This window comes from Pan troglodytes, chromosome 22, assembly GCF_028858775.2.
Source record: "Pan troglodytes isolate AG18354 chromosome 22, NHGRI_mPanTro3-v2.0_pri, whole genome shotgun sequence".
Lineage (NCBI taxonomy): Eukaryota > Metazoa > Chordata > Mammalia > Primates > Hominidae > Pan > Pan troglodytes.
Genome location: NC_072420.2, coordinates 31,713,189 through 31,785,277, shown reverse-complemented (window position 1 = coordinate 31,785,277; position 72,089 = coordinate 31,713,189). Strand labels below are relative to the sequence as shown.

The 72,089-nt window shown below is 40.6% G+C and overlaps 1 protein-coding gene and 1 long non-coding RNA gene across 4 annotated transcripts; one reads left to right on the top strand and one right to left on the bottom strand.

Annotated features, from left to right (window-relative positions):
• Positions 1-30,434: 30,434 nt before the first annotated feature.
• LOC134809260 (uncharacterized) lies at positions 30,435-48,495 on the bottom strand. Of its 3 annotated transcripts, XR_010154565.1 has the most exons (8): positions 48,300-48,495; positions 44,016-44,110; positions 42,296-42,370; positions 38,834-38,873; positions 36,120-37,601; positions 35,522-35,622; positions 35,259-35,411; positions 30,435-30,660 (listed from the first exon to the last, which is right to left on the bottom strand). It is a non-coding gene; the product is annotated as an uncharacterized LOC134809260 (long non-coding RNA). The 3 variants fall into 3 exon arrangements; XR_010154566.1 differs by lacking the exons at positions 30,435-30,660; positions 35,259-35,411; positions 35,522-35,622 and adding an exon at positions 41,710-41,782 and having other exon boundaries at positions 37,316-37,601; XR_010154567.1 differs by lacking the exons at positions 30,435-30,660; positions 35,259-35,411; positions 35,522-35,622 and having other exon boundaries at positions 37,316-37,601; positions 38,677-38,873.
• Positions 40,003-40,395, top strand: LOC112206638 (keratin-associated protein 19-8). The gene has a single exon (XM_024352355.3). It carries the CDS (start codon positions 40,111-40,113, stop codon positions 40,300-40,302), a length of 192 nt encoding a protein of 63 aa, XP_024208123.1. The 5' UTR covers positions 40,003-40,110; the 3' UTR covers positions 40,303-40,395.
• Positions 48,496-72,089: the final 23,594 nt, after the last annotated feature.

Sequence of the window (72,089 nt, the reverse complement as noted above, 5' to 3'; positions counted from 1 at the left end):
TGTCGTTGTCCCCTCAGCTTTGAGAGATTTTTTTCCCACCGAAATTCAAAGCACTTCATCGCCATGGCATAATTTGGTGTTATGTACAAGTTACTATGTGCTTGGGTTTGGTATCGGGTCCAATTTTATGTGCCTCTCTGTGCCCCATGTTACGTCTTTTCTTTCCCATAAGTCTTGAACCATAACTTCCTCTGTGGCAAGGGCTCTCTGGGCAGCTGTGCCCCTGGCTCACTTCCTACACATCACAGAGCTCACTGTGACTATGCAATGTGGCTGTTGTGACCTCCACTGTGCTCATGGATGTAGAACCACAGCATATCCAGCACTCAAGTGATAGAGTCTTGGTCCTGTGGCCAAGAAGAAGCAAGATGGAAGCCCAGCTAGTTTCCCTGGGGATGAATTGTCTTAACTAAGTTCCTGGGGCCTTGAATGTAGTAGCTAAAGACAGACCAGGGGGGTTTGAGGTCCCATGCTTCCATCAAGATCTGTCCTGCAAAGGCATCCTTAGAGACGGTGGATCAGTTGAGTTTGAACTTGGAGTTAGCTAAGACCAGGCTCACAGGGCTCTGGCCTTCCTACTCCTTTAGAACTGAGATAAAGACTGTGTTCAGGGAGTGATGTCTGGTTTCCCAATGGCTTCCCAGGGCGACCAGGTAACACAACTTATATGAACTTGGACTGATGAGAAGGGGAGACAAGAACAAGCCTACAGATCAACTGCTCTCCTTCCCTCCCCATGTGGTTCTAGTTTCCGTGTAGCATCTGGAGGCTGTCCATGTGATAGGCACGATATACTTGATTTTGAAGATGTGCCCAGCTGGGAGAGGATACCCTTCTGTTTGCCATGTTTTGCCACTCTACTGTCCTTTCCTCTACTCCAGATTCCAGTGTGTTGCACTCCTCAGGAAAACCGGATGCAAGCGTTGCCTGAGTTTTTGCTTCCTAAGGAAGCATGCCCTGAAAATTTTTATCTACCATTTCTCTTTTTCCTCCTCTCCTCCCTTTCCTTTCCCTCTCATTTCCTCTTCTCCTCTGGTCTTCTCTGTTTTTCTTTCTTCTCCTCTGCTACTTATTTTGTTCAAAAACCAAATCATAGAAATTTGATTTTTCTAGGGAAGGCTCCCACATTGCTTCACTTATGAGGCTAAAGCCCTAAGGAATCATGGGGGCAGTAGCCTTCTGAGTGGGATTCAGGATGCTGAGCTTGATAAAATATTCTTTTTCTTTTTTAGAGACAGAGTGTCACTCTGTGGCCCAGGCTGGAGTGCAGTGGCATGATCATAGCTCACTGCAGCCTCAAACTCCTGGGCTCAAGCAATCCTCCTGCCTCAGCCTCCCAAATATCTGGGATTACAGATGCTGGAGCTTGACAAAATAAACGTGGGTACACCCCAATTTTAAGTGATCCTCTGGTTTTAACTTCGTTTTCTTTATAAAAGAGGTTCCCATAACCACCTATCACATATAAAAATTATTTGATTAATACATTTCAGTTGGCGATGAACTTTGTAGTTGCAGCTGCAGTGTAAGAAGTCAAGGGAGAGGCTGGCCACAGAGGAGAAGACATGTACCCGCTCTCCCCTGGAAGGTGGGGGTAGTGGCATCTTTCCTTTGCTCTGTTTTTTTCTCTCTGATGGGAGCAATGTGAAAAATTCTAAAAATCCTCTATCAGCACTGGGGAGCTTCACAAATGTCTGACATTGCCACATAGTCATTTGTGTGTGTGTGTGTGTGTGTGTGTGTGTGTTTGTGGTGGGGGAGTGGTGGTAGGTAGAACAATGGCCCCCAAATGTCCACATCCTAATTCCTGAAATCTGCAAATATGTTACCTAACATGGCAAAAGGGAGTTTGCAGATGAGATTAAGTTAAGGGTCTTGAGATGGGAAGCTTTATTGGATTACTGTGGTTGCCTGTAATCACAATTGTCCTTATTAAGAGGGAGGCAAAAGTGTCTGAGTCACAGAGAGAGAGATTTGAAGATGCTACCCTGCTGGCTTTGAAGATGGAGGGAGGGGCTATGAGCCAACGAATACAGGCCACCTTTAGGAGTTGAGAAAGGCCAGGAACCAGATTCTCCCCTCCAGCCTTCAGAATGAACTTAGCCCTACACCTAGACACCTAGCCCTCCTGACACCTAGATTTTAGTCCAGTTAGACTTTAGACTTACAGAACTATAGGACAATAATTCTGTGTCATTTTAAGCCACTAAGTTTGTGGTAATTTGTTGCAGTAGCAATAGAAAACTAATATGGGGGGTGTTGAAATACAACTTTTGAGTTACTTGTAGTTAATTAGTTAAGTATAGTTATTTGTTGATCTCCTCTGTGGCGGGCACAAAGGTGAATCTTTCCCCTTGGAGCCTGCAGTCTGGGGAAGCAATTATTCTAGCGAGTTCTACTGTGCATAGCTGTATTAAATTGCCTGTTTTACTTGTTGGGTAGGATATTTTGGTTAGGATATTTCTTTTTCTCCATGTGATTTTTTTTTTCACTAAGAAGTCATTTCTAATTTAAACCATTGAGCACTTTACATTTATTATGTGGAAGGCATGATAAATGGTTGCTAGGGAGATAATTCTCTTCAAGGGGTTTCCAATCTATTAGTAAAACTAGAAAGAGTTTAAAATAGACAACTAACTCTACAAGGTGGTGTATGATTTTTAATAGGATGGGATTTGGCCAGAAGCAGAACCCAGGACTCCCTGAATCTCCCTTCAGCTTCCAGCCTCTATCCTAGATAGATGCCATGTACAGAACCCTGCAGGTGTAAGGAATTCTTTATTACCTATGGACCTAGTTTCTCTGGAGACTCCAACCCTGCTGCTAGTCTGAATCATGCCCAGCTTCAAGGGCTCTCTGTATCCCTGTAAATTTAGACTTAGACTAGAGGTAGATCAAGGTTAAACCAAATGCTGATCTTGACCTGATAAATTTTACTTATAGCCTACGCCACACACAAGAGAAGAAAATCCTTTTAAATCTTTTTAACATAGACTATTCACCTCATTTTTATTCCTCCAGCTAAACATCTTCTTCCTGTGCCCTGTCAGCAATGTGCCCTAATTGTACCTCTGTTCTTCAAAATATCCCCGGACCATCTGGCAGGGTCCAAGGATATTTTTTATAGATTGTCTAAACAGGAGGAGAGAAGCCTTGGGATTTCCCTCGAGGTCAGAGTGTGTGACCAGCTATGCTAAGTGCCTCAAGAGACTCTTGCAATTTCAGGGGATTCATGGGTCCCAGGAGAGGGATGTACCATGAGGTGAGTGGGTCACAGAACCTTTCATGGAGGGAATGACATGTGCCTCAAAGGACATGGACGATTTAATTGAACAGAGGGAAGGGAGCGTTTTCCAGGTAGGGGCCTGGGATAAAGGGAAAGTAGGAATCTGTAGTGTTTAGGGTCCAGAACCTATTTAGAACTGACTTCATGCTTGCAATTCTAGTTATCTGATTTGAGTCTTTCTCAAAATATGACTGGCATTTATTTATAGGATAGTGCTGTAGCCAGCGTTCTTGGAGTAAAAGTGATTGTATTGAGAAATCTGGGAAACTCAGGCAGGGATATATTCTTAATCTTTTTTAATTAGAAGCCTCTGAGGAAACACAGCTGTCTGAGCCCTCTATTCACCTGCAGATTAAATGAGACAGGTATTAATTGACAATTTCTCTTGTCCTTGGTTAAGAAGCCTATTTCATAGAAGAACATAATGAAACATCTGCAACATGGTATGGATTGCAGTAGTTTACTCTGATTACGCTGTGAGTGTGCACAGAGAAAAAGAAGCAGCACAAGGTAATGCAGACGGGCCTCAATCCCAGGAATTTATTATTTGAGCAATCTGCAGTAAAACTTGCTCCTAATAGTGAGAGAGTAGATGGTACCTTTTTAAAAACAATTTGCAAATTTTTCTTTTTGCACATTTTGAATTAAACCCCAATAAATTTGTCTGCACTGGGTATGGAAGATCATGGAATGGCTGAGCATAAGTTGTCATGGTCTTAGGTACAATGTTCAGTAACTGGTTAATTAAAAATTGACACAGAGTCCTTGAGTGGGAAATTCCATGAATTGTGGAGAGTCTTGGAAGACACTGTTTACACAGGATGACTTATTGTACATCTTTTCTTAGCATATGTGGAATTCCACGATTAGTGTCTCACTCTTCTGTGTCTGCCACATTTTCTACTTTTTTGTTTGTTTGTTTTTGTTTAAGACAGGGTTTCACTCTGTAATCTAGGCTGGAGTGCAGTGGGGGGATCTTGGCTCACTGCAACCTGCGCCTTCCGGGTTCAAGCGATTCTGGTGCCTCAGCTTCCCGAGTAGCTTGGACTACAGGTGTGTGCCACCACATCCGGCTAATTTTTGTATTTTTTTTCGGTAGAGACAGGGTTTTACCATGTTGCCTAGGCTGGTCTCAAACTTCTGATCTCAAGTGATCCACCCACGTTGGCCTCCCAAAGTTCTGAAATTACAGGCATGAGCCACTGCACCCGGCCACATTTTCTAGTTTCCTTGTGCTTCCTACTGAAATAAAATCTCCTTTAGTGGATGATGCAGCTTTAGCTATTATCATTCATTATCATCTCAGAAGGGATTAGCTGACTATGGCAAATTGATAATAAAAGTGCACATCCTGTAAACACAGGTGGAAGGAGACACAAGCATCCAGGAAAGAGAGACCCAGGGAGCCCAGTGTCACAATTTGTCCCAGGGCAGTGACTTGTAAATGTCTAACTGGGGCTCTACGTATCCTATCAATGGTTGGATGGTCAGCTCAGGCACTTTGGTTGCTGGCAACAGAAGCTACCTCTAGCTAATAACAGGGAGAGAAAAATAAAGGAATGTAATGGGAGGATATGGGATAGCACACAGAACTGAAGAAAAAAAAATAAGCAATAAGTGAGACAAGCATGTGGGCAGAGTGAGGAGAATAATGGACAGTGTCTGTGAGCATCACTTTTGGGATAAATCTGCTCCAAATGTTTTCTGTCTTTGAAGTTTGCTGCACAATATTTGAATCCTTGTTGGGGACAGGGAGAATCCGACCTAGTTTATTGCCTCTGAATCAGGAAAGGGGAGGCATCCTAAGTGACAACTCCATCAACACCACCAGCGAGGAGGAGGGTGATTTTCAACAGGAGGGCAAGATGTTGCCCCCAAATCAAGTGAGATGGGCTTTGGGCTCCTCATAACAATAGATGTCATCTCCAGGTAGCTAGAAGTTTTCTAATGCTTTCTAAGTGGGAGAAACAAATTTTTTTTCTATGCACTTTCAATATAAACATCAAAGCTTCCAAACAATTTTTGTCAAGACTTAAACACAGGGGCACTTGTAAACAGGGTAATAAAAACTAAAGAAGAGGGGACAATTGGTAGAGGCTGCAGATGAGTCTGAAGTCCCGTTTGGAGATTCATGACTCTATTTTCATTCTGAAATATTAAAGGTAAGTGATATACAACGATCTCAGAATTTCTAAGAGGAATTTATGTAAGATTGTACATAAAGTCAATAGAATATGGTACAGAAAATCTGGACTTTTGGAGGGGTTTATAAACTCAGATTTATTTTTTATTTTTTGCAATTCTTTCCTTCATAATATGGAAATAACCAAATCTCTTAGGGTTGTTTAAGGTACCTGAAGCTCTTGGTATATATTAAGACTTAATAAATGCTAGCTTGCTTCTCTCCCACTGTGTGTTTATGTATATGTTCCTCTTTATATATGAATCATATATACTAACGTAGTTTTCTTTTCCCTGTAATGAGCTGAAAACAAATGATCTTCTCCTCAATTCTATTTTTCTTCTTTGTAGCTGATGTTGGTAACAGGAGTATATAGCCAACAAGCTCGTCCCTATCCTGAGGTTCATATTACAAGATACAATCATTTTTCCCTTGGCGGTAGATGAGGCAATTTATATCTCTGGTTGTCTTAAGCATCTCCTACAGCAAGTCAGCTATAGTTTAAAGTCAAAATGAAATCCTCCGTGGATTTGAATCATAGCTAGAAGCAAGACCATCAAGTTAGGAGTGCTTGATTGAGCAAAGTGGAAAAAACAAAAAAAGCTTACAACACCTAAATTACAACGAATGGTAGTAATATGTCATCCATGGCAACTTCAGTATTCTCAAATTTTTTTTATTTGCTCAACCAATTCCACATATTGAAATGGCTTGATGGGGTGAGTCTTCCTAATTTTTATTTTAAATGGGGCTGAAAGTAGAAACTGTTATAGAAATAAACAAGAAGCTGTTTAAGGAGACAACCAGAGGGAGAAGGCAGCAAATAATCTTGGAACATATAGGAGAAAGAGCAAGTCATCTTGCAAAATATGGTAAGAAAAATCTACCATCCCCGCCCCAGCCCAAGGGAGAGAGTAATCCAGGGTACCCAGAACATGGAAAAGGAGATTCAAAGTCAACCAGAACAAAATTGAAATTCCAGCCTTGCCACTTTCTAGTTGCTGATCAACTTTAGAAACATGTCTTAGCCTCTTTGATTTTCATTGTTCTTATCTGTAGGATAAGGCTAAAAAATATCTCCATTTGCAGGACTCCTGTGAGGATGAATTGAGAATGTAAAGCACTTTGGAGTGGTTGGAACATACAAAACATTTGACAAATGATGTAGTGTTATTGTCTTAATATATTTAATACAATATATATTCTAAGATATATTGAAATATGCATGCATTAAGATTTGACCTGAAAAATGAGGAATTATGCTTTATTATGTGAAAGTTAATAATCTTACAATAATTATGAATAGTAATCATATTCTTTTTTTTTTTTTTGAGACAGAGTTTCACTCTTGTTGCCCAGGGTGGAGTGCAATGGCGCGATCTCGGCTCACCGCAACCTCCGCCTCCCGAGTAGCTGGGATTACAGGGATGCGCCACCATGCTTGGCTAATTTTGTATTTTTAGTAGAGATGGGGTTTCTCCGTGTTGGTCAGGCTGGTCTTGAACTCCTGACCTCAGGTGATCCACCTGACTGGGACTTCCAAAGTGCTGGGATTACAGGCATGAGCCACTGTGCCCGACCCATACTAATTCTTACATAAAAATGCTGAAATTTGAGGGTGATACAGCATAAGAAAAAACATAGGTTTGGGGTCAGAAAGTTTTCAGTTTCTTCTGATTGGTGGCTGAGATGTTTGAATAAGTCACTATAACTTGCTGAATTTCAGTGTCTTTATCCATAAAGAAGGGATAATAACACTTACTTTTTAGAGTTTTGGGAGGATTATAAAACAACTAATGAATATTGCCTGGCATATGGTAAACAAAAGACACCTGTTCTCTTCCCTTTTTGGTATTATTCTGAGACTACTATATAATCCTACTATATCTCATAGTCACCTTAGAATACAGACAGAATATAGAGTCTCAAAATCTCACAGATAGCATATAATATATTGGAATCATCAAATATAAATATAAAATTGAACCTGGTGAATATTCAACTCTGCTAACTGATGCATCAGGGCTTCTGATGTGTCAGAAGTAAGTAAGTAAGTTGCTAGGTAATTTCTGTAGTACTAGGCCCTTACTACCTTAGAACAGAGAGGCCATTCCTTTGAGGCAGTTTTAATTGTCAGAAAGTTCTTAATATTGAACTGAAATCTCCTCCTGGCAATTTCCCTTCAGTGGTTATAGTTCTAGATGCTGATCATATTCACATCACAGCCCTTTGTGTATTTTAAGTCTGCTGTCTTAGAACAGCACCTGGCCGATGGTAGGTATTCGGCAAATGTTTCCTCAGTGAATGAATGAGTGGACGAATGGGACAAGAAATGAGAACCATTTTACAGTGTGAGTGCTTTACTGCCTATGCTGAGAATGTTAGCACAATTTCTTTTGCACAAAATGGTAATACATTGTATCAGTCATGGTACAATAAAGACAGCAGAACCATTACGAGTTTTATAGAATAAGGGATTTATCATAGGAATAAAGCCTTATACCATTATGGAAGGGGCTGGAGAAGTATAGTTTACGAGGAGGGGTTGGAGGATCAGAGAAATGTCTATAACCGTGCCTTCTGAAATGCTAGTGCAAGTGGACAAGGGCAGAGTTCACAAAGGACTGTGGGAAGGCAGGGGAAGCAGCTGAGCAATGAAACTGGGAAGGAGCCTGGGAACTCTGTTGTTGCCTTTGCATCTGGTTATGGGCCTGGAAAGATTGTTGGCCCGTGTGTTCAGGCTCTCCAGAGAAAAAGAACCAGTAGGATCTATCTGCCTGCCTGCCTATCTATCTACCCATCTATCCGTATATCATCTATTTGTATATCATCTATCTATCTATCTATCTCCATCTGTCTATCATCTGTTTATCATCTATCTATCCATCCATCCACCCATCTTTCTATCTATGGAATTGCCTCACGTGATTACGACGGCTGGGAAGTCTAAAATCTGCAGGGGGACTGGCAAGTCTGAGATCCTGGAGAGCTGATGGTGCAGATAAAGGCTGAAGGCAGTCTGTTGGAGAAGTTCCTCTTGCTCAGGGAGGCTGATCTTTTTGTTCAGTTCAGGCCTTTAACGTATTGGATGAGGCCCACCCACATTGTGGAAGGCAATCTACTTTACCTAATAGTTCACTGATTTAAATGTTAATTTCATCTCAAAATGCCCTCTGAGTTTGACACATAAAATTACCTATCACAGTCAGCAAAGCTTGCAGTCAGGAAGAAGAGCTAGATACAGAGGAGGGAAAACATGAATGAGGGCTGGAATCTGCCAGCACTTCTGCTTCTATCCCTTGTTGCACTAACAATGATGGTCTTTTTTTTTTCTTTTATTATTATACTTTAAGTTTTAGGGTACATGTGCACAACATGCAGGTTAGTTACATATGTATACATGTGCCACGCTGGTGCGCTGCACCCACTAACTCGTCATCTAGCATTAGGTATATCTCCCAATGCTATCCCTCCTCCCTCCCCCCACCCCACAACAGTCCCCAGAATGTGATGTTCCCCTTCCTGTGTCCATGTGATCTCATCGTTCAATTCCCACCTATGAGTGAGAATATGCGGTGTTTGGTTTTTTGTTCTTGCGATAGTTTACTGAGAATGATGATTTCCGATTTCATCCATGTCCCTACAAAGGACATGAACTCATCATTTTTTATGGCTGCATAGTATTCCATGGTGTATATGTGCCACATTTTCTTAATCCAGTCTATGATTGTTGGACATTTGGGTTGGTTCCAAGTCTTTGCTATTGTGAATAATGCCGCAATAAACATACGTGTGCACGTGTCTTTATAGCAGCATGATTTATAGTCCTTTGGGTATATACCCAGTAATGGGATGGCTGGGTCAAATGGTATTTCTAGTTCTAGATCCCTGAGGAATCGCCACACTGACTTCCACAATGGTTGAACTAATTTACAGTCCTACCAACAGTGTAAAAGTGTTCCTATTTCTCCACATCCTCTCCAGCACCTGTTGTTTCCTGACTTTTTAATGATTGCCATTCTAACTGGTGTGAGATGGTATCTCATTGTGGTTTGAGGGAATCCTCCCTAACTCATTTTATGAGGCCAGCATCATTCTGATACCAAAGCCTGGCAGAGACACAACCAAAAAAGAGAATTTTAGACCAATATCCTTGATGAACATTGATGCAAAAATCCTCAATAAAATACTGGCAAAACGAATCCAGCAGCACATCAAAAAGCTTATCCACCGTGATCAAGTGGGCTTCATCCCTGGGATGCAAGGCTGGTTCAATATACGCAAATCAATAAATATAATCCAGCATATAAACAGAGCCAAAGACAAAAACCACATGATTATCTCAATAGATGCAGAAAAGGCCTTTGACAAAATTCAACAACCCTTCATGCTAAAAACTCTCAATAAATTAGGTATTGATGGGACGTATTTCAAAATAATAAGAGCTATCTATGACAAAGCCGCAGCCAATATCATACTGAATGGGCAAAAACTGGAAGCATTCCCTTTGAAAACTGGCACAAGACAGGGATGCCCTCTCTCACCACTCCTATTCAACATAGTGTTGGAAGTTCTGGCCAGGGCAATCAGGCAGGAGAAGGAAATAAAGGGTATTCAATTAGGAAAAGAGGAAGTCAAATTGTCCCTGTTTGCAGACGACATGATTGTATATCTAGAAAACCCCATTGTCTCAGCCCAAAATCTCCTTAAGCTGATAAGCAACTTCAGCAAAGTCTCAGGATACAAAATCAATGTACAAAAATCACAAGCATTCTTATACACCAACAACAGACAAACAGAGAGCCAAATCATGAGTGAACTCCCATTCACAATTGCTTCAAAGAGAATAAAATACCTAGGAATCCAACTTACAAGGGATGTGAAGGACCTCTTCAAGGAGAACTACAAACCACTGCTCAAGGAAATAAAAGAGGATAAAAACAAATGGAAGAACATTCCATGCTCATGGGTAGGAAGAATCAATATCATGAAAATGGCCATACTGCCCAAGGTAATTTACAGATTCAATGCCATCCCGATCAAGCTACCAATGCGTTTCTTCACAGAACTGGAAAAAACTACTTTAAAGTTCATATGGAACCAAAAAAGAGCCCGCATCGCCAAGTCAATCCTAAGCCAAAAGAACAAAGCTGGAGGCATCACACTACCTGACTTCAAACTATACTACAAGGCTACAGTAACCAAAACAGCATGGTACTGGTACCTAAAACAGAGATATAGATCAATGGAACAGAACAGAGCCCTCAGAAATAACGCCGCATATCTACAATTATCTGATCTTTGACAAACTTGAGAAAAACAAGCAATGGGGAAAGGATTCCCTGTTTAATAAATGGTGCTGGGAAAACTGGCTAGCCATATGTAGAAAGCTGAAACTGGATCCCTTCCTTACACCTTATACAAAAATCAATTCAAAATGGATTAAAGACTTAAACGTTAGACCTAAAACCATAAAAACCCTAGAAGAAAACCTAGGCAATACCATTCAGGACATAGGCATGGGCAAGGACTTCATGTCTAAAACACCAAAAGCAATGGCAACAAAAGACAAAATTGACAAATGGGATCTAATTAAACTAAAGAGCTTCTGTAGAGCAAAAGAAACTACCATCAGAGTGAACAGGAAACCTACAAAATGGGAGAAAATTTTTGCAACCTACTCATCTGACAAAGGGCTAATATCCAGAATCTACAAAGAACTCAAACAAATTTACAAGAAAAAAACAACCCCATCAAAAAGTGGGCGAAGGACATGAACAGACACTTCTCAAAAGAAGACATTTATGCAGCCAAAAAACACATGAAAAAATGCTCATCATCACTGGCCATCAGAGAAATGCAAATCAAAACCACAATGATGGTCTTTGAAGAGTCAATGGCTGCCATTCACTTCTGCCTTCCAAATCTTGCTCAGGTTTCCCAGAAGATAATTCTGGGAATCATAGTGCTAGTAGACCAGTTGGCATGCATAAAACTACGTAGTCAACCCATTGTTAACGTGGCACCATATATACCTTTTTAACATATATTTAACTTTCTAACTTGATGCAACCACCCCCCAAACAACCTAACATCTGCTAACCTTGCCCCAAAAGGATACAAAGTCTCATGTGTCATCTAATCCATCTCTGGGTGATGTTATTACCCTTTTTTTTAAATTATTATACTTTAAGTTCTAGGGTACATGTGCACAACATGCAGGTTTGTTACATATGTATACACGTGCCACGCTGGTGTGCTGCACCCATTAACTCATCATTTACATTAGGTATATCTCCTAATGCTATCCCTCCCCACTTCCCCCACCCCATGACAGGCCCCGGTGTGTGATGTTCCCTTTCCTGTATCCAAGTGTTCTCATTGTTCAATTCCCACCTCTGAGTGAGAACATGTGGTGTTTGGTTTTTTGTCCTTGCGATAGTTTGCTGAGAATGATGGTTTCCAGCTTCATCCATGTCCCTACAAAGGACATGAACACATCCTTTTTATGGCTGCATAGTATTCCATGGTGTATATGTGCCACATTTTCTTAATCCAGTCTATCATTGATGGACGTTTGGGTTGGTTCCAAGTCTTTGCTATTGTGAATAGTGCCACAATGAACATATGTGTGCGTGTGTCTTTATAGCAGCATGATTTATAATCCTTTGGGTATATACCCAGTAATGGAATTGCTGGGTCAAATGGTATTTCTAGTTTTAGATCCTTGAGGAATTGCCACAGTCTTCCACAATGGTTGAACTAATTTACAGTCCCACCAACAGTGTAAAAGTGTTCCTATTTCTCCACATCCTCTCCCAGCACTGTTATTACCCTTTAAGCTGCATCACACTTTTCCTTTGATATCTTGTAACCTGAATACTGAGATAAAAGACTAACCAACTATTAACACATCTGATGATCAATACTAGCTTAATGAGAGAAGGGGAAGAAAGGAACATAATTGGTTAATATATACACAGATATTTATATGAAAGTAAGAAAAACAATAGCCAGAATTACTAGTCTTTGTTTTTATAACTGGACAGACAGGCTTAACTGGTGTTATAATTTCCTTCTTCCTCTGCCCATTCCTGCTGGTCATCGTTCTTTCCTAGCGGAATAACTAAAAGTTTAATTCCTTATTATGTAATATGATATAACTAGCTATAATTTCCCTGCCAAGTGTTGTCCCTAAGCTGGTGTCATAACTAAGTTTCCCAAAGGTTATTCAGTTGTTCTTTCAGACTGGTGGCTGATTGGCAGCATGGTAAGACTAGTCAATACTATACATGTGAGCTTATTGTCATATTTTATTTGATGGAATATGATCTCCTGGTTTGGAAACAAGGCTGTGTGTGACACTTTGATAATTAGTGAGGCCGTCTCTGAGTCTACAAGCACTGATTTTGGCAGAAGCATTGTAGGCAGGGAAGGCACATTTACATGCAGAGTAAGTGTCTTTTCCAGTGGGAACAAACCACTGCCCCTTCCATGATGCCTCCAGGTGACTAGAGGATTCTCTCAGGTAGTGAGGCTACATCAGAGATTCAGGGCTGGCCTCTGCTGCTGGCAGATTGAGCACTCAGCAGTGGCTGGATTGGATCCATCTTACTGAGCCCATGTATACCCTTCAACCCTGCCACTGTGACCAATTGATTAATGAGGTTGTTGGGCAAGAAGTGGGATGATGTGGAAAAGAGCCAAATGGATATCCACATGCTAGGTCATCTTGTCCATGTTATTAATAAGATCCTCCTCTGCTGAGATAGCTCTTCAGTGAACAGTCACATGGAATCTGAACATTTTTACATGGTGGGCATTCAGAGAACTCCATTTATATTCCCCTTCTCAATAACTATTTTGTCATTTTTTCTAATCATGTTTCTCCCCCCAACCCCCGCCCCGGCAGACTCTGCCCAATCAGTCAAATATTAAGCTACTTCTCATAAATCAGTGTAGATCTCTACCTGCAGGGAGAATTTCACTTCCTATTGTCCCTCACAGCCATACCTGGGTGGGGCTGTGGTGCTATAGTTGTCTGTTTTTGAGTGATGCTTGCATATCATACAGAAGCACCTGTAAATCAGGCCTAACATTTTCTTTTTCAGTCAACTGATTATGAGGTACTCCCCACAAGACTACTTCTATTGTTACATGAAAAATCACCCTCTATGTTTAGTAGCTTAAAAGAATAACAGTTTTATTTGTTTGCTATTCTGTGGGTCAGGAATTCACAAGGTGCATAGTGGGAACAGCTTGCCTCTGCTCCATGTGATATATGCTGGACTGGACCACATCAGATGACTGACTTGGGATCATTACGTCTGGGGCCTCAGTTCTCACTGTCACTTGCACTCCGATTCTCCTTCACATCCTCTCCTTCTCTTTGTGTCATCCTCACATCATCCTTCTGGAAGAATATCTGTACTTCAATGGCTGTGCAGAGCTCCTAGTGGCAACAAAGCAGGGATGCCAGCCCTTCTAAAGGCTCAGTTCCAGAGTTGCAAAGCATCACCTCCACTGAATTCTAGTATTTATTAAGTAACCTGCTTTATTCAGCTTCAATTGAAGGGGCAAGAGCTACACCAGGTCATGAATTTTGGGAGTCATAATTCCTTGAGAACTGCAACTGACTAGTATATGTACTTTTGGAATTTTTTTAAAAGAAATTTTTGTTGCCTATATAAAAATCATAGCCTGGGCTGGGCGCTGTGGCTCATGTCTGTAATCCCAGCACTTCAGGAGGCTGAGGCGGGCGGATCACAAGGTCAGGAGTTCCGGATCAGCCTGGCCAACATGGTGAAACCCCATCTCTACTAAAAATACAAAATTAGCTGAGTGTGGTGGTGGATGCCTGAAATCCCAGCTACTTGGGAGGCTGAGGCAGGAGAATCGCTTGAAATCAGAAGGTGGAGGTTGCAGTGAGCCTAGATCGTGCCACTGCATTCCAGCCTGGGCAACAAGAGCGAAACTCCATCTCAAAAAAAAAAAAAAAAATCATAGCCCAATAGCTCTAATTTGTATACAGAGGGATAATGTTTATAGCAATATTCAGGATTTCTCCTAACATCATAGAAATACATTGATAGTGATAGCTCTTGACTGAAAGACAAATTCATTCTCTTGTTTCTCTGTTGGAAATACCACAGAAATAGTAAATGAAATGTCCCCAGCCGTGGTCAACGTATTTTTCCTGCACCGTTCATTGGCTGTTATCAAACCTTTAGAATAAACTTGTTCGGCAAGTTTATTGGGCATTGCTTGGTGTCCCAAATTGCTAGCTGATTATTTTAAAATCTGATCTCGTGTTTTTCTTTCTCTTCACCACTTGTGACCCTGTAGCTCTTTGGTCATTTAAACTAAGCCACAAATCTTAGACTGTCAGTGAAGGGGAGACCAGAAAGAACACAGTGTGAACAAAGAGTCAAATCCTTGGCTTTTTGTTCTAAAATAAGCTTTTATAATTCTTAGTAGAGCGATAGCATTTTGTATTTGTAAAATCTGAACTTTTTAGGGAAGAAAATATGTGGGGCTTTAAGGCAGCTATTGCTTGGAGGAAAAAGAATGTAAAACTTACCTTTTAAACAATAGAATAGAAGATGATGTGTACTAAGAGCAGTTACCCTCCAAAAAGACTTAAGTACAATCACTTTGGAAAACTGGCAGTTTCTAATAAAGCGAAACATTCATCTACCCTTTGACCCAGCACGTTTACACTTTATCTAGGGACACATAGTGCTAGTAGATCAATTTACCCAAGATAAATAAAAATATATGTCCAAAAATATTTGTATGTAAACATTCATAGCAATTTTATTCATAGTAGTAAAAAATTGGGAATAATCTAAATGTCTATTAGATGACTAGATAAACTGTAAAATTTTCATATAGATTTTAAAGGTGTGACTTACTTAACAGAAGAGAAGGTATATGAAATTACTGAATTATGTAGAGAAAGAGAGGATTATTCCCCCTTAACTGTGTTATTGGAAGAGTTTTTTCTAGTGCTGAGGCATTGGTAGAGAGCTTCCGGAAAGCTAAACAACACACCAAGGAAGAACTGAAGTCTCTTCAAGCAAAGGATGAAGAGAAGAATGAAAATGAAAAGGGAAAAGCTGCATGTTCTGCTGCTGCTATGGAAGAAGACTCAGAAGCATCTTCCTCAAGCACAGGTGATAGCTCACAGGGAGAAAACAATTTGCAAAAATTAGGCCCTGATGATGTGTCTGTGGATACTGATGCCATTAGAAGGGTCTACACCAGATTGCTCTCTAATAAAAAAATTGAAATTGCCTCTCTCAATGCACTTGTATATTTGTCACCTAACGTGGAATGTGACTTGATGTATCACAAGGTATACTCTCAAGATCCTAATTATCTGAATTTGTTCATTATAGTAATGGAGAACAGAAATCTCCACAGTCCTGAATATCTGGAAATGGCTTTGCCATTATTTTGCAAAGCAGTGAGCAAGCTACCCCTTGCAGCCCAAGGAAAACTGATCAGACTGTGGTCTAAATACAGTGCAGACCAGATTCAGAGAATGATGGAGACATTTCAGCAACTTACTACTTACAAAGTCATAAGCAATGAATTTAATAGTCAAAATCTAGTGAATGATGATGATGCCATTGTTGCTGCTTCGAAGTGCTTGAAAGTGATTTACTATGCAAATGGTAGTGGGAGGGGAAGTGGACACAAATCACAATGAGGAAGATGATGAAGAGCCCATCCCTGAGTCCAGTGAGCTGACACTTCAGGAGCTTTTGGAAGAAGAGAGAAGAAACAAGAAAGGTCCTTGAGTGGACCCCCTGGAAAATGAACTTGGTGTTAAAACCCTGGATTGTCAAAAATCCCTTATCCCTTTTGAAGAGTTTATTAATGAACCACTGAAAGAGGTTCTAGAAATGCATAAAAATTATACTGTTTTCAAAGTAGAAACAGAACAAATTCTCTTTTATGACATACCCCTTTTTAGTGTATGCTGTCACAAAGAATTTGGGATAATATTATGACAATAGGATTCCCATGTACAGTGAACGAAGAATCACTGTTCTCTACAGCTTAGTTCAAGGACAGCAGTTGAATCCATATATGAGACTCATTGTTAGATGTGACCATATCATAGATGATGCACTTGTCCGGCTAGAGATGATCACTAAGGAAAATCCTGCAGACTTGAAGCAGTTCTATGTGGAATTTGAAGGAGAACAAGGTGAGGGAGGTGTTTCCAAATAATTTTTTCAGCTGGTTGTGGAGGAAATCTTCAATCCAGATATTGGTATGTTCACGTACGATGAACTTACAAATTTGTTTTGATTTGATCCATCTTCTCTTCTTTTCTTTCTTTTTCTTTCTTTCTTTTTTTTTTTTTTTTTGAGATGGAGTCTCACTCTGTCGCCCAGACTGGAGTGCAGTGGCATAGTCTCTGCTCACTGCAAGCTCCACCTGCTGGGTTCATGCCATTCTCCTGCCTCAGCCTCCTGAGTAGCTGGGACTACAGGTGTGCGCCACCACACCTGGCTAATTTTTGTATTTTTAGTAGAGACAGGGTTTCACTATGTTAACCAGGATGGTCTCGATCTCCTGACCTCATGATCTGTCTGCATCAGCCTCCCAAAGTGCCGGGATACAGGTGTGAGCCACCACACCCGGCTAATCCATCTTTTCAAACTGAGGGTTGGTTTACTCTGATTGGCATAGTACTGGGTCTGGCTATTTACAATAACTGTATACTGGGTGTAAATTTTCCCATGGTTGTTTACAGGAAGGTAATGGGGAAAAAAGGAACTTTTTATCACTTGGGAGACTGTCACCCAGTTTTATATCAGAGTTTAAAAGATTTATTGGAGTATGAAGGGAATGTGGAAGATGACATGATGATCACTTTCCAGGTATCACAGATAGATCTTTTTGGTAACCCAATGATGTATGATCTAAAGGAAAATGGTGATAAAATTCCAATTACAAATGAAAACAGGAAGAAATTTGTCAATCTTTATTCTGACTACATTCTCAATCAGTAGAAAAACAGTTCAAGGCTTTTCGGAGAGGTTTTCATATGGTGTCCAGTGAATCTCCCTTATTTACTCAGACCAGAAGAAATTGAATTGCTTATATGTGGAAGCCAGAATCTAGATTTCCAAGCACTAGAAGAAACTACGGAATATGACGGTGGCCATACCAGGGACTCCGTTCTGATGAGGGAGTTCTGGGAAATCATTCATTTATGGATGAACAGAAAAGACTCTTCTTGCAGTTTGCACTGGGCACAGACAGAGCACCTGTGGGAGGACTAGGAAAATTAGTGATGATTCTAGCCAAAAATGGCCCAGACACAGAAAGGTTACCTACATCTCCTACTTGCTTTAATGTGCTTTTACTTCCAGAATATTCAAGCAAAGAAAAACTTAAAAGAGAGGTTGTTGAAGGCCATCACATATGTGAAAGGATTTGGCATGCTGTAAAACAAAACAAAACACAAAATAGGAAGAAAAAAATTTTTTTTTTAATTTAAAAATATAACGAGAGGGATAAATTTGTGGTGGTGGTAGTGTCCCAGTATAAAAAGGCTGTAAGAAAACCACAGTAGTCACCTATTGTCTGTGACTCCCTTCTTTACTGGGGACATGTGGGCCGGAACAGCAGATTTCAGCTACATATATGAACAAATCCTTTATTATTATAATTTTTTGAGTGAAAGTGTTACATATTCTTTCACTTCTATGTACAGAGAGGTTTTTCTGGTATTTATTTTAAGGGTTAAATCACTTTTGCTTGTGTTTATTACTGCTTGAGGTTGAGCCTTTTGAGTATTTAAAAAATACATACCAACAGAACTACTCTCCCAAGGAAAATATTGCCACCATTTGTAGACCATGTAACCTTCAAGTATGTGCTACTTTTTTGTCCCTGTATCTAATTCAAATCAGGAGCTGTATTTTTTTTTTAATGATTTGTTTTTGAAACTTGAAGTCTTGGAAACAGTGTGATGCAATTACTGCTCTTCTAGCCCCCAAAGAGTTTTCTGTGCAAAATCTTGAGAATCAATAAAGATGGAAGGGAGAAATTGGAAAAAAATTTCATACAATGCAATATATTGGAGTAAATTACTAATAGTGCCACATGCATGCATCTCAAAAACATGATGCTGAGTGGATGAAGCCAGACCCCAAATAGCACACCCTGCATGATTTCGTTTATATGAAATTCTGGCACACACAAAATTAATCTGTGATGATAGAAATCAGAAAAGTGTTTGCCTAGGAGTGGTAATTGATGGGGGGTTGGGAAGCATAAGAAAAATTTCTGGTGTGATAGAATATTCTATATCTTGATAAGACTATAGGTTACAAAAGTGTATACATTTGTTAAAACTAATCGAATTGTTCATACACTATATGTAAATTATACCTTAGTGAAAGAAAGGAGATAAAAGTCTATCCAGCGGGAGTGAGGAGGAGATTTGGAGAGAAAGTAGACATGGTTTGGATGCTAGTGTGTACTGAAGATTCCTCTTTCTCCAGCCTTGTTGACCACACTTTGTTCCTCTTGACCCAAAAATGTCCAACATGGCATCGGAGACTGTATAGCTAAGGTGTCCAGGTAATGAGCTGAGAGAGTCTAACAGAATCTAGATGATATGTTTGGCTGTGTTCCCACCCAAATCTCATCTTGAGCTGTAGCCCCCATAGTCCTCATGGGTTGTGGGAGGGACCTGGTGGGAGGTAATTGAATCATGGGGGCTGTTTTTTTCCCATGATGTTCTCGTGATAGTGAATAAGTCTCATGAGATCTGATGGTTTTATAAAGGACAGTTCTTTTGCACACACTCTCTTGCCTGTTGCCATGTAAGATGTCCCTTTGCTCCTCCTTCGTCTTCAGCCATGATTGTGAGGCCTCCCCAGCCATGTGGAACTGTGAGTCCATTAAACCTCTTTTTCTTTATAAATTACCCAGTCTCTGGTATTTATTCATGGCAGTATGAAAATGGACTAATACACTAGATCTCACTGTATATGAGGTAGAGCAGAGAAAAGCCACTTAGATTTTCCCAATCCCTTCATTCTATGTCCTCTTTTCCTACTGGAGGTGAGTTGCAGCATTCTGGGACAGAGCTAGTGAACCTAAGGCAAACTTGATTGGGTTTGGAGGACGTCAGTTGTGGATGCCAACTCCAGTTGCCTCTTACGCCTGATGCCAGGACAGTGCTGCAAACCCACCCGCCAGTAAAAACCATTCCCAGGGAGAAAGGAGCTGAGGAACAGAGGCTTGAATCGACTGAGTTTAATACTGAGTCGCTGCATTTTAAAATGGTAGCAATTGAGTTTAACTTGAATGACAAGGTTAGGTGTTTCAATCGTCAAAGAGAAATGTGTTCTCAAGAGCCAAGTTGATTTTAGTTAAAGTCTTCTCATCCTCAGTAGATGCTCAGAGCCGTTTATAAGAATCCTCCTCTCTCTTTCCCTGTCTCAAACATTAATAACTTAAGGCTATAATTGTGAGAGGAAATCCTACAGCACCTACCAGTGGGCATGTGAGCTCAGCTGAGGTGGCAGGGAAGAACTCCAGACATGAAATTGATAGAATTACAAAAATTAAAGTGAAGTGACATTTAGAAATATGAAACTACCCATGAAAAATAATTTTTGCAATTATAGACCAAAATATGATTTTTTTCAGGGATGAATGGTATCTGGAAAAAAGCACTGACAGTTTAAAAATGAAAACTAAAAATTACTTTGTTAGCAACATTTTATAGATTTTTTTAAAAAAAGTGAACTTAAACATTTTTATTTGATACTCTGACAATTTCAATTATTTGCTTCAGTGGGCAATTTGTCTGGTAACTTTGAATGAATTTTTAATTTGAAGCCTGCACTTATGGAAAAACAACCTTTCATGTAGGGCTTTGTAAAGCTTCAGTTACTGATCTATATGAACAATTAAAATTATTCAGAGCATGTTAGCTAATGACATGGAAACAGAGAAATCTTAGCTGCTGAGCTAGAGGAGGGTCTCTTACTGTGACTGTTTTCTCAGTCCAATTCATGCATTCCTTTGAGTTTCTATAACTGAATCCATGTATTATTTTTCCAAATTGAACTAGTTTTTTTCTGATAATGTCTTATGAGTGTTTCAATCACCTTTCAGGCAAAATGCAGTGAATCATAGTGTTTTAAGCACCCCAAGAACATGAATTTTCCAGAAGTGGAGAAGCTGTATTGTTCAGGGATGATATGGTTTGGCTGTGTCCCCACCCAAATCTCATCTTGATTTGTAGCTCCCATAATTCTCATGTGTTGTGGGAGGGACCCGGTGGGAGGTGATTGAATCATAGGGGCAGGTCTTTACAATGCTGTTCTCATGATAGTGAATAAGTGTCATGAGATCTGATGGCTTTATGAAGGGGAGTTTCCCTACACAATCCCTCTTTGCCTCCCACCATCCATGTAAGATGTGCTTTTGCTGCTCCTTGCCTTCCACCATGATTGTGAGGCCTCCCAAGCCATGTGGAACTGTGAGTCCATTAAACCTGTTTTTCTTTATAAATTACCCAGTCTCAGGTATGTCTTTATTAGCAGCGAGAGAATGAACTAATACAAGGGACATTTAGGCACTGACAACCCTCACCCCCTGGAGGAGGATGAGGCCTTGCTAGTGCTAATTTGGGTTCAAGAAGTAGGAGAGCTTGATATTTGTAAAAATTTTGTTAAAGGGTAGCACACAGATTTTAATGCATCTCATTTATTTTAATATAAGTGCTTCTGAAATGATGATATATATAAGCCATGTGTATTAAAAGGGCAGTGGCTTGGCAGTTTTCCACCAAGATCTTACCTTGAGCCAAAAAAGTCAATGGTGACTACATGCCCTCCATGAAACATTTTGAGGGTGAAGTATATATTACATCTGTTTCTGCCCTGCATGGCCACTATGCTTTCAGTAGGGTTTGTAACCTTGCTGAAGTAGAGTGGGAATATAATCTAATCTCACAGTGGGGTGTGAATTTGTGGTTACTCCCCATCAATATATATAGCCCAGCAGAAAAATCTGTAAAATTTTTGGAAAAATTTTATTTTTCCTTTGCAGAAAGAAGCATTATTAAGAATAGGTAGGTTCTATGCTAAATGTTCAACATAATCCAAGGATATTGGGTATCTCTGGAAGTAACTTGTCATTGTTTCATGGTTGGCTCAACTCCAGTAGTGCAAAGAGACTTTCAATTTAGTGGGAGAAATCCTTTTGAGGTCGAGAAGGAAGAACTGGTTTAAATATGACGATGAACTGAACTGTGTCCCTCCAAAATTTGTATGTTGAAGCCTTAACTTCCATTGTGATTGTATTTGAAGATTGGGTTTTTAGGTGGCAAGGTTAGGTGAGGTCATAAGGGTGGGGCCTAAGCTGATAGAATTAGTGTCCTTATAAGAAGAGAGAGAGACCAGCTGGGCATGGTGGCTTATGCCTGTAATCCTAGCACTATGGGAGGCTGAGGCAGGCAGATTGCCTGAGCTCAGGAGTTAAAGACCAACCTGGGCAACATGGTGAAACCGTATCTCTACTAAAATACAAAAAATTAGATGGGTATGGTGGTACACGCCTGTAATCCCACATACTCTGGAGTCTGAGGCAAGAGAATCGTTTGAATCCGGAGGCAGAGGTTGCAGTGAGCCGAGATTGTGCCACTGCACTCCAGCCTGGGCGACAGGCCGAGACTCTGTCTCAAGAAAAAAAAAAAAAGAGACAGAGCAAAGCAAAGCTCTCTCTTTCTCTGTCATATAAGAATATAGGGAGAAGGTGGCTGTGTACAAGCCAAGAGAAGAGGCCTCAGAATGAAACGTATCTTGCTGGCACCTTAATCTTGGACTTCTCAGCCTCTAGAATGGTGATAAATAAATTTCTGTTGTCTAAGCCACCCAGTCTGTGGCATTTTGTAATGGCAACCTAAGCAAACTAATACAATTATTGAGCACCAACTTAAGTATTTCTTGAGTCTCACAAGCTATATGTGCTTGCTGGGTTGTTAAACTTATTCAATCAGTTGTTTTACACACACACACACACACACACACACACACACACACACACACACACGATACCAGTGTTCACCTTTAGAAATGAGCATGGTGGTTAAACCATATCACAGGTGAAGCCAGTTCTGGGGTTCTATCAGAGTGGTTCTGCAGTCACCGGCCAGGTTACCTGATTTCATCCTCTAGTGACATCCCACAGTAAAGCCACATGGGCCTATACATTATTCAAATCCCTGACAGAGTAATCTGTTCCTCTGTAGTGATGGATTTCTTAACCTTGGGTTTACAGGTAGACTTCATGGTTTTATAAATTTCATGAAATTTTATGCCAAATATATCTATGTGCATTTTCAGAGGAGAGGATTTATAGTTTTAAACAGATTCTCTAGTAATTCCAGACTCTAAGGTTAAGACCCATGGCTTCAGACCAACGTGTGGTGGAGATCTTATCAATAGTGAAGAGTCCAGCTCCAGGTTGAAGTCCTGGGTATGATCTCTCAGGTCTGACCAAAGGCAATTGCAAGGCTTTTCCTGGCAGGTCTCATGGGAGAAAGTTGTCCTCCCCACATCGTAGTGTCTGGAGGAGGGAGGTGCAGTCAAGGATTCAAGTCCCTCCACACTTACTGCTCATACTTACAGATATTTGCATTCATAGCCAAGACATCTCTATTTGGTGTCCTCCTTATCTATAGCCCTGCTAGAGGGGGGGGCACTTTTCAGGTACATCCACCAAGATGTTCCTTATAGGGGGACCTTGACTAAGACTCTTCTCTCCATTGAGTACTCTGACCCAGTACTTTTTAACCCTAGTTCTTCCCCCTCCTTCCTTTTTCTGTTTGTCTCTTGCCTTCACTCTCGTGGTAAATGAATAAAGGCCTGGTTGTTTCTTTCAGTTTGGCTTGTTGTCCTGTTTGATCACCTCGGGATCTGGCAGCTCAACAGGAACCAAGGGATTTTAAGAGGTCTCTTCTCCTTGGAAAGGTAACACTAAAATAGTTATTTAAGGGAGATCTTTACAGAAGAATGTGAATTCTCAGAGACATGGTTAATTCCAAGGAGCCTCAAAATGACTCATGTTCTTAATAATTCAGCTGGATTCTTCTTTACTTGGCCGGTAATACGATTTTAGTTCTATTTGGCATTTGGAAACTGGTGAAGTACTCCATCAAATTCTGGCTTTTTCTTCCAAATGTTCCACCAGGGTCACCTGTGGCCTCTGGTGTTAGTCAGACTATCCAACTACAATTATAGCACAAAACCACTCATTAGAATGGATCCCAGGCTTACACAATAGGCTCAGAGAACAGCCACACCTGCCTCATGTTAGGAACCTCATCCATGCATTTGTGCACACACTCAGGCTTATATGCATTTATTTCACTCAATAATTTTTACTAATCTATCTGGCATTTTCCAATTCTCTTAGAACCAGGGCCTTACTACTCCTATGTAACCGAGTTGGACAGAAAGATGAGGGCAGGGCATTGGCATGTGTTGAGCAGTGACCTTTAAGAACTATGAAAAATGCTTTTATAAACCTTATCTCCTGTGATCCTTCCATGAGTGTCATTTCATAGAAGAGGATATGGATTCACAGGTTAAGTAACATGCCCAAGGGAGCAAGTGGTGGCTTTGGGATATCATTGCAAAATCTGTGTCCTTTACCCCCACCCACAGCATTTCCCTGGACGGAGGTCTGCTCTGTCCAACTTACCATTGTCTATTGAAGTTATCCATGATGTAATAAGACTATTAATGTTTGTATTAGTCTGTTCAGGCTGCGATAAAAAAATACTACAGACTGGGTGGCTTGAACAACAGAAATTTATTTTCTCACAGTTCAGGAGGCTGCAACTCCAAAATCAAGGCCAGTGGGATTGTTTTTTTCTAAGGCCTCTCTCCTTGCCTTGTAGCTGGGCCACCTCCTTGCTGTGAACTCGTGTGGTCTTCTCTCCATGTGTGCACATTCCTAGTGTTTCTCTGTGTGCCCAAATATCCTTTTTTTTTTTTTTTTTTAAAAGATGGAGTCTTGCTCTGTCGACCAGGCTGGAGTGCACTGGCATGATCTCGGCTCACTGCAACCTCTGCCTCCCGGGTTCAAATGATTCTCCTGCCTCAGCGTCCCGAGTAGCTGGGACTACAGGCACACGCCACCATGCTGGGCTAATTTTTTTTTTTTTTTTTTTTGTATTTTTTAGTAGAGACAGGGTTTCACTGTATTAGCCAGGATGGTCTCAATCTCCTGACCTCGTGATCTGCCCTCCTCGGCCTCCCAAAGTGCTGGGATTACAGGCATGAGCCACCGCGCCCGACCACCAAATATCCTTTTCTTATACAAACTCCACTTAGATTTTGTTAGGTCCCACCCTACCAACTTCTTTCACCTAATAATCTCTTTCCAGGCCATATCTCCAGATGCAATCACATTCTTGGGTTCTGGAGGTTAGGGCTTCAACATGTGAATTTGGGAAGGTCATAGTTCAGCCTATAACAATGTTCCTATGGCCAGAGTTGGGCTCTGGGCTGTGTATGACCCAGGATCATCCCGAGGGCACAGTGGGACTCAATGAAAATCAGAAATTCCCTATTGTCTCCTCCCCTACAAGTCTTCCACACAGGGAAATTTTATTAGAATTGACAAACAGGCTGGGTGTGGTGGCTCAACCTGTAATCCCAGCACTTTGGGAGACTGAGGTGGCCAGATCGCTTGAGCCTAGGAGTTCGAGACCAGCCTGGGCAGCAAGTCAAGACCCCGTCTCTACAAAAAATACAAAAATTAGTCAGACATGGAGGTGCGTGCCTGTTGTCCCAGCTATTTGAGGGCCTGATGCAGAATTGCTTGAGCCTGGGAGGTTGAGCCTGTAGTGAGCCGAGATTGCGCCACTGCACTCTAGCCTGGGTGACAGAGCAAGACCTTGTCTCAAAGAAACAAAACAAAAATTGACAAGAGAAGGTATACTGTGAGAAAAAGAGTAAGTGGCAGCTGATGGAACCACTTCCTCTTGCCCCCCCATCCTTCCACTGCCTCTCTCAGATGCTTACTCATGGATCACTCCGGCACTCATTTAGTCCATTATGATTTATCAGGTCCCCTACTGTGGTGAGGCTGTGTGAGGGGCTGAGCACATACCAGCAGTCCCTGCTTTAAGGAGCCCCCGCTTCTGGTGGGAGAGCTGGAGGGTAAGAAATACACAAAGAACCCTCTGGGATAAGCACTGTGGGTAGTGGGCTCAGGACCTGTTTGAGGTCAGGTGGTTGGGTAAGCCTTCTTGAGGTGGTGACCTTCAGGCAGAGACTTGAACAGTGAGAAGCAGCAGACTCTTGAAAAGTCGATGGAAGAGTTTCCAGACAGAAAGAATCGCATGTGCAAAGTCTTTTGGGAAGAAAGGAATATTGGAGAAACAGAGAAGAGACCAGGGTGGCTAGAGATGAGTGAGGGAGAGAGATGAGAAAGGGAGAGCAGCCTAGGGTGAGGGTGGAGGATAAAGCAGGGGAGGATGCCTGGACACTGTAGGCTGTGGCAAGAGGAACTCAAATTGAGAGCTACAACCTTTTTACAAAACCCATTCAAGAGCTGAGCCTCAGGCAGCACTGAGGCTTTCTAAGGCAGATTAGACCTTGCTTGTGTAATAGGATTTGAGGGAAGTACTGAAGGACATCCTTATCCGGAAACTCGAGTTCTCACAAGTACAACCCTTAGTGTCTGTTGGTAGTGTGTGTCATTCTATCACTAAAGAATCCTCTTTCAAGTACCTTTGCTTTGTCTGGGAAGAGGCTCCTGCTGAAGTAGATAACCCTGGCAGCATATCCCATGACACTTATAGCATCAATTAGTTTATCAGATCATTCTACCTTGATAACTAGAGAGGAGCAGCTTATTAGAGAATGAGGTAGGCTTTGGACTCTGCCTGTACTATTTCCAACTCTGAAATTTGCCCCCTGTTAACAACATCGCCCATCCTTTTCCTAGAGTATTGCTTGTATTATCTTTTCCCTGTCTCCCCACCCTCATCCAGCCGCACTTCCTTAGACTGCAGATCCTTCCACAATGTCCCAGTCTGTCTCCACTGCCTCCTGGTGTTATTCACCTCTGCACACAGCCAGGACTCCTCCATGCCCTCATTTTTTGCCCCAAATTTCTCACCTTGGGAATTTCACTGCACCTATCACGCAGACTCTAGATCGTTGTCAATCAGATCATCTGCTTTTTCTGTTGTGACTCTGTGGTTTCTGAGACTCACGGAAGAAAGAGATCTCATAACCTTAATGATTGGTCCTGAGATTCCTCTCACTGTTGCGCCGTTCCAGCTGCACCACTGTCCTTATAAATTCCAGCTCATTGTTTAACACGTGTCTCATCTCTAGGCTTCTTGGCCATACGCAGAGAAGTAGTTGAGCTTTGGTGTCATAACCCTGGGTTCAAAACCTACTCTACTTCTTAGTCACAGCTGTGTGGTCTTGGTCAAGTTATTTAGCTTATCAGAACTTTAGCTTCCTCATCTAAACAGATTTACTAAAACATGTTTAATAAAACTTTTCATGGGCTGGGCGCAGTGGCTCACTCCTGTAATCCCAGCACTGTGGTAGGCTGAAGCGGGTGGATTGCTTGAGGTCCGAAGTTTGAAACCAGCCTAGGCAACATGGTGAAACTCTGTCTCTACTAAAAATACAAAAATTATCCAGTGTGTTGGTGGGCACCCGTAATCTCAGCTACTCAGGAGGCTGAGGCAGGAGAATCGCTTGAACCTGGGAGGCAGAGGTTGCAGTGAGCCAAGGTCTCACACTGCACTCGAGCCTGGGTAACAGAGCGAGACCCTGTCTTAAAAAAAATAAATAAAACTTGTTCACCTGTATAAGTTTGAATTAGGTTGGTTGTACAATGCTTAGTATTGAGATGAGTCTGATAATAAAGGATCAAGAAATGTAGATTAATTCCCTCTTTTCTCTCCAGTGCTCAAAGAGCAGATGCTACATTCATATAAAATCCAGATCCCAGGACACATTATCACAGTCTCTGCAGAAGAAGCCAGGCCAAGCCCTGGCTGTGAATCCGTTGGGATCACCAGTGCCAGAGGAGAAGGTCACGTGAGCTTCTTCCCTAATATGGTAACCGTGCTCTCTGAAATCACAGTAACTCATTTTGCAGCCTCATAAATTCAAGGAACACTGCTAGATTTGCCTCTTCCTTTGTCCAAAGCCAAAGTTCATGTTGTATTTAATCAGGACTAAAGTGGTATCAGGAATAAGCAACCTGCAAGATATATGTGTAACGACTAATAGATATATTTCAGTATAATTCTACTGTCTGGAGAGGAAAATAGCAACAGGACCATGATAGTCACCACAAAAGGAAAAGTAATTAATGGCATTGACTAGCAAATGATTCCAACGTAATCATTGTTCATGATGCACAGGGCAGAAACATTAACTTAAAGGATATTTCTCTATTTCTTCTGGGTAGATGTCAGACATAAAATACAATTAAAACAACGTAAGCATGATAGCCACATGGTTAGCTCTAAATTACTTTTGAATGCATGGAGAGACAAGATTGAAGAGAAAGCTTGAAAATAGTTTGCATTAAGCAAGTAATTATTTAGTACCTACTATATACCTTGAGTAAGTTCTGGGTTAGAGAATATAAAGATGCTGATGGAAAAACCCTACTGAAGTTGCCAGTGGGTGGCCTTGAGCTTGGTTGCTGCTGCCGTCAGAAGATGTTTGGGAAACAGGAAAGACCCATGGACACCTGGGAGACAGTGGTGAAAATTCTTTTTTTTTTTTTTTTTTTTTTGAGATGGAGTCTTGTTCTGTTGCCCAGGCTGGAGTGCAGTGGCGGGATCTCCACTCACTGCAACCTCTGCCACCCGGGTTCAAGCGATTCTCCTGCCTCAGCCTCCCGAGTAGCTGGGATTACAGGTGCATGCCACCATGCTGGCTAATTTTTGTATTTTTAGCAGAGACGGGGTTTCACCATGTTGGTTAGGCTGGTCTCGAATTCCTGACCTCAAGTGATCTGCCTGCCTCAGCCTCCCAAAGTGCTGGGATTACAGGTGTGAGCCACCATGCCCAGCCTGGTGAAAGGTTTTGAATTGGGTTTCAGACTAGAGGGTGATCTTTGTTTCTTAAAGGAACTAAGAAGGAAGCTCAAATACCCCTTATACCTGTGGCACAGTTTTAACAAACACAGTTTTATTTTTATTTATTATTTTTTTGAGACGGAGTCTCATTCCGTCACCCATGCTGGACAATCTTGGCTCACTGCAACCTCTGCCTCCTGGGTTCAAGCGATCCTTCTGCCTCAGCCTCCCAAGTAGCTGGGACTACAGGCATATGCCACCATGCCCCGCTAATTAAAAAAATATATTTTTAGTAGAGATGGGGTTTCACCATATTGATCAGGCTGCTCTTGAACTCCTGACATCATGATCTGCCTGCTTCGGCATCCCAAAGTGCTGGGATTACAGGCGTGAGCTACCGTGCCTGGCCGACAAACACACTTTTAAGTAGCTTTGAATTTAAAGGGCGTATACAGAGTGATGCCTTTAGCATTTTAGCCTTATTAGAGCCAGATAAATGTATTAGTAGTTGATAAAGTACAGTGAAGGAAGAATATAATAATGGTGATGATAATGATGACAATGTGAACATAAAAAATTTCATTTCTTGAGGTCTTATCACATGCCAGACATTTGGCTACACACATTTCTGAGAACAGTTCATTCAATTCCTACAACACATTTTTAGTCTTGGACCCTCAGTCTCTTCAGCTGTAACTTCTCTTAACTTCGCGGGATGGCTAATTTCATGTGTCAGCTTGCCTGGGCTAAGGGATGCCCAGATAGCTGGGAAAATATTATTTCTGTGTTGACTGTGAGGGGTTTCAAGAAGAAGTTAACATTTGAATCCATCTGCTGAGTTACAGAATCGCCCTCACCAGTGTGGGCAGACATCACCCAATACTTTGAGTCTCTAAATAGAATGAAGAGGCAGAGGAAGGGCTAATTTGCTCTCTCTATTTGAGTTGGAACATCCACCTTCTTCTATCTCAAGAACCAAGGACATCAGAGCTCCTGGTTCTTGTAGCTTTGGACTTAGCCTGGTATACCATTGGCTCCTCTGGTTCTCAGGCCTATGGACTTGGATTGAACTACACCACTGGCTTTCTTGCGTCTCCAAATTGCAGTGGCATATGATGGGGCTTTTTGGCTTCCAGAGTTGTATGAGATAATTTCCATATATGTCTCATATATATATGAGACAGAGAGAGGTTTATAAATATATGTATACACACACACATTCTATTTTCCTGTTTCTCTGGAAAACCCTGACTAATATATTTCATTAGACCTCTGTTTTCCCATCTGAAAAGTGAAGACAGTAATTTTTACCTCTAGAATTGTTGCAAAGATTACATGAGACAATGGACCCAAGGCCCATAGCACAGCATCTGTTACTGAGTAAGCATTCACTAGAAATTGTATTTATGTTTGTGACTATTATAGGGAAATGTCTTTAGGCGTGTGTCCAAGGGCTGAATTCAGCTGTGTCTCCCACTCCTCCCTGAGGGTTGTGCCATGGTCAGGTGGCTTCCAATCTGTACTCAATTGTTACTGTACAGACTGTTTCTTTTTTAGTGGCAGCCCCTTAGGTCCCAAGGTGAATAGGCCGCTACTTAGAAGAATCTCATGTTTTGTGACCTCCCCCGACATTTATTAACCCTATGAGAGTGGGTAATGCCCTGCTCTGGGCCTGAGGGAAGCCCATAAATGCTTTTAGAAGTCCCAGTATTACGATACCTTTCCAGCCTTCTCCTGCTTTCACTGTTCTCAACCCCTTGGCAACCCACATCCCAAAAGCAAGAGGAGGGACATTTTCAGATGCATTTCTGTATTAGTGTTTTCTAGATAAACAGAACCAACAGGATGTATATATGTAGAAAGAGATTTATTATAAGAAATACATTCGTGCAATTATAGAGGCTGGGCAGTCTTAATATCTGCAGGGTGAGTTGGTAGGCTGGAGACCCAGGAGAGCTGATGGTGTGGTTCCAGTCTGAATCTGAAGGCCTGAGAACCAGGAGAGCCTGTGTTGTGGTACCAATCCAAAGGCTGGCAGGCCGAAGACTCAGGAAGAGCCTATGCATCAGTGTGAGTCTGAAGGCAGGAAAAAACCCATGTCAGTCAAAAGGCAGTCAGGCAGGAGAGATTCCCTCCTACTTGGGGGAGAGTTGGCTTTTTCCTTCTATTTAGACCTTCAGCTGATTTGATGAGGCCCACTGACACTAGGCAGGGCAATTGCTTTACTTAGTCCATTGGTTTGAATGTTAATCTCATCCAAAACACTTTCGCAGAAACACCAGGAAAAATACTTAACTGAGTATCAGCCACCCCATGGCCCAGTCAGTTTGCTAGATAAATGTAACCATCATACATAATTTTGGTTCTCATCAGTCTTGAAGCCCCCTTCCTCATCCTCCAGTAAACTGGCATTTTGTTCAAAGCTTCTAAGTTATTTAAAGTTTTACACACCAATGAGGGTGAGTTTTTAATCTAAGGGGTAGGAAAGGAAGAATAGGGTGAGGAGGGAATAGCAGAAGTAATTAAAAGTAATTGTCATAATTGCTTCTTGTTAAACCCAGCTAATTGGTAAAAAGTAACAAGGAGGAGGCCATTATGCAAATATATGGCCACTCTGTTCAGCTCCAATTGAAGATATCAGAGCAGAGAATGGGAACGTTTCTACTAGCTAGTTACATGATGATCTGTTCATTGTCCTTATCAGTAACCCTTCGCCTCTTGCAGCATCAGACTTCTGCAATCTTGCTAGTTTTTCCCAACCTGTCCAAATCCAATTCAGTATATTCAGAGTCATTCCTTACCCTTAAGTTATACTATTTTCCTCTCTGTCTTCCAACTACTACCACCCTTTAATGCCCAGCTCAAATTCTGTCTTCCCCTTGATGCGTTCTGTGACTGTTTCAGTCCTTAGTCTTCCATTTTCTCTGTATTATTTTCTTCTTGCCTTTTCTGTACACTGACAGCTGCCTATATGACCTGCGTTACTAGTGGCTGCTTTTCCCTGTTATTTCCCCATCAGGAGGGTAAAAAACCTTACAACAAAGCTCTGTTTCTTGTGTACCTTCTTTAGCACCAAGAACAGTCCCAGGAATAGAGTTGCTAATAGATACTTATGGATAATGAGTGACTCTAACATGTAAGCCAAATCCTATCATTCCTCTGGGCAAAACTCTGTAATGACTCCTCATCTTACAAGAAAAGCTGAAGTTGTATAACAGACAAAACAGGATAGTTTCATCGGGTCCCTTGTCCCTTCTCTTCTTGTCTTCCATAATTCTCCACCTTGTTCACTGGAGCATCACCTAAATTGTCTTCCATGAAAACCTCTCAAGTGTAGGGGTTTCCAAGTACTGTAAGGGCAAATACAAATAAAAATGAGAGGCTGGGCCTGTAATCCCAGCACTTTGGGGGGCCAAGGCGGGTGGATCACCTGAGGTCAGGAGTTCGGGACCAGCCTGGCCAACATGGTGAAACCGTGTCTACTAAAAACAGAAAAAATTAGCTGGGTGTGGTGGCAGATGCCTGTAATCCCAGCTACTCAGGAGGCTGAGGCAATTGAATCACCCGAACTCGGGAGGTGGAGATTGCAGTGAGCTGAGATCGTGCTGTTGCACTCAGCCTGGGCGACAAGAGCAAGACTCCATCTCAAAAAAAACAAAACAAAACAAAACACGTGTCATTGTTTCTGTTGAAAATAAGGGAAGAGACCTCCTTTTTCTTAGAGCATTTGCTTTAGAAAACTTGTCATTGTAAATTCTCTGTCACTTTGGCAGGTGTCTTGATCCCAAACTACCTTCTATCATCAGGATATAAGAAGTTCATTTTTCCTTTGAATAAAGCCAACTGGGAAACACAGATGGCCACTGCAGTTACTCAGTGAATCTAGGATGAGCCATGTGTGACAAATCATGCTGCCAAGTCCTCTTATGGAGGCGTAGGTGTTGTTTATTTTGAGAACATGTATGTAACACTCTGTATCTGCTTGGCTGTATAAAAAGGTGAGACTTCTTTCTGTCTTCACAATTTCTTAGTGGGTCGCCTGTGATGTGCACCACATTCTGGTTCAATGTTTATTCAATAATGAAATTGTTTTCTTCCTCTTCTTCCTTTGTGGGAAGTTTTCTGGGTTGGAGATATGTTGTTGTTAATTGTATTTCTCTAACAGTGCCTGCCTGGATGTTTCTAGTTGTCCTTCATGCTACAGACTTCTATCTTGAGAAGGGGAAGGTGAGGACTTGTGTCTACAATTTCTTCCTCCCACTCTTTCTTTCATACTCCAGTGCATTATGCAGAGTGGGTGCTACAGTCTGAATGCTTGTGTCTCCTCCAAATTCCTATGTTGGAATTCTAATCCCTGAGATGATTGTGTTAGGTGGTGGGGCTTTGGGAAGGTGATGAGGTAGTGAGGACATAGCCTGCATGAATGGCATTAGTGTCCTTATAAAAGGGAACCCAGAGAGCTAGCTTGCCTCTTCCACCATGAGAGAACACAGTGAGAAGGTGCCATCTGTGAATGAGGGAGCAGACCTTCACCAGAGACCAAATCTACTGCCACCTTGATCTTAGACTTCCCAGACTCCAGAACTGTGAGAAATAGATTTCTATTGATATAAGCCATCCATTTTATGGTTTTAAAAAATAGCAGCCTGAAACAGTAGGTTTTCTATTTTCTTTTTCTTCTTGGAAAGGGTTTCACTATATTATATCCTTCTTCTTCCTGGCGGCATTAATCTCTACACATTGTTTTTTTTTTTTTTTAATAGCAGAAACTCTATGATCTGTGTCTACCAGACACACACATATGTATATTTAGTATGGGAACTGTTTAGTTTGGCTTCTCCCAGAAGTAGATCCTTAGACAAAGATTTATTTGGGAGCAGTTTATTTGGGAGGGGGAGGGAACAGAGATAGGGGAGTGGGAAAGTGAGAAATAGAGGGGAAGGTGGACAGCAAAGGGTGGGCCATTAAGACAGTTCCTGCAGTGGGTAACTGGCGCTTAATCTCCCATGGAAACTGGAGGAATAGTGGAAAACATACATCAGAACTAGCCTATGGAGGGGCCAGGTAGCTGGGTCTTTATTAACTCCCAAGAGTCAATGATTAAGGGCTGCTGGTGGGAGGGAGGGAGACATTCATTCCCTGGCACTTCCAAATGTTCTCACTTATGAGCAAAGCTGCTTCAGTGGTTCAGCCAAAAGCCAGCAGGCACAGCAATGTGGATTCCATCCGTGGGAGGTGTATTAGTCCATTCTTCGACTGCTGTAAAGAACTACCAGGTCACGCCTGTAATCCCAGCACTTTGGGAGGCTGAGATGGGCAGATCATGAGGTCAGGAGTTTGAGACCAGCCTGGCCAATATGGTGAAACACCACCTCTACTAAAAAAAATATACAAAAATTAGCCAGGCATGATGGTGCATGCCTGTAGTCCCAGCTACTCGGGAGGCTGAGGCAGGAGAATCACTTGAACCTGGGAGGAGGAGGTTGCAGTGAGCCAAGATCACAACACTGCACTCCAGTCTGGGTAACAGAGTGAGACAATATCTCAAAAGAAAAAAAAAACTATTAGAGACTAGGTAATTTTAGAAGGAAAGAGGTTTAATTGACTCACAGTTCTGCAGGCTATACAGGAAGCATGACTGGGAGGCCTCAGGAAGCTTACAGTCATGGCAGAAGGGTGAAGGGGAAGCAAGCACTTTCTTCACATGGTGGCAGGACAGAGACTGAAGGGGGAGGTGCTACACACTTTTATACAACCAGATCTCGTGAGAACTCACTATCACAAGAACAACAAGGGGGAAGTCCACCCCTATGATTCAGTCACCTCCCACCAGGCACTTCGTCCAACACATGGGGATTACAATTCAACATGAGATTTGGGTGGGGACACAGAGCCAAACTGTATCAGGAGGACTGCTGGCATTGAGGGTCTGAGCATACAGGCGGGGCCCGGGCAGCATCTGCAGCAGGAGCCTGGGATAGCATGTGTTCAACACCAGGATGTGCTGCCAGATCCCCTCCAAGAACTGACTTGTTCCCCAGGCACTGGGAGTATGGTGAGTACACAACCTGCAGCTGTCAGCCCCTTCCAGGATTGGCTCAGCGGCTGAGCTGCTCACCCAAGCTCACACTTCTTCCCACATCTGATGACTAATAAGTATAGGAGTATAAAGGCCTGGTCATCTGGCACAGCACTGAAGGGCCAGTCTAGCTGTGGAGGACTTGAGAGGTCAGCCCAAGCTCCCTTCCTTAGGGCGGATCCTAGGGCTCTCCTTATTAAACATCCCACACTCACAACTCCTTTCCCAAGTCAGTTTCCCAGAGAACCCCAGTGCTTTCATGTGGTCGCAGGGATTGCCAAGAATGAAAGCACATTGGCTTGATATTCTAGGACTAGTATCCCAGCTAAACAACAATAAAGGATCTACAAATCCTGGTTTCCACAGAGTAAGAGTAGGTCTTTATAAAGGCAATGATTATTTTTAATCATGATTATCTCCATTTTTTCTCAGAAAAAAAATTATCTTCCAATCTGGGTTCTCTTCTTTGTACCCTGTCTGATTCTTTCATTGGATCTCTTTTCCTCACTTCTGATAGCTTATTTTTCTGTCTTTAAAGGCAGTTTTTCTCTCAATCACTCAACCTTTATCAATTGATGTCTAAGGATATATTTACTTTTCTGTACTGTCTGCCAAAAGCTGGCTGCCTCCTTAAAGAAACGTTGGCCTGAGACTGCAGCTCTGGGCCTCGCTGGCCTGAATGCTCTGACTCTGTGGTCTTCTTTTTCCAGCTGCATTTGTTTTTCTGATGTGATGGAGGTTCTGTTTGCTGTGGCAGTAGGGGAGGTGTTTGGATTCCCTTGAGTAGGAAGAAGCACTTTCTCCTTGGTGTCCAGGCTGAAGACACACTCCCCTTGGTAGAACATCAGGGCTCCTTACCTGTGAAGCCATGAATCAGCCTTCTGGCAGAAGCAGCTCAAGAGTATTACCTTGGGGTCACATAGCATCCAGGATTTGGGCTATGCTTTTACATCCTAAAACTTAGTATGGCCCATAAATGGAGAAAAAAAATAAAAGTGTGTATCAATGTTTTTATATAAACACAAAATTTCTGCTTATATACATTTAAAAATAGTCTCCTTACATCATTGACCATGTAGACATGTATATATGTGTATATGTATATATATGTGTATATGTGTATATATGTGTGTGTATGTATATATGTATGTATGTGTGCATATACATGTGTGTATATATGTGTGTGCATATATAGTTAGCTCTGCAAGTATATGTAAGTATATATGTGTGTGTGTATACACACACACACATACACACATATATCTCGTTAGCTCTGTAAGTCAGCTCAGTTCGGAGGAATGATTTTACCACGAATATCAGATCAGTACTTTCTCAGGTATAATTTGTGCGTATTACCAAAACTGCACTAGTGCTACTAAATATATTTTATAATTTATAATTGTTATGCTGAATAAGTGGAACTCAAAAGGACTTACAGTTTTAGAAGACGACTTACATTTTTCCTCCCGCAACTTCCATTAAGAATTATTTTGAAGGCTATTTTTTTCTCTTTTTTCAATCACATTTCAGGTGCCATACTATTTCCTTTCTCTTTTAGATTAATAAAAACAAAACAAGCTCTCTGATTATTTTAGTCTCAAGAATGGTTTCAGTTCAAGATTGAAAATGTCCAGCTCAGTGATAATCAAACTTCAAAAACTTTCGGAGGCAAAGCTTTCAGACCCCTGCCAGCCTGTACCAGCCGTGGCTAAGCCCCAGTCATTAAATATGTTGGAGAGGCCAAGTTAGGAAGGAGAAATGACTTTTTTTTTCTAGAAGTGAAGGAAGTAGAAGTGATTTCTTTGGAAAAGGTTTTTTTAAGAACCTGGGCACCGTCTAGCTGACTGCCACAGAAAGTGTTTCTTATGCTTTCTACTGTACTGAAATATATTACTTTTAACAACTCTTGTGCAGGAAAGAGTTGGGCTTCACCTTTCCTCTGTAAACCTGTAAACTGGCAGTGGTAAGAGAGGCAGGGCGGACCTCTCTCTTAAGCATTGGTCTCAGCTCTAGGCTGCTCTGACTCTTCCGGGGTTAAAACGGGGAGTAGGGGAGAGACGCATGCCTCTGACAATCTGGCAAGAGGGTTCCCTGAATTGTGGATCTTTCGGAGCTGACTCCTGCGCTCATGGGCCTCTTATCAGTGCTCTGGTATAACAGTCCCTCTAGTGGACTGCTCACATCCTCCCTCACTTTCTGTATCTCATGGGACCATCCAAATTGCTTTGGCTGAGGTTGCTTCACTGTCTTGACCAGGATCCCTTTGAAATCAACTCGGTGGTATTCCCACCCCAGATTCCTATCTGGTAGCCGGGAACCATGTATCTTTGAACAGTCACAGATGAGGGCACAGTTACTCTGAAACTCAGCCTTGGCTCATTGCCATGGACCGTTCAGCCCTGTCTCTCACCTGTAGTCACTTTCCCAGCCCTGAGTCAGCAGTCGGCTGTGTCTTCCAAATTCAAGGGATACAGTACACTTCCGTGGAAGCTGGCTAGAAAAGGTTCTTGAAAAACATTTCCAAAGAAATCTCTTCCCCTTCCTAACGCTTGTTCTCTCCAGCCTATTTCATGACTGGAGATAGGAGCTTAGTGTAACCGGCTAATGGGTTCTTGCCTGCTGACTAGACAGAGCCGATTTACCAAGATGGGGGAATTGCAATAAAGAATTTAATTCTCACAGATCCAGCTGTATGGGAGACTGGAGTTTTGTTATTACTCAAATCAGTCTCCCTGAAAATTTGAGGATCAGGGTTTTTAAGGATAATTTGGTGGGTAGGGGATCGGGAAGTGGGGAGTACTGAGTGGCTGGGTCAGGATGAAATCAGCGGGTTGAAGTGGGTTTTCTTGCTATCTTCTGTTTCTGGGTGGGATTGCAGAACTGGTTGAGCCAGATTACTTGTCTGGGTGGCATCCCTTGGTGCATCAGAAGGCAAAGTCTGCAAAATATTTCAAGTGCTGATCTTAGGTTTTACGACAGTGATGTTATTCCCAGGAGCAACTTAGGGAGGTTGAGAATCTTGCAGCTGGAACCTCTGGTGGCATGACTCTGAAGCCATACTTTCTAATCTTTTTTTTTTTTTTTTTTTTTGAGATGGAGTCTTGCTCTGTCACCCAGGCTGGAGTGCAGTGGTACAATCTTGGCTCACTGCAACCTCCGCCTCCTGGGTTCAAGCAATTCTCCTGTCTCAGCCTCCCAAGGTGCCCACCACCATGCCCAGCTAATTTTTGTATTTTTAGTAGAGATGGGGTTTCACCATATAGGTCAGGCTGGTCTCAAACTCCTGACCTCAGGTGAGCCACCACACCTGGCTTCTAATCTTATAGTTCATTTGTTAGTCCTACAAAGGCAGACTGGTCCTCATGCAAGAAGGGGGTTCATCTCAGGAAAGGGCTGTTATCATCTTTGTTTTGAAGTTAAACTATAAACTAAATTCCTCCCAAAGTTAGTTTGGCCTACACCCAGGAATGAACAAGGACAGCTTAGAGGTTAGAAGCAAGAAGGAGTCGGTTAGATCAGATCTCTTTCACTGTTATAATTTTCTCAGTTAAAATTATTGCAAAGATGGTTTCAATTAGTTGCAGACTGCGGATCTAGGTTTCTGTAGCTCCCTTTGCAAGTCCTTCTTAGGTAGATTACCACCTTTCTTGGGGACGTGAGAGCTGTTGTCACTGATGATACAGGTTCTCAGCTAAAACTGAGTCCCATTTTACATCTTGTTTTGCTTTAGTATTTATCTCTTAGTGAATACATATACTTTTAACTCTAGGACAAGAAAGAGTTGGGCTTCAACTTTCCACTTCAAAACTTTTGAACCTATTTTTATTCTCCCCTCTCAGTTTTACATCTCTTGAACAATCAATGCAACAGGCATCTCCATTGTAATCTCATTGAGAATAAATGGATGTGACTTTCAGTTTCCACTTGCTAATTTTAGTCCTTTGAGTTCTGGCTCAAAGGAAAGGAACAGACCAATCAGCATATAGATCAAAAATCAAAATGAGAAAGCTCACCAGCCAAGAAAGCAAAGGAGCGTTTTCATTCTTCTGTTGTGATAATACAATATTTCTTGCTTTTGCCTTTGTTGTACAACATCTATAAAAATGTGATGATGAAAAAAAACAGGTGAAAGTGAATGATTTAGGTTCTAGTCTGGGTTTTGTCACTCACCGGGTGATCTGACCAATCTTCTCCAATTCTGTTTCATCATCTGTAAAGTAAGAGGGTTACACCAGTTCTGATATTATATTATTCTATCTGAAGTGATTATTAATAGTATATAGAATAGTCGTACTGCTTATGTGCTTGAAATTGGTTTTGATACCAATGGCTAAGTAGCAGTGATTCTGACCCTTATCATGAGCACTTCAGTGGGCTTCATTCTTCAAAAAGAAAATGTCATATTTAAGTATTTTTAATTTTACATATTTCTGTAAATTATAGTTTAATTAAGGTTTCCTTAGAGAGCAGAAGATGGAATCCCAGAATTTGGAAAACAGCTTTTTAAAACCTCTTTGCTGATTGTGTTAGGAATTTAGTAAGGCAGAGGGGGCTGCCTGCCTACCTGTGGCTGTGGAGTCAGATGGGTAGATCCAGTACTCAGATGTTAATCTCTTTAGAAGATTATTTTTTAAAAAGAAGATTACAAAGATGAAGAATATGGTATTACTTTGCAAAAATCATACCCACAGCTCTTGCCCCTAGTGTTATTTCCTATATAAACATTGAATAATGAAAAAGTCTTGCAGTAAGAGCTAAGAGCCATCAAAAGTTTCATAAACAACGTTGAGTTAAAAGGGTAGTAATGTGTAAGGAAACAAAATTTTTCCATTTGGGTTTTTTTCTCTCTCTTAAAAAAATAAATGTGATCCTGTTGTGCTATCAGCTACATTTTGTTGGATTTATACAGTAAGTGTACCTCTTCTATTACTTCACTAACTTAAATAACAAAGATGAAGGGGAAAAACTCATGGGATTGGGAAGGGCAGTTCTTATTTACAGCCATATCTCTAGCTCTGAGCATAGTGCCTGGGATGCATTAGTTGGGCATTAAATATTTGTGCAAGGAATACATTAAGAATCGGATACTGGGAAGGGGCTGTAATGAAAGAACAATTTTAGGTGACAAAATGGGAGCTGATTGCTGCTCTTATGTCTGATTATAGAGCTTTAACTATGATGGTCAAAGCAAGAGGGCTTTGAAGACAGCATAATCATCCTGTGGAATCCAAACTGCACAGAAATCGAATGAAAACATCTTTAATTAGTGTCAGGAATTGTCCTACAGTTTTAAGATGAATGAGTTTTTTTTCATGCAATTGAATCTACGCCATGAGAAGTCTACCCCACTAATCACTGAGGATGTATAAAAGTCCCAGGTAAGCTGGTGATAGTTGTACTCAGGAAACTTGCCCTTGACCTCCAAACACATCTACAGTTACTGAACCATGAGCTACTACAGAAGCTATTATGGAGGCCTGGGCTATGGCTATGGAGGCTTTGGTGGCTGGGGCTATGGCTATGGCTGCGGCTATGGCAGCTTCCGCAGGTTGGGCTATGGCTGTGGCTACGGAGGCTATGGATTCAGCTGCTGCCGACCATTATACTACGGAGGATATGGATTCTCTACCTTCTACTGAAGAGTGAACTCATTCTTTGGATCACTAGAATCTGTCTATTATCCTGACTTAATTCTCCTTTCAGGTCTTTTTACCCCCTCTGTGAATTGCGCAGCCACTTTCTTGATAAACCAGACAAAGCAGCAAAGGGTGCCTTGTGAACTCTTCAAAGTCAAGACTCAATTCTGGCAACAAACACAACAGAATCAGTGGCAGCAGCAAGGGGAGCCCTTCCTGTAGAATGACCTAGAATCCCACCTTTCAAGCTGTGAATCCCTCTCTTCCCTTATTAATATATCAACATGGCACCAACTCTTCTTCTATTTCAATAAACTAATTTTAATAGTAGAGCAAATTTGGTTTAATTTTTTTTTTTCTGTTTTACTGTGGTAAGAACACTTAACATGAGATCTACCCTCCTAACAACTGTTTGAGTCAACCATACATTATTGTCGACTACAGGTACCATACTGTATAGCTGATCTCTAAGGTCCGTTCACCTTGCCTGACTTAAACTTCATGCCTCTTTGTCAGTAACTGCCTATTTCTCCCTTCACCCAGCCCTTGGTAACTGCCATTCTACTCTTGGATTCTACAAATTTCACTCTTTTGGATGCCTCATGTAAAGTGGAATCGGGCAGTATTTGTCTTTCTGTGGCTGGTATATCTCACTTGGTTTCATTTCTATTGATTCATTTCACAGAACCAGACCCAAGCTTCCAGGATCTGTGTGTGTGTTAATTCACCATTGTATATTGCGTGGTCATGACAATACCTGGCATGTATAAGGCAGTCAAGAATATTTGTGGATTAAGAAACTTGCTCATCAGTGTTATAATATAATATAAAATCATTTTTAATCTGTCCAGTGGTTTGGGGATAATTTGGGGATAATGGTGTTCTTTTATAGCTCTCCACCCTCTTCTCACCCCATTTCCTCTTATACACACACATACTCACACACTCTGGTCAAATACCTCCCACCCTAGGTGGAGTTTATTTTTGCCCCAGCAGCTGACAAAAAACCTCAACAGTAGCACTCCATATGTACACCCTTACAGGGTCAGGCAGAATGCCTTGCATTTTGTCAAGAAGCATAAATGAAAAATTATTTGCTTTCAAGGCAAGCTACAGATATTTGCCACATAACTGGAAAATGTGCACGTCTGGACTTCACCATAAACAACCTAATGTCTATCAACAGTATAATGGAAAAATAAATTGCAGTATAGTCTTACAATGGAATATTACACAGCAATGACAATGGCCAAACTAGAGCTATAGGCAACAACCTGGCTGAACCTCACGATCATAATGTGGAGTGAAAGAACCCAGGCATAGTAGAATAAATACAGTATGAGCCCATTTATTTAAGTTTTTAGAGAAGAAAAACGACATTACAGGGTTAGAAGTCAGGATAGTCGTTACCTTTGGGAAGACAGTATTCATGGGAGGACTTGAGGGGGACTTCTGAGGTGCTGGCAATTTTCCATGTTTTGATCTGGAAGTGGTTACATGGAGGTTCTTTCTAAGTTATTAAACTTATGTTGTGTGTATTTTTCAGCATGTTTGTTATATTTCAATTTAAAATGGTCTAAAAATTGATAATATTCCATGATTTTAAAAGTGCCTTCTAGGAGCAGATAATTCAGATAGTTCAAATTTTTTTGAGGACCTACTTTGTATTACATGCTGGCTACGTCATATGGAAATTTCAAATGAATAATACATCGCTTTTGGTGTCAAGAAACTCAAAATATAGCAGCCCATAATAGAGACATAGGTGGGGAAGGGAGGTCTTTGAGAAGGGAGTGGTGAGTTTCTATTCCAAAATTTAGGAGAAGATTAGGAAAGTTTCTCCTAATGTGTCTAAGCCTCAACTTTAGGATACATACATGTTATTAGTATTGTTAGTCACAAATCTAATCGTATCTGAAAGAATAAGAGCTAAAGAAAGTTAAACAGTAACCACAAAGAAAATCAAGTGAAAAACATGAATTAAGAAACTTCTTACCTATGGGTTTCTCTCTTTAGCTTACATAGGAAGTGCATTTTGCTCAATGGACACGGAGTATATTTGCTGAGTGTGCTGCGGGTAATATGAGTAGGAGATGTGTATGATTAACAGAGAAAACAAATCTAGCTCAATACTGACAAAACTTCAAAGGGAATTTTGATGCCTAAAATTGTTCTGGATGATTTTGAAAATTATATAATAGGCTAAATTATTCTTTGGAATATTGTGAGAAAAATTTGTTATGCTGATAGGAAAGATGCAAATATATTAACAAAAATGGTGTTTGCCATCCTTAATTAATTTATCTACTCTATTAAAATGGTTTGGATAAGTAAAGATATACAGTTACTAATATCCTTTGTGTTTCTCAAAGATATTTTAGTTAGGCAACAGTATTCATGATTTTATATAAAGCCTTCAGCATTTCAATAGTGTTGCCTGATGTGTTTGGGATAGCTGATCGGAGATTTAACAAAATTGATGTTGATATCAAACATTCCTCATACTAATGAATATGTCTGAAAAATGTATATGGAAAAACAATGACTTGAGAACTAGGAGTTACTCATGAGGGTGATAAACATAGTGATCAGCACAAATCTTGGCCAGGCAGTTGCTTTTATAACCCCATTGGCAGCTAGTATCTTCTATTTGACAAAAATAATATACCACATATGAACCTCTCAGTAAATTCAACTTTCCCCAAATGCCTGCTGAGATTTATCTTGCACAGAATGGATTAAACTTTCAAGGCTTAGAAGAAAAATGTACATTCATCCCCAATTCACCAGCTAAATAGAATGCCAAGCTCACGTCTTAAAGGAAGCCTTTAAGAACGATTCGGATGACCCAGAGAGAGATGACATTCTCTACCCCCTATGATGCCAGGACTGGAGGCTTTAAAAACACCTGTTTGTGCTGGAACCTAATTGGCACTAATCCTATGTGGCAAAATAAGCTGGGATCTGATAAGGTTCAGAACATTGGTTAGGAATAATTTTTCAGTGTTGCTTAAAATTAGTATTTTTTTATTTTTATTTTATTTTTTGAGACAGGTCTTACTCTGTCACCCAGGCTGGAGTGCAGCAGCATGATCTCGGCTCACTGCAACCTCTGCCTCCTGGGCTCAAGTGATTCTCATGCCTCAGCCTCCCGAGTAGCTGGGGAGCATGCACCTCCATGCCCGGCTAATTTTTGTATTTTTGGTAGAGACAGGGTTTCACCATGTTGCCTAAACTGGTCTTGAACCCCTGAGCTCAAGCAATTCACCTGCCTCAGCCTCCCAAAGTGCTGGGATTACAGGTGTGAGCCACTGCATCCAGCCAAAATTCATATTTTTTAAATTAAACTTTGGTGACTACTATCTGGGAGGTGCTTGGAAGTAGTAAAACAAAACAAAATCTCTGTGCATTTTGTAAAATGCCCCTGATTTATTGGCTATTTTCTTATCTATTATTAGTTGACAGTAAATGATAAATATCTATAAATAAAGAAGTAAGCTTTTGCTAGTTCCTCTATAATGTCTAATTTGTGTTGTAGGTAATTTGAAACAGTTGAATCCCAATTGACTTCAGATCAGGAAATATTTGTGTTTATGATTTGGAATAATGTTTTGGTATTAGTCAGGATAATACAGACTATGCTTCAGTAACAAGTACACCCTCAAATCTCAGGCTTAATCCAGTAAAGTTATTTATGACTCTTGTCTAAGTCTTACTCAGTGAGTCACTTCTCCTTGGAGCTCTCCTATAGTGACTCAGGGATCTGGGCTGCTATGTCTTACAGCTCTGCTATCTCATTGTTCCAGCCACACTAAAGGGAGAGAAGAGAACATAGAAAAAACATAGCTGCCTTTGACTGCTTTGGATGAGATGAAACATATTAGTTCTGCTCCTTTTCCCATTAGCAAGTATTCAACCTTTTGTCTCTGTGTGCCCCGAAAAGGGAGAATTGGTGGTCTTTCCACAGTTACTTTTCTGGATTGTTTTGCATATCTTAGGGACCCCTTGCTCCATTTCTCTTTTAAATTTATTGTAGCTCAAACATGCATATGATGGAGATGTGGAAAGATCAGGGGTAAATTTTCCACACTTGATAGAAAGTTTTTCTAGGCTGATACCTTTTTTGTCACTCTAAAACGGTACAAGCTGCCTTATTGGAACTCCAAGTCTTAAGTATCTAGATTCATATATCTATGTACTTTCATATCATTATATGTTATAGGTATTAAATCTACAAAATATTTGAATTTTAAATCTTATAAACATAACAAAGATGTCTATATTTTCAAAATCTTAGGTTTTAAAAATAAATCTAGAGAGAGAGCACTGAATCCCTCATTAAATGGATGAATTTCTTCAGGAGTAACCTTGCCAAATGGTTTAGGGTACATGAGGGTAGGAACTAAAGCTTATCTGATAATTATTAATTTATTTTTTCAGTCTTCCTGTGGCATCTTCCTGTGTCTCATCAATTATGATAAAAGCATTCAAAGATGTATAATAGCTCAAAGTCTCTCTTTTCCTTACTCCCATTTCTGTCTGTGTAACTCAGTTTGTGCCATCTTCTTTCTCCACCTGGCCTTAACCATCTGCACCAAGAAAAAAAAATCCCATTTACATAATAGCATTTTGGCAGATTAGGACTTTCACTGAAGTTTCAGGGTGGGAGGGGCACAGAGTGTGATGGAAAAATGATCAGGTAAGGCCATTTCCTCCACCATCTTGCCTTGGAGCCTATTCCTACCAGCCTAGCTTTGCCCAAGCTCACACTCTCCATGTGTGACCCATTCATTATGTGAATCTTTAAGAAAGTGATTCTGTTTCTGGATCTCCTTGAGAAAAATCCCTTTCTGCTCTTTTCTTTAGGACCCCAGAAATTTTAGAAAACAGATTTTTTTCCATTTTGTCATATTTTATATCTTGTGTACTTCCTAATAAGCTTTCAGGTGATTTACAGTAAAACAAGTATCACATTAAAACCATCAAGCATTAGAGACAAAGGACAAGAGGCAGGGCAACTATGCTAGATAACCTAGGCTAAGGGAAAACTGTAATTGAGTTAAGAAAAACCTAGCTCTGAGGTTCCTAGCTGCCAAAGTCATTAAGGAAACTAATTAATCTTCATTTTAGTTGATTGAAATGCTTGTTTTTTTTTTTAGTTTGCCATGACTCTTCTTAATTTCGGCTGTGTTACCCAATGTTTGGCCCAGCTTTATTTCACTTATCTCTTTAATGTACATTGCTTCTCCGTTTTTGTTCATTGACCCAAGTCAGTTTGGGTAAATTCATTAACACAATCTCATTGGCCCAAGTCAATGAAAGAAACATTGACAAAACAGGGCCAAATATAGCTTTATAGTATGTTTTGGGGATGACTTTCAATGTTATTCATTCATTCATCCTTTCAAATATTTGCAAACACTGGCATATCTTGGGCACTGTGCAAAGTATATGGGAAGTGGCAGTTGGTACCCTGCTCCTAAGTAGATTGTAATCTACAGAAAGCGAAGCTTGAGAAGTTCAGCAATTTAACCTAACTTTAAACAGAAACCCACTCAAATTACAGAGCTGGAATTTGAAAGCAAATCAGTCTTCACCAAAACCTATGTTACTGACTTTTATCCGCTACTTTCTTTGTGACAGGCAGAATTTCTACAGTGGCCTCCACAAAAATGCCCTGCCCTGATTCATGGGAACTGGGACTAGGATGAGATAACACTCTCATGATTGTGTTATGTTACATGGCACATGACCTTGCAATGATCTGGTTAGGTCTGATCTAATTACACGAGTTCTTTTTTTTTTTTTTTGAGAAGGAGTCTTGCTCTGTTGCCCAGGCTAGAGTGCAGTGGTGCAATCTCGGCTCACTGCAAGCTCCACCTCCCAGGTTCACACCATTCTCCTGCCTCAGCCTCCCGAGTAGCTGGGACTACAGGCCCCTGCCACCACGCCCAGCTAATTTTTTTGTATTTTTAGTAGAGACGGGGTTTCACCGTGGTCTCGATCTCCTGACCTCGTGATCCGCCCGCCTTGGCCTCCCAAAGTGCTGGGATTACAGGCATGAGCCGCCGCGCCCGGCTCATCACATGAGTTCTTAAAAGCAGAGTGTTTTCTCTACTGATAGCAGAAGTCAGAGATTCAAAGCATGGAGGAGATTCAACACACTGTTGCTAACTTTGATGATGGAGTGGACCCCATATGAAGGGATGCAGGCGCTGCTTAGAAGCAGAGAGATGCTCCCACCTAACAGCCAGCAAGTAAATGGGAACCACAGACCTACATCCACAAAGAGCTGAATTCTGTCAACAAACTGAACGAGTTTAGAATTAGATCCTTCTCCAGAACCTCCAGATAAAGGCCCAGACTGGCTGATGCCTTGACTTTGGTTTTGTGAAATTCTAAGCAGAGAACCCAGCCAGGCTTACTGAATTTCTGACCTACAGAACTGTGAGATAATAAAATGTGGTGTTTTAAGCTGCTAAATTTTGGGTATTGTGTTTTGCACCAATAGAAATCTAATACATCCTCTCAGATTAAAAAGAAACCACTAATCCCCTCTCATTGGGCAATTCATGAATCAGAATAGCTGGATCTCTTATCTTATACCCATTTCCCCCATATATTCTTAGGGTTATCATGAGAAAATTCCATGGAATCCAATCTCAGCTGTACTTTCAATTTGCCATTTGAATGACTCTTCACGCTCAGCCAGGTGTTCTGGTAACTGTTTCTCTTTGGGGAGCCAGGAATGGCCATTGACCAGTTGGGAAACCAAAGCTCAGAGGAAGCTTATGTAAGGTCATACAGAAAATTGGTGGCAGATCGGCCGGGCGTGGTGGCTCAACGCCTGTAATCCCAGCACTTTGGGAGTTCGAGGTGGGCGGATCACCAGGTCAGGAAGATGGAGACCATCCTGGATAACATGGTGAAACCCCGTCTCTACTAAATGTACAAAAAAAAATTAGCGAGGTGTGGTGGTGGGCACCTGTAGTCCCAGCTACTCGTGAGGCTGAGGCAGGAGAATGGTGTGAACCCGGGAGGCGGAGTTTGCAGTGAGTCTAGATCGTACCACTGCACTCCAGTCTGGGCAACAGAGCAAGACTCTGTCTAAAAAAAAAAAAAAAAAAAAAAAAAAAAAAAAAAAAAAAAATTGGTGGTAGATAGATCTGGCTTGTTTAAATGTGTTTTATTTTAAAATTTCTTCTTTCCATTAGGAAGCAGAGGTCTACTCTTTTGAGCAAGATAATTCTGAAGGTGAATTTAACATCTGATGCAGTTTTAACACTTACGTAGGGAAATACTTTTCTACTCTCATTTTCAGGCATACTTTATTACCACAGCCTCTTGGGTTTTGCCAGCAAAACATCTTTTTGTGACCTCAATTATATGCTGTCGATTTGTTTAAGCCACGCTATTTCCACCTCAGTAGTGATCCAACTTGTTGGCATTGGATAGACCCTCACATTCATTGTTATGTGAATAGACACTTAAAACCATTTTGATGTAGTAAAAGAAAGTAACTAAATTTAGGTTACTAAAGAAACCTCCTGCTGAAATCTTTGACCCTGAGCTCCAAAGAGCATAGTATAAATGCTGGGTAAACTATTTTTGTCCTCTGCTCTATAAATGAGTTCCTTTCTTTCTTCCATTGAGTACTGTTCAGCACAGCTGCTATTTTTAGAGCCAAAAAAAACAAAAAAAGATGGGAACTGAAAATAAAGAAATAAAACCTTGTCTGAAACACCTAAGCCTGTGAATCATGGCCTGCCTCCTGCATAGACTGTGTGTAGCTGCTAAGTAATTTATGAATGAAGGAGTGTAGACCAGGGATGGCATCAACAAAAAGAACTAAGACTGATGGATTCTATTTCTATTTCCAAACTGATGATGAAACAACTTCAGATAAGTCACTTTAACTTCTTTTGGGACCTCTACCTGTAAAATAGGAAGAAACTCCTTTTTTTCTTGACAATGATATAAAGACCTGCTTAGCTTCTCACCTTTGCAGACTTCTCGTTTAAGGCTTGATTTTCTGAAGCTCCTCCTTTAATATTCAACCCTGTAAAACAGCAATGGGATCCATGCTTTTCCTTGGGACAAAGGAACTCAGGACAATAATTCAAATGATTCAGCCTTAGTGCTGGTTCACTTGGAGTGTTAGCCCTGGTTGGGTTCTGGCTTTGTTCTGTGTGATCTAGCCCTTTTCTATGACCTCATTCTAGTAACTGGATCCCCAGATTGTTTTATTACATCTGAGCCTTTCCTTTGGTTTTCGATCTGCTATGCCATTTCCTCTGAGACTAAGGTTCTGCAGCTGATCCTTTTTGTCCCTGCTGTCATATTTCAGCCAGAGTATCCAGTTTAGGTAAGGTTTCAACTCTTTGTCCATCTATGCCACTACTTTTTTTTTTTTTTTTTGAGATAGAGTCTCGCTCTGTCGCCCAGGCTGGAGTGCAGTGGCGCAATCTTGGCTCACTGCAAGCTGCACCTCCCGGGTTCACGCCATTCTCCTGCCTCAGCCTCCTGAGTAGCTGGGACTACAGGCACCCACCACCATGCCAGGCTAATGTTTTGTATTTTTTTTTTTTTAGTAGAGACAGAGTTTCACCGTGTTAGCCAGGATGGTCTTGATCTCCTGACCTCGTGCTCCAACCACCTCAGCCTCCCAAAGTGCTGGGATTACAGGCGTGAGCCACCGCGCCCGGCCATATGCCACTACTTCTTGAAAGACAATCCTTGAAGACAATTCATTAAAAAATTTTAAATTCAATGTTGAGGAAACCCCCAAAATACTTGTAAAATATGCATAAAATATAAAGACTAATGATACAGTGAACATCTGGAGTATCTCACCTGGTTACCACCACTATCACTACCAAAAAAAAAAAAATTATTGTTACCATTGAAGTCCTTGTCCCATTCCCTTTCCTCTCTACTCAGAGGAAACCACCCTGGCTGAATTAACTTGTGTTTATCTCTCTCTCTCTCTCTCTTTTTTTTTTTTTGAGACTGAGTCTAGCTCTGTTGCCCAGCCTGGAGTGCAGTGGCACAATCTTGGCTCACTGCATGCTCCGCCTTCTGGGTTGACGCCATTCTCCTGCCTCAGCCTCTCGAGTAGCTGGGACTACAGGCGCCTGCCACTGCGTCCGACTAATTTTTTGTATTTTTAGTAGAGACGGGGTTTCACCATGTTAGCCAGGATGGTTTTGATCTCCTGACCTCGTGATCTGCCCACCCCGGCCTCCCAAAGTGCTGGGATTATAGGTGTGAGCCACCGCACCCAGCCTATCTCTCTCTTTTTGTAACTTTAGTTTTCCCAGATGGTATATCCCTAAGTAACATATTATTTAATGTTGTATATTTTTGAACTTTATATAGATAAATTATAGTGTATGTGTTATGATATTTCCTTTTTTAGTTCAACATTATGTCTCTGAGATACTCCATGTTTTTACATTTACCTGTAATTTATTAATTGTCACTTCTAGAAGGCAGTGTTTTCATTGCATGACTCTCACATAGTTTGTTACCTCTGCTATCCTTGATGAACATTTGGATTTTTGCTATTTTTATTATGAAAGGGACTGCTATGAATATGCACCTGTCTTCTAGAAGAAACACTTGCTGGTTGATAGAGTCTTCAAAGATGCTTGTCTCAATTTATAATCTCACCAGAAGGATAATTCCATATCCTTGCCAACATTAGATTTTGTCAGGCTCTTTAGCTTTTGTCAGTCTGGAAGTCATAATATAGTACCTAATTGTGGTTTGAATTTTTGTTTTCTTGGCGATTAACAAAACTAAGAATCTTACTTGTATTTTTTTGGTCCTTGGATTTTCTCTTCTCTGAAGAACTGTTTAAATTTTTTGTTTCAGTTTCCTACCAGTCATTTGCTTTTTAAAATGATTTGCAGAAGTTCTTTGCTCAGTTACTATTCCTTTGTCAGTAACATCTAGGGCAAACATTTTTTTTTCCAGTTTGTGGGTTGTCTTTTTATATTTCGTATCTTTTAGGACCAAAAATCCTTAATTTTAATTTAGCTAATTTATCTCTTTTAAAAAATGACTTGTATCTTTTGCATCTTAAGACAGTTTTCCTGGCCCAGTGTGGTGGCTCCTGCCTGTAATCCTAGAACTTTGGAAGGCCAATGTGGGAGGATTGCTTGAGGTCAGGAGTGAGACCAGCTTCAGCAACATATTGAGACCCCATATCTACCAAAAAAAAAAAAAAAAAAAAAAAAAAGACTTTTTTCGTTCTCCTAATATCACAAATATGTTGTCTATATTTTGACTAAAAGTTGTATAGTTTTGCCTTTATGTCTTTAATCTATCTGGAATCTGTTTCTGTGCAAGAGGTTAAAAAGGGCTTTGATTTAATTTTTTCCACACCAATAACAATGTCTAAGTAATGTTTATTTAAAGTCTATTCTTTTCCCACTGGTGTGCAATGCCAGCTCTGACATAAATCAAGTTTCAAGTCTGTTTCATTGATCTGTTTGCTTTTCCCTGTGATAATTCTACAGTGTCATGAATGTAAACATTTTGTAAGAATTCTTGATATCTGGTAAAGCAAGCTTCACTAACTTGTTGTCTTAAAATGTGTTGGTTGTCCTGGCTCTATGTTTTTCCATATATATTTTGGAAATTTCTTTTGACAAGTTAAATATACACACATACACACAAATTCATTGCAACGTAGACTGTAAATGCCTTTAGTCTATCATGAATTTGCAGATAACTGACTTGTTTTATATTGCTGCTTCTAATCCACAAACATGGTATATCTTGTATTTGAAGTCTTTTAATAATTAATATGTCTATCATAGTCTTATGCATATTTTGCTCAATTTATTGCTAGGAATACACACACATTTGCTATGATTAATCATGATACGGGATTTTAATTGTGTGCACTTGAATTGTATTTGCATATTCTCAGCACATTTCATCATTTTCATTCCATGCTATGATAAATCATTAATATTCTCATTTGTGAAGTCTAGATCAGGTCTATTTTCCTGTCTTCCCTCCCACTTTAATTGGATAGTCTTTATTTTTTCTTACTGGTTAATAGACATTACATTAAAAATGTTAAATTATGAATGTACGTCTTTGTCATATATAAAGATATAAATAAATATATTTACTTTCTATATAAGTATCTTTTTCTACTAATGGCTTGCCATTTTACTTTTTATTTCTGAATGAACCATAAATAAATATATATAATTTTGGCATATATAAAAACACACACATGCACGTAAACACATATATGATTTTTACATTGCTATTTGGAAGATTGGTCTGTAATTTTTCATTCTTATAGTGCCCTTGCCAGTTTTTCATACAAAGTGATACTAGCTTTATAAAATGAACTGGGGAGTGTCTCTCCTTTTATTCTTAGAAACTTACCTTTTCAGGAATTAACTTATTCCCAGAGGTGGCTAATCAAACTACGTGGAACTAATATTTTCTTTTTAGAAAGTTGTTTTTTACTTACTCAATTCAAAAAAAGTTAATAAGCATATTTATTGTTTTTTAGTTGTTCTCTAGGCCATTTTGTAAATTATATTTTTCAATGATCTCATCTGTTTTCATATTTATTAGTACTGTTGTTATCTTTTTCATATGCATAGTGTCTATAATTTTGGTTAATGTTCATTCCAATATTATTTATTTTATCTCTCTCTTTTTTTAGATTAAACTTGTTAGAGGGTTGTCAGTTTTACTGTTCTTTCAAATAACCAAGCTCTCACGTCACCACTCCTTTCTGTTATGTGTTTACTTTCCTCCATTATATCCCTTTAGCACTCTTTGGATATATAGATAAATTTTCAGCATATTGACTTTTCTATTACTATTCTATTATCATATTACTTTATAAATTTTACTCTACATACCACTTTACCTTTATATCACAAGTTTTATGGGGCATGTGCTATTTTTGTTATTTCAATTCTTAATATTTTATAATTTATCTTGTGATTTCTTCTTTGACCTATGAGTTATTAAATTTGTGCATTTAAATTCCCAAACATATGGGGGTTTTTCTATATGTTTTTGTCATTATAAGTAACAATTAAATTGACTTTTGGTTGAAAAGTGATCTATATGAGATCAATTATTTGACATGTTTAAAGACTTTAAGATGTGGTCACTTTTAAAATCTTTTTAAATATAAATATTCTTCATGTTCTTGAAAATAATGTATTTTGAAGATATAGTGCTCCATATATGCACATAAGATAATTTTTGGGTAGTGTTCAATCTGTATCCTTACCAATTTATTTTCTGTCTGATCTAGTGTCAGAAAAAGTATGTTAAAATATTGTGCTATAATGGTAGAAGTGCCTATTTTTTTCTGTACTTCTCTGAATTTTTGTTTTAAATATTTTGAAGCTATGTTATTTACTGCATTATTATATCATAACACCTTTGACATTGATGCCTAAGAGAATTGAGTTTATATATATATACTAACTCAATGTATATAGATATATATATCTCAATATATATAACTCAATATATAGACAGAATTGAGTTTACATATATTAACTCAAATATGTATATATATACACATATATACACATCTATATATACACATATATATATACACACACACATATATATATATTTGGCTAGATTAGGGTTAATTTTCAGTGAACAATCCTCAACTCTGCAAAAGATCTTTCCATTTTCTAGACATTTATATCGATGTACATTTGAGGTATACAAATAAAGCTTAAATAAGTGATATGTGTTAATTTTTAGCTTTGTTCTTCGATGGTGGGAAGGGTTAGGTTTGCGCTTTTGTTGGATTCATTAAATAGGGTTACTATCATTTTTTAAAACGTGATGCATTTGCTTGTTCATGAATCTGAGTCCATTTTGTCCTCAGAGGGGAAAAACATGATACTGGGGACCATGAGTCAAGGATGAAAGAAGGAAAAGAGAAGGAACCGTGGAATAGGATCCAGTTGGTTTGTAGCAGGACAAGCCGCAGACAAAACCCCTCAGACACCGAGTTAAAGAAGGAAGCGGTTTATTTGGTGGGGAGCATTGGCAGGACTCCTGTCTCAATAGCTGAGCTCCCTGAGTGAGCAATTCCTGTCCCTTTTAAGGGCTCACAACTCTAAGGGGTTGTGTGTGAGAGGGTCGTGATCGATTGAGCAAGCAGGGGGGTACGTGACTGGGGGCTGCATGCACCGGTAATTAGATCAGAACAAAACAGGACAGGGATTTTCACAGTGCTTTTCTATACAATGTCTGTAATCTATAGATAACATAACCAATTAAGTCAGGGGTCGATCTTTAACTACCAGGCCCAGGGTGTGGTGCCGGGCTGTCTGCTTGGGGATTTCATTTCTGCCTTTTAGTTTTTACTTCTTTCTTTGGAGGCAGAAATTGGGCATAAGACAATATGAGGGGTGGTCTCCTCCCTTAGGTTAATGTCGTAACAGCCTCCTTTCCTTTGTAGCTTCTTGGTTCCTTAACGATGTAGGAAGAAGACAGGTTTTGAGAAAATTTCACTTTCAAGGGAAATATTATTGCTTCAGTTTCAACCATCCTTCAAAAAATCCTTAAATAATAATCTACAGGATGTGGACATGAATAACATTAAGTGTTGGACACCTAGACCAGCATTTTTGAAATCTTACCTTGGTGGCACCATTTCATAAAGTCCAGGCTACCTTTAATCCTAAACATACTCAGAATGTGATAGCAATTACCCATAGTTTTGAAGATATGAAAAAACAATACATTCTTAAACTGACAGAGCAAAGTTTCTTTGGAAGTGCTTTATCAGGAATGAAAATGATGAAGTGTGCTGAGAATATGCAAATACAATTCAAGTGCACACAATTAAAATCCCAAGATGTGTTTTATGATAAATCATTTCACTGCAGTAGCAAGAATTAGCAATAGGAATTCAAATTGATAATTATGATTATATGATTTTTAGAATAGCTAACAATTTTCCATTTTCATCTGCTCTTTGAAATAAAAAGAAGAGTATAATATCTTAAAACCAATCTATAAAAGGCAGATTGTATTTCAAATGTACAAGAAATTATTTTTTCTCCCTGGCAGTCTTCTGTACCTCGAGAAAACCACAAATAGAATTTTTCAAAAAGTCTGGTCCTATCTCCCATCCCCACCTCCCAACCTCAGAATAAACTCTCAAACTTGTTTCAGTTCCAAAAATATTTCCAATACAGGCCTTAAAGAATGAGAGTAGATGCTCTATGCTCCCATTACAATGCAAATGTCCTATTGGAAGTTAAGCCACTTCTAACCAATCCCTTCGGTGAGCAAGCCCTGAACTGATGGAATCACCCTATGGTGAACGTGTGTGGAGGTCTGTGTAAGAGGAGGACTGTTACGATTTTTTTTGATTTAGGCATTTATCATCAGCTAGGCCATTTCTTGTCTGCTTTCTGTTGCCTGTTCAGCTTGAAGGAATAACTCAAGCTGAGCAGACAATCTTCCAATTCAGAAATCATGTTGATTGCACATGTGATGGCTTTGCAGGGGCTCAGGAGGGAGAGGCACATGTTAGGATTATCCTTCGTCCGCTGGTCCAAGCTTCTTTTAATTTTTAATTTGTTTAGGGTTTAATGAAGAGAAGAAATGTGCATGTTTTCAAATGTAGGTTTCATTATTATTCAGATATAGTGAGGCAAATGGGTCAGTAGATGACTGCCATTGAAAAGATGACTTGTCATAGATTTCAAGCGGAGGGGAACTCTGGCATACATGCCATGCCACGGGGAGTCAGGGCACACAGAGAAGCATCAGCATTGGCCAGGAGGCAGAGGGAGAGAGGGGAAAACATCGGCACGACTCTTTACTGTGGTTTCCACGGGAAAGAGCGGGGAGGCAGGGTAAGCTGGCTTAGAATTGGTTCGTTTGAATAATTTCAGCAGTTTTTGAGGTGCAGAAGATGTCCTCACTTGTCTAGTACCTGGCTCTGGGGTGATTTGGGCAAAGAAATAATGGCCGAAGAGTGTCAGAGCCCAATAAAAGAGGTGGTTGAGAGGCACGGGCTCTCTTGCCTCTCAAGAGATTGGTTGGTTTGCATATGGAAAGCATGCTTGCAAGAGAGTCCTTTACTATTTCTAGTCATTGGGGAAGTGGTGGTGGGGGTCTGTGGCAGGGGGTGACAGTGCCTTCAAGATTAGCAAGGCCCCAAGATGTCAAAACATCGGAAATACATGGTTAATATGGTGTTGTACTAAACAAGTGTCATCCTTCCCGTGGTTGCTTTGTCAGGCTTCGTACAATTGTCCAAGGTTGACTGGACCCAAGGTAGTCCAATGACCTGGACCAGGGAGACTGCATAGACTGTGTCTTGCTTCTGCGCCTCTCTCTGGGTAGTGGATTCTGCCAAAGGCTTTGCTTAAGTCTGCACTTTCCCTCTTTGCGTTTCATCTGTGAAATTTGGACAAGAGCTGTCCTGTCTATTGAGGATGAATTAGAAAACAGGCACAAAGAGGGATTTAAAGCAAAAGATACTGTACTTTGCAAGTGTAATTCATGATTACTTAATAGGGAAAAGAAGCAGGTACTTCAAAAGAAGCATAAACGGAAAATGAAAACAACATACTACCAACAATGAAATAAAATCGGTCTTTTTAGTTTCTGATTTAAAGCATACATAGTAGGCATGGGTTTCATTTAGCATTCCCAGACTCAGAATAATGGCTCTGTGTTGAGGCAATTCAGAGAATCTGGCAATCATGTAACTCTGTTGAGATGTTGGCCAATTCTATTGCAATCCTTAGTCAAATTTTTGCAGTGCAGTATCTGTGTGCTTTTGTCTGTATCTTTTCAAGTGAGAGTTGGGAAGTTCCCCTCATGCCCTTGAGCATTTCAGGTTCCCTCGAAACAGCTTCCACAACATTGTTTTCCTTTATGCCAGGTACAAAATCCTAGAGAGATCCTAATTATACGATTTGCCAATCCAATGTTAAAAAACAAGAAAAAAAAAAAACCAAGAAAAAAAAAAAGCTTTCTCTTGGCTGGGGATCCTCCATGCAAGCTTGATTTATTTCCTTATGCGCCTGGTGTATAACTAGTTAGTAGCTGCCCAGTGTACCAGATTTTAAAATAGACGGTAGTGAGGCTTTCTATAAGATTATTGCATTTCCTAAGAAGCAAATGTAAACAAGGCATAGAGATGATTGCATTTGTGTTTTGAGGACCTCAGCAAGCAGAGACAATTGAAATATACCATCAACAGGAAGGAAAGAGTGTGTGTGTTTATAAAGCAGGATTAGAAACGAGTTTCCTGAATAAAAGACAGGAAGCTGAGAACACTTGGATTCAAATGCCATCTCCGTTGAGAATATGCCTGTTTTTCCTATTTATTATTCAAAAAGTAGAATACACCATCTCGTTCTGTAAGAAGGTCACAGGCACCAGCCAACTGATGACACTGAAACTCTCAGAAGCTTCAAATTTCTCTAGAAATGCAAAATAGTGCTCTTCAGTGGAGATGGTAAAATGATGTTTGCCCCCCCAGCTTTAAGTGTACACTTTGCACTTTAGTCCCAAGAACAATATTGCTGAGTGAAAAGTATTATTCTCAGTAAATAGAGAAACTTAAAACGTAAGAACCAATGATGAGGCCGGGTGCGGTGGCTCATGGCTGTTATCGCAGCACTTTGGGAGGCTGAGCTGGGAGGACTGCTTGAGGCCAGGAGTTCAAGAGCAGCCTGGGTACCATAGTGAGACCACCCTCTCTTACAAAAAAAAAATTAAAAATTAGCTGGGCATTGTGGTGCTGCCTGTAGTCACGGCTATTTGGGAGGTTGAAGTGGGAGGATTGCTTGAGCCTAGGTGTTTGAGGCAGCAGTGAGCCACGATCCTGCCACTGCACCCCAGCCTGGGTGACAGAGTGAGACCCTGTGTCAAAACAAAACAACAAAAACCAATGATGAGATTTGCCTTACCCAAAGAAGAGCGAAAATCATGTGCAAAATGAAGATTAAAAACTTAATGTCCTCTTTGTGGAAACATTCAGCCGTTCCCATGCAGCAGACCTTAGACTCTGTGGCGTTCTTCACCACACGGCTGTCTGACATTGCTAATATCCCAGTGTGTGCCTTATGGGTCATGTTCTTAGTCCCTGTTTTCATAAGACTTTGGAAATCTTGAATTAAGCAAATACTTGGTGGGGACAGTTCCCGGTTCCTTGGGAGAATCCAGTTGCTACTTACTAGAGAGTCCACGGGAACTGATATAGGTGGTCCTGGGGTGGATGATGGCTTAGAGTGGGTGTTTCTGGGTTTAATAGCAGAGCTGGTTCTCAGCATAGGCAGGGTACGTGGACCTTCCAGCAGTATTCTTTATCACCTCCTAGGACTTTGTCAGATCTGGATTCTCTGCTTCTCCAACCCTCATGTTCTCATTTGTGTTGAAGTGGCTCTTCATCCTCACTGGGACATCTGCTCCCACAGCTCTGGTCTCTTGTCTGAACTCTTCGCCCCAGTCTGCCTCCGTTGTCCCTCTACCCAGCCTGGATCCCATGACTCCTTTGTGCAGTTTCCTCGCCAGCACCTTAGCATCCCTCACCACCCTTGGCCCTTCACTGTCCCCATTTGTCACATCCATGTCTGGATACTTCTTACTGAACCCTTTCTCATGCCATTTCTGGGTGACAGGACCTGATAGAGGAAGCTGAGAAACAGTGCTGAGGGCTTGGGGGTAAGTTCAAGTTGTCTGGGTGCCCAGCTCCTTCTGCTGTTCAGCAATCCTCTGAATCAGCTGTCAATCCTCAGCTCTCTTCTCCCCACAGAAAACTCTCATCTCTTCATTTACCGAGATCATCAAGTCCATCTAATGAGAACTCCTCTCATTTTCTCTTATTTCATTTCTGAAGTTCTCTGAGTGTTAGGATATTTTTGAGATATTAACCTCTATCAACTTGTTTTCTTCCAACATTTCCTGCTTTTCCTTCCTGTCCGTAGAAGCAGCAAATTGTCTCCATGTTCATTGTCTCAATGGAGAGGTAGGACAGGATGGGTCTTAATGATTTTGGTTTCAAATACTCTGAGCTCTTAAGAAGAAGAGGGCAGCTGAGGACGGACTCCATGGTGGGGAAAAACATGAAAGAAGAATTCTTGTCCCTGCCCCACTTCAGTCCTTCCCAAAACTAGAAGATTCCTCTTGGATGATGTGAGAACAGAGGATCTGCTTTTCGTAAATGCTAGAGAAAGTGCACCTGCTGCCTTGTCTAGCAGAATTGCAGAGAGAAATTGGACTCGTGGTGTATACCAGATGGACCCTTAGTCTAGTAGAGATTATCGCACCCCTGGTGTGGCACAAAGGTGATAGTGAGAGTCCCTTGCCACTGGCATTATATGGAAACAGCAGAAAAGCCACCAGACTTGAAGTCACCATGAGCAGAAACAAACATGACTTGGCAGAAAACTTCACAGACCAATATTTCAACTCCCTTCTCCCCAGCCATGTTTCAGGATTCTGTAAGCACCCTGGAACATTGATAGAACTCTGGAGAAGAAAGCAGGGAGGCCAGAACCAACTAGGATAAAATTTCCACCAACCCAGGGGGATGGGGGCTTATAATAACAATTAGGTTGAGTTATAGAAAAATACAATATTTATTGCCTGCTTGAGTTAAAGACTGAGATTTTGACCCACTTCATCTGTGTCTTTAACCGTCTTCATTCTTTCACATTAACAAGAAGTGTTTTATTGCCTTATGTTTCATTTCAATTTCACGAATAGCATGCCATCGTCCTAAATCATTGTCCTAATATTTCCAACATCTACCAAGCCTTCGTTGCATATATTCCTTCTTGTATTAGGTCATTTAAAGTCTCAAGGGGGCACATATCTAACTCAGAGTACCTAAGACGAGAGTAAATATGTTGGCTCATGGAAAGCAAGAAAGTGTGACATGGGAAAACCACTGGGCAGGCAGAATGTGGCTATGCCTCAGAAGTAACTGGAACTAGGGTCTAGCTGCCCTTAGGATTCTTTCTCTTCATTTCTTCAATCTGCTTCTCTCTGAGAACTGGAATTATTATCTTTCTTTGCAGAGTGACTGGCTTAGCCCAGCAGGGAAGAAATACAACATCTGAAAGCACCAAAGTTTTTCATCTTAAAATTTTTACTACACGGGAAGGACGGACTCATGCTTTCTCTCTGGTACCTCATTTAGAAATCCATATATTGGCTGGGCACAGTGGCTCACGTCCGTAATCCCAGCACTTTGGGAGGCCGAGGTGGGTAGATCACAAAGTCAGGAGATCGAGACCATCCTGGCCAACATAGTGAAACTCCATCTCTACTAAAAATACAAAAATTAGCTGGGCGTGGTGGTGCGTGCCTGTAATCCCAGCTACTCAGGAGGCTGAGGCAGGAGAATCACTTGAACCAGGGAGTCGGAGGTTGCAGTGAGCCAAGATTGTGCCACAGCACTCCAGCCTGGCGACAGAGCGAGACTCCGTCTCAGAAAAAAAAAAAAAAAAAAAAGAGAAATCCATATATTGCTCATGTCACCTTCAAGGTTTGAGGTTCAGGTAGAAGTAGTTTAAAGAGTAAGTTGGGGATGATGTAGGACAGAAAAAACAATAGATGTCTATGACCTATCTTTAAGAGAGATAAGCTGCCTTTAGTAGTGTTGGCTGTCATTTCAGTGGCCTATAAACACATGCATGTTCAGTCACAGAAAGTAAATACAAAAGAATGAGTATATTATCTATACTGCTTCCCTTTCCTCACTGTTTTCTCTCTTCTCTATTTCTTGCAATCTAGTGTCTGCTTCAATCACCCTGAAGAAATTCCCTTAAGGGTTGCTGTGAATGACGTCATACTTCTCAAATTCAACTGCTTCTTTTTTTCCCCCAATAGCTGATTTTGTTAATGGCCTATTTTTGTTATTATTTTTGTTAGTATTTGTTATTATTATTTTTATTATTATTATTTTTGTTATAATGGCTAAAACATTTTTTCCTAGCTCAGATTCCAACTGCCCGTCTTTATCTGGTTTTCTTCCTACCTCCCAGATAATGCTTTTTTGTTTTCTTTGCTAATTTTGCTTTCTCCTTTTGCTCCTTAATTGTAGGTAACCATCACATTTCTGACTTAATCCATTCTTCTCTACTCTCGGTCTCATGGTAGTTCAAAGACTTCGGTAGCTTTTTTATTTTCTAAAGCATAAAACCAAAGATATTGAAAGAATCAAAGAGCTAGTGCAAAGTTAACATTCCATAAAAACAATGTGATGAATGATAATGAGAACAGCAAGAGTTGACAGTTACTGAGCACTGGCCATTGCTCTAAACACTTTACTTGAATTAAGCCCTTTGATCTTCACCCTATAAGATGAATACTATTTTTATTATTTCCATTTTAACAGGTGTGGGCAAGATACTGTGCAGAGCTTGAATGCTTGTCCCAAATCAAGTAGTAGGAAAGGCAGTAGTAAGCAAACTTGGGTGGTCTCCTAAACATGTCTACAGCTTCCTTGCATCCTGTGTTTGCTCTGGGTGATGGTCCCCATACCCAACTCCATCATTCAACATTCTGCTCCGCCTTCAAGTTAGAAGTTTCCAGATTACCTCTCCCAAGTGACTTGTAAGATGAATTCCTTCCCTCTTTTGAACTTTCATGGTGTTTTATTTGTGCCTTTGTTATACAATTTTTGTTCTACTTTCCACTTATTTAAAATATGTCATCTTGCTTAATAGACTGTAAGTAACCATAGGCTTGTGTGTCCCCATCCTGCCCCACCATAGTACCTCTTACTGCCATCTTCCATCATGAATGCTCTATCAATGTCCATTAAGTGAACAGATGAGTCATTTGTCAAACAACCAATATTTACTGAGAATTTTAAATAGACCTTTATAGAAAATCTCTATAGACCAGTCCTACTCAAAGTACGGTCCACAGACTGGTGTTTTTCCCAGAACCATTTGTTATGGTGAGATAGGAAGCTTATTCCAGAAAGGTAAATCAACATACAGATCCTTCATCAAGAAAGTCCTTCTCAGAAAAAAACATTGGCTCAACTAAACAGATCTATGTGTGTGGTTGAATTATATTTTGGTATAAGCTCCTGACCTCATCAGGGACCAGTAACAAATAGTTTGAGGCCCAGTACTTTCAGTAGCACCACTATAGGGGATTGCTGTGGTTTAAATGTATGCGTCCCTCCAAAACTCGTATGTTGGAATGTAAACCCCAAGGTGATGATATTAAAAGGTAGGCCTTGAGAGGTGACTAGGTCGTGAAAGCTTCACCCTCATGAATGAGGTGTTAACCACCTCAAAAACCACTTTAAAAGGGATGGAAGGAACTAGCTGCACCCCTTTTTGGCCTTCCATTTTCTGTCATTTGAAGACACAGCATTCATCTCTTCTGCCAGGTGTGGATGTAGGAACAGGGTGCCATCTTGGAAGCAGAGAACAGCCCTCACCAGGCATGGAATCTGCTGGTGCCTTGATCTTGGATTTCTCAGCCTCCAGAACTGTAAGAGATGTATTTCTCTTTTTGTAAATTACTTAGTCTCATTTTGTTATAGCAGCAAAATCAAACTGAGGCTGATATATAAAACAGACATGGTATGATTTCTGCTCCCAAGAGCTTACATTTTAATTGAAGAAATATAATGTGAAATTTTAAAGCAAGAATAGCAACAACTAGATCACAAGAAGATAAACATGCAGGTCAGTAAAAAGAATAAAGGAATTAAAATGCCTCTTAACTGTTAGTCCAATTCTCTAAGTTTTGCAGATCAAGAAACAAAGGCTTGGACAGGCTATTTTAAGCAAGTCTTAATAAGGCAAAAACATTTTCATGGAAACAAAATGTTAGAAGTACATTTAAAAATATGACTGGACGTTAACTGTGATTTGAACATTCACAACAGTTATAGGTGAGCATAGGTTCCACAAGGAAGTTTTCTGGTCTTTATTTGTAGATTTAATAAAATCCAAAAGTTTTTTTTGTTTGTTTGTTCATTTTGAGATGGAGTCTTGTTCTGTTGTCCAGGCTGGAGTGCAGTGATGCAATCTCGGCTCACTGCAACCTCCACCTGCTGGGTTAAGCAATTTTCCTGCCTCAGCCTCCCGAGTAGCTGGGATTACAGGTATATGCCAGCATGCCTGGCTAATTTTTGTATTTTTAGTAGAGATGGGGTTTTGCCATGTTGGGTAGGCTGGTCTGGAACTCCTGGCCTCAAGTGATCCTCCTGCCTCAGGCTCCCAAAGTGCTAGAATTATAGGCATGAACCACCACGCCTGACCCAAAAGTTTATATGATGAAATATAACATTAGCATATAAATAAAATATATTTCTGCAGTCTATACATCTTTGTCCTACTTAAAAATTCTAATTTGCCAGATGTGGTGGCTCACACCTTTAATCCCAACACTCTGGGAGGCAAAGGTGGGAAGATTGCTTGAGTCCAGGAGTTTGAAACCAGCCTGGGCAACATAGCAAGACCCCATCTCTACAAAAAATTAAAAAAAAAACCTAGCCAAGTGTGGTGGTGTGTGCCTGTAGTTTCAGCTACTTGGGAAGTTGAGTAAGGAGGATTACTTGAGCCCAGGAGGTCGAGGCTGCAGTGAGTTATGATTGTACTACTGTACTTCAGGCTGGGTGACAGAGCAAGACCCTGTCTCTTGCTAAAAATAAAATAAAATAAAATAAAATAAAATTCTAATTTATCTTATTAAAAAAAGGATTGCAAATACTTAAGAAAGGCTTTCTGAGTGTCTATATTTTCTTTGAAGGGCCTCTCAGTGTACATAGTTTGCAGCAAGGCTTTCAAATATTTATTTGTTGGTTACAAATGCAATTTTAAGTAGTCTGACAATCATTCATTTTCTGAAATATTATCAACAAGAGTAGACTTACTGAAGCAGCCATTAGTAGAACTGATTATAAATATCAGGTTGTATGTACCAGATTCCTTGAACTGTCACCTCTTAGAGACGTGAGTTAAATCAGCAGATTGCTGTGGAATTAGAAAAAGAAACGAAGACATCTTTAGGAACAAAATATATGATTTGACAGTATAAATGTATGCTGTTGCAGGCAAAGGAGAAAGAAAAATCTTTATTCCAAGACAAAGTGAACACTAGTGTGGTTCATGGGCTTCCTGACAAAATATTTGATCTGCTTGGGTGCACACAAGATGGGTCACAGCTGGCAAGAGATAGAGATACCAGCACAGGAGTATTCTAGCACACTCTTACAAATGTGTTAGAGAAAACACCCGATTTACAATTCTGCTCTCTATTAGCTCCATCCTTGTCCCTGAGCTACGGGAACACACACTAAAACTCACACATCAAAATGAAATCCCAAGGAAACCTAAGTAAGATGTAAACAAAAATATAACCCTTGAGAAAGACAGCAGGTCCAACAGTCACAGTAAGGAAAGTCTGTATAATTTTTTTCAAAAGCTGTTGCTTTGTTCAATTATACTTTGAAATATTCATTAAAAAAGTTTTTTTGACCCTTTAGGACTTCTTTGGAGGAAATTTATGCAAAGATAAACAGAACAGATGAAGAAGGTGGGAGAACCATGATGGAGAGGTTTACAAGCTGATTTGTTAAAATGATCTTTTTTGATTGGAGATGAACTGTGGATAAACGAACACTGTCTATGAGGGACTTTTCTTTTTTTCTTTTTGCACTTTCTAATCCCCTCAGAGATAAGAGGACATCTAGAGGTCTTTCTCGTCAGATTCTAACGAGGCTAAGGCAGAGAACGATTGAAGAAACTTATATAAGCATTACTCTTATTATGGACTGAATTCTGACTCCTCAAATTCGTATGTTAATGTTCTAACCCCCAATGTGACTGCATTTGCAAATAGGACTTTAATGAGAAAATTAATGTTAAATGAGGTCATAAGGTTGGGACCCTAACTCAATAGGACTGGTGTCCTTATAAGAAGTGAGAGGGATACAAGTGCACAGAGGAAAGGCCAGATGGGGACACAGCACACAGCAAGAAGGCAGCCACCTGCAAGCCAAGGAGAAAGGCCTTTGGAGAGATGAAACCTACTGATTGCTTGATCTTGGGCTTCTAGTATCCAGAACTGTGAGAAATACGTTTGTGTTAAGTCACCGTGCTTGGGGCACTTTGTTGTAGCAGCCCTAGCTGACTAAGATATTGCAATAGCTGTTCTATTCAACTTGTAGTCTGTGGACCAGTGCTGGTACTTGACCTGTTAGTAGATCACAGTAAGACAAGTACTAAAATTGAGAGTAAGACTTAAGAAACTTTAAAAAAAAAGCATTTTGACAATTACTTTATGTCTCTTGAATTGATAATATAATATTAAGAAAACTATTTTGTATGCTTTTAAAAATGTTCACTTTCCCAGTAATTCAATTTTCCCTCCCTCCCTCCCTCCTCCCTCCCTCCCTTCCTTCCTTCCTTCCTTCTTTTACAAAGTTTCGCTTCTGTTGCCCAGGCTGGAGTGCAGTGGCACTATCTCGGCTCACTGCAAACTCCACCTCCTGGGTTCAAACCATTCTGCTGCCTCAGCCTCCCAAGTAGCTGGGATTACAGGCATGCACCACCACACTGGGCTAATTTTGTATTTTTAGTAGAGATGGGGTTTCACCATGTTGGCCAGGCTGGTCTCGAACTCCTGACCTTAGGTGATCTGCCTGCCTTGGCCTCCCAAAATGCTGGGATTACAGGTGTGAACCACCATGCCTGGCCTCAGTTTTCTTGTATTTTATAAAAGTATAGCTCTGTGATGGACTGGAAAAAAAAATCTGCTCCTTCACCATAGGCTCTGATTTGGAAGGAAACTTGTTCCCCAATTCCCCTCTGTGTTCAGAATCTGAGACATAATTAAATACTGTGCTCTCTGTTCTGAACTGAAGTAGATACTAGAGACCAAAGACAGATTGACTTGCATCTTAGCTACTCAGATTTCCCTTGAGCAAGGGCTCAGAATTTGATGATCATATATCTTGTATTAAATTGTCTCTCTCTTCTGTTGAAAAAATGCCATGTGAGAATAAGAAGCTGATTAGTTTCTTCTTAGGTCAGATATTTTGAGGCTTTCCTTAGCTTCAAAGCAGCAACAAGCTGAACTCAATAGAAGAATTTTTTTACAGATTTGTTTCAAGCCACAAGAAAAGGGAAGCTCTAACAGAGTTTGGGTTTAGCTGCATATATCAAAACAATCCAAATAATAGTGGCTTAGTGTTTTATGATCCTTTCAAATGACAAAGAGGTTTTGGGATAATCAGACGATAGTTTGTGGAGCAGCTCAAGAATGTCCAGATCGATTTTTGAAATTCTTTAGCTTTTCTTTCATTTTCAGTTGTAATATGCCTGCTGCAGCTCCTGCCATCATAGCTGCACTTCAAGTCAGAAGAGGAAAGCAAAGAGGACAATCCTAACTAACTGTGTGCCGACCGATTCTATTCCATTTGAAGGTGCTTCCTGGTAGCCACATGAAAAAATGCTGCTTAATTATTATTGGCTAGAACTGTGTCCCATAGCCATTTCTAACTACAGTTGATGCTGGATAATGAGGGGATGTTGTTTCTGTTTGGTTTTAGCTAGGCACATTGGTTTTGTTTGTAGAGAGGAAGGGGAGAGTAATGATTGAGAAGGAAGCTAGCACTCTCTGCCACAGATTAACACAGAGTGCATCTTCCAATTCAAGAAGTGAGCTGCTTGACTGGGTTGCTAAAGAGAGAAATTCTCCTTACTTGACCACCTTACTGGATAGGCTGCTTGGGGATAAGAGAGGAGAGAGTCAATGGGTCCCATATGCACCTCTTCATAGAAATAAGATTACAGAAGGAAAAGAGTGTTTTGAAAGTTTCATGCTTCTCTGAAAGTGTTAGTGTGTTTCTTTTTCTCCTTATCTTTGGTTCTTAGCAGTTTTTGCCATAATATGCCTTGGTGTGGATTTCTTTGTGATTGTCTTGCATGTGGTTTGCAGAACTTCTTGAGTCTATGGCTGCCTTTCAGTATCAGAAAAGGCTCATTCATAATCTCTTCAAATATTTCTGTTCGTTCTCTCTTCCTTTGCCTTCTGGGACTCCACTTACACATGCTTTAGGCCTTTTATCTTGTTCCATAGAGCAATTCCACTCTTAAGTATTTCCTTTTTTCCCCTCTCATGCTTCAATAGTTATTTTTATAATGAGCAATATCAGTTCATTAATCATTTCTTCTGTTTATCTAATCTGGTGTTAACCCTGTTTCTTGCGTTATTAATTTCAGCTAATGAATTTTTTATTTCTAAATTTTATATATTGTTTCTTAGTATATTTCAATTCTCTGATAAAATTCCCCATCTTGCTATCTATATTCTTGAACACATCAATCACATTTAGTTTAAAGAGCTGTGGGTATCTTTCTGTTGTCCATTTTCTTTCCCCGTCTCTCTTTTTTTACAATTGCTTGGTTCTATTTCTTGGCATGCCTGGTGTTTTTTTGATGCCAGGAGGATGGCTTGAGCCCAGGGCAGAAGGATGGCTTGAGCCCAGGAGTTCAAGACCAGCCTGGGCAACATAAAGAGATGTGTCTCTGCAAAAAATTAGAAACATTAGTTGAGTGTGATGGCATGCACCTCAGTTACTTAGGAGGCTGAGGCAGGAAGATTGCTTGAGGCCAGGAAATCAAGGCTGCAGTGAGTTGTGTTCACACCACTGCACTCCAGCCCAGCCTGGATGACAGAGCAACATCCTGTCTAAAAACAAACAACAAAAAAAGGAAAGCAACCAATAAAAATAACACAAATAGAAAGCAATACAGTATAACAACTACTTATATAGCATTTACATTGTATTAGGTATTATAAGTAACCTAGAGATGATTAAAGCATAAGGAAGGGATGTGCATAGATTACAGGCAAATACTATGCCATTTTATATAAGGGACTCTTTTTTTTTTTTTTTTTTGAGATGGAGTCTTGCTCTATTGCCAGGCTGAAGTGCAGTGGTGCAATCTTGGCTCACTGCAACCTCCGCCTCTCGGGTTCAAGAGATTCTCCTGCCTCAGCTTCCTGAGTAGCTGGGACTACAGGCTCATGCCATCACGCCCGGCTAATTTTTTGTATTTTTAGTAGAGACGGGATTTCACTGTGTTAGCCAGGATGGTCTCGATCTCCTGACCTCGTGTTCCCCAATCCCTCGGCCTCCCAAAGCCGAGGGATTACAGGCGTGAGCCACTGCTTCAGCCTGTAAGTGACTCTTAAGTCCCTTGCATCCACAGATTATCTGTATTGGGGTTGGGGGGAGGGGTGAGTCTTAGAACCAATCCCTATGGACACTGAGGGATAACTGTGTGTACTGACTCTTTTGTCTTTTCTGCCATGCCACTGAGAAATTGGCAAACACCAGGAGGAGAAATGTGGCAGAGAATGTTATGATCATATCAGTGCATTTTCTTTCTCTTTGGATCTTGATTCCTCAAATGTTGGCTACTTTGCTTTATCTGCTGTGGTTTGAAATAGCTACTTTAAACAGAAATTCAGCTTTTATAGTTTATTTAAGGGAAAGCTACTTTGAAGCAAGCTATGCTCTCATAGCCAGAAGTTGAAATTTCACAGTTTTATTTAGCTTTTTCTGGGGTCAGTAGGCGCTGGTCCTTGGAGTCACCCAACTGCAGAAAACATGGTTTTAAAGCACCCTAGAGTAGAAGCCCCTCTCATCACACTCAAGATGAGGATGGCAGCTCAGGGGGCTCAGCTAGAAGACATTACCAGCTCTCACCAAAGAAACCTTCATTCTAAATTGCCACTCCCTTTAGTCTTTATATTCCTGAAATAGGTGAAGGGATTCAAGAATCCTGGAGCAGGTCTTCAATTCACAGTGTAAACTTTCTTTTCTGTCCCTCCCTCCCTCACTCTCTCCTTCCCTTCTTCCCTCCCTCCCTCCCTCCCTTCCTTCCTTCCTTCCTTCCTTCCTTCCTTCCTTCCTTCCTTCCTCTTTTATGAGACAGGGTCTTCCTCTGTCACCCAGGCTGGAGTGCAGTGGTGTGATCTTTGCTCACTGTAGTCTTGACCTCCTGGGCTCAAGCGATTCTCCCACTTCAGCCTCCTGAGTAGCTGCAACCACAGGTGTGTGCCACCGTGCTGGTGAAATAAATTTTTTTTTTTAAGAGACTGGGGTCTTGCTATGTTGCCCAGGCTGGTCTTGAACTCCTGGGCTCATCCGATCCTCTCACCTCAGCCTCCCAAAGTTCTGGGATTATAGGCATGAACCACTGCACCCAGCCTGTAAATTTTCTCGGTGGAGGTTTGAATTTTACAGTCATATGAGTATTTTCTGATTGGTGCCTAAGTTAATCCTGAGTCAGGAAAAGCCCCAGTCTATATCCTGTTGCACAGCCAAACCAAATTTAACATGAAAACATCCACTTCTTCCTGGAAGTAAAATAAATGGGAGAACTAAAAACATTTGAAAAGTGGCCTTCCCTTTGGAAGTACAGGAACCCTTGGTCCCAGGATGTCAAACTCAGCCTGCTTTTTTGGGAATGGTGCTTCTGTGACATTATGGATTAAATAGTTATTTTTGTTTTCTTGAACTGCCTAGGATTCTTTCACTCATAATATTATCACTATGAGAAAATGCTTCTCAATGAGGCCATTTTATAAATAATCTTTGGAACACAGCTCATGTGAAAGCTTTGGTTTTGGATTACCTTTGTTAAACCTGTTAATTCAGGAAGCTAAAGATTTAGAAAAGGGAATTAGATCCCTTTGGGGAAAACTGTGCATCTCCCGAATTTCTTTCCCTGATAACCACTCAAAGAAGGTATTCGAGAGCCTTGTGCTTTCTTGTGACGACAGCTCTGTACATAGTTTATAAAAGGAAAAGTACATTAAAAAAATCTGTTGCTGGGCGCGGTGGCTCACACCTGTAATCCCAGCACTTTGGGAGGCTGAGGCAGGCAGATCACGAGGTCAGGAGATTGAGACCATCCTGGCTAACACAGTGAAACCCTGTCTCTACTAAAAATACAAAAAAAAATTACCTGGGCGTGGTGGCAGGTGCCTGTAATCCCAGCTACTTGGGAGGCTGAGGCAGGAGAATGGTGTGAACTCAGGAGGCAGAGGTTGCAGTGAGCCGAGATCATGCCACTGCATTCCAGCCTGGGTGACAGAGCGAGACTCTGTCTCAAAAAAAAAAAAAAAAAAATCTGTTTCATGCAAGCTTCTGGAGCCTATACGAAGACACAAAAATTATGTTCTTGTAGAAGGAAAGGAAAACCAGTTTCAGAGCTGTGAGGGCCAATGGTTTTGAGCTTAGGTACATAAGTGATCTCGGCTGAAACCTGCACGTGTGCTGGGAAGTGCCAGAGTTCTTGAGGCCTCTGATGTGACCGTCTGGGCAGCACTTGAATTGTACTCACTTTAAAAAAGGTAATTTCTGCTGATGCCATTTGCTTGAGTCTAGTGGGAGATATTTTGGCCACGCCAGTTTGAAGAAAGATTATCTGCCACATGTCCTGGATGTGGCTGGACAGAGGTAAATTAGAGCAGGGCTAGAAATAGGCTTCTTGAATTCATTGTCTAAGGCTGCTGTCATGAAGTCGCACAGACTGGGTGGCCTAAGCTAAAGAAATTTATTCTCTCACAGTTCTGGAGGCCAGAAGTATGAGATCCAGGTGTCAGCAGGGCTGGTTCCTTCTGAGGAGGAGTTCTGTGAGGAAGAGTCTGCTCCAGGCCTCTCTTCCAGCCTTTGGTGGTTTGCTGGCAAGTTTGGGCATTCCTTGACTTGTAGATGACTCACCCCAATCTCTGTTTTCATCTTCATATGGGGTTCTCCCTATGTCTGTGCCCAGATTTCCTCTTTTTACAAGACACCAGTCATATTGGATTAGGGACCCATCCTACTACACCATGACTTCATCTTAACTGATTATATCTGTAATAACCCTATTCCCAAATAAGGTCACATTCTGAGCTACTGAGGGCTAGGTCTTCAATATATTAATTGTAGGTTGCAGGAGGTAGGACACAATTCAACCCATAACATTTCTGTTAACTTGAGATTCCCAGACACTCTTCCCCTAATTTCCAAGCACCATATCCATGAGAGTTGAGAATCTGATACATCACTTCACTGCAGGTAGCTATTATGATTGAATCAGGGTGAGCCATTAGCTATCAGACTTTGCTGGTAATAGGCAGGTTAATCTATTATGCTGAGAAACTGTCTCTGGGGTCACAGCTTCCTGGCATGGAGAACCTAACCCTGAAACCTTTTATTAGGCACGTGCACAATTGTGTTGATTGATCTGTTTTTAGAAACTCGCATTTTATAGCCATTCATTTTCAAATCTGACAATTAGGTTGATTAAACTTTGACAAGCATTAAAAAAAGGAATATGGAGAAGAGAGCTGACAGTCCTAGGAGAGAAAAATAATGGGTCTTTAAAAAATAAAATTTGAAAATACAATGGGCATCTGGAGAGTACTTGTTAAAATACTTGTTAAAATAATTAGTGACAAAACTTTGAATCTCAAATCATCTCCAGATTTTTTCAGCTTGATTAACATGAATAAAAAGCCTTAAAATGATACATGGGGTTTTGGTTTTGACTGCTTTTTTTTTTTCTTTTTTTTTGAGTTTCAGTGCCTCTGAGTGCTGAACCACTTTCTAATCTCATCATTCTACTCCACTGGTTCTCAACTAGGGGCAGTTTTGTGCCCTCCTCTCCACTCTGGGGATATATGGCAATATCTTGAGACATTTTTGGTCTCAACTTGGAGGCAGGGGCAAAGCTATTGGCACCCGGGGGCAGAGGCCAGGTGATATGATTTGGCTGTGTCCTCACCCAAATCTCAAATTGTAGCTCCCATAATTCCCATGTGTTGTGGGAGGGCCCTGGTGGGAGGTAATTGAATCCTGGGGGTGGGTCTTTCCCATGCTGTTCTTGTGATAGTGAATAAGTCTCATGAGATCTGATGGTTTGATAAAGGGGAGTTCCCCTGCACACTCTCCCTCTTGCCTGCCACCATGTAAGATGTGACTTTGCTCCTCCTTCACCTTCCACCATGATTATGAGGCCTCCCCAGCCATGTGGAACCATGAGTCCATTAAACCTCTTTCCTTTATAAATTACTCAGTCTCAGGTATGTCTTTATTAGCAGTGTGAGAGCAGACTAATATACCAGGGATGCTGGTGAACTTCCTACACTGTATACAGCACAGCCCCTCACAACAAAAAATTATTAGCCTGAAATGTTAAGAGTGCCAAGGTTGAGAAACGATTATCTTTTTCCATTTAGTTCTGCTGGGAAGTCTTGGTTCTGTTCTTTTTAATGTCACCTGACATTCACTCTGTGTGTGGAGAGTTAGCTAACACTATGGGGAGGTCAATCCAACATTTCAAGGGAGGTCCAAGGTCCTCCTCAAAGCTTTTGAAAATGGCTGCGAGCTCATGTTTTCCTAGACATTAAAAAAAGTCACATAATATAAAAAGGTCCTACAGGGACCTTTTATATTATGGGGCTTCTGCTTTTAGTAAGCCTACAGATTTTAATCCAATCTTCTTTCCTACTGTTATGCTATCTGCTCACTGCTAAAACATGTGGAATTTGACCTCCCAATCTTTATATTCTCCAATAGGCATTGGTGTAACAGATTTTGCTGCAGTTTTTTCTTTTTCTTTTTTTTGGAAGGGGGCATGCATTTATTTTTCATAGTCACAAAAGAGCAGACAAAAGGTCATCACAATTCCTTTAGTCATCCTACTTGCTGCTTGCTTATATTTTTTGGCACAACTCCCTTCTGTGGGTTTATAGGCCTCCAATCC

What these genes read in the sequence shown, in the direction of transcription:
- LOC112206638 (XM_024352355.3), top strand. Translation starts at nt 40,111, where the DNA reads ATGAGCTACTACAGAAGCTATTATGGAGGCCTGGGCTATGGCTATGGA.